This window comes from Mizuhopecten yessoensis, unplaced genomic scaffold (assembly GCF_002113885.1).
Source record: "Mizuhopecten yessoensis strain PY_sf001 unplaced genomic scaffold, ASM211388v2 scaffold897, whole genome shotgun sequence".
Taxonomy (NCBI): Eukaryota; Metazoa; Mollusca; class Bivalvia; order Pectinida; family Pectinidae; genus Mizuhopecten; species Mizuhopecten yessoensis.
Genome location: NW_018403776.1, coordinates 208,111 through 273,292, shown reverse-complemented (window position 1 = coordinate 273,292; position 65,182 = coordinate 208,111). Strand labels below are relative to the sequence as shown.

The following is a 65,182-nucleotide window of genomic DNA, read 5'->3' as shown; positions in this document are numbered from 1 at the left end:
CCCCCCCCTGATAATTTTCTTTAAAAAAATCATGTATTTTCACCATTTTCCTCAATTTTTCCCCACATGGAAACCCCCCAGATAGATATCTGGATCCGCCACTGGTTACTCACATCTATGAACTCGAAGCAGCCATCGTTCAGTTGTTTAAGCTGATAAGACGGAGATCATAAAAACACCATGACAGAGTCATGTATGACATGACCACTCGTCTTAGCATTGAAAGGAGAACGACGATAGTTTTCACACAGAGCAGGATAGAGGACACCGATATTAGAAGGTGACTGTTAGATACAAGCAGAAGACTATACTCAGACGGAATTGTCAACAGTTGTAGCAGCTACAAGGATAAGACATTCCGTTATGGATCAATTCCTCAAAGTAGATAGTCATTGGAAATGTGGATCCGACGTTTCCATAGCCAAAACTTAAACCAGCACGCGGGAACCATCAGCATAACAGCAAGAATGCCTATGCCGAGAGTGATGCTCACCACACCTGGAGCACGTTCGAGGTTGTTAGATGTACTGAAACGACGAAGTATCAAGTTTTATTCGAACTTTAGGCCATTGGCCCATCAGTATACAATACATATTATACACAAATCATGGACAATGTACAGAGAATGAAGACAATCATATTCCGTTCATAGATGAATTTTCCTAGTATACACAATTCTTTAATATTATGGACACTCAATAACTGAACGGCTTTAAACACAGATATTTTTTTCCAATAATAGCTTTTGATAAAACGTGATCTGAGATTTTGAAATTAAGAACAGACTAATAAACAAGAGGCCCAATGGGCCTGAATCGCTCACATGGTATTAATCTCACACTTGTAATCTTAAAACTGGACTAAATTACAGCTACAGGCAGAATATCAGTGTTTGAATCATAAGAACCTATTAAAAGATTTAAACATATGACGCCTGTGACCTTGAATGTCGGACAAGGACATTAGGTTGAACAGAGTTTAAAGTCTTCCAACCCAGCATGCTTTTGGCAAAATATCATAACCCTGGACCTATTGGTTATACAGAACAAGCCATTTAAAGATTTAAACATATATTTACCACTGTGACCTTGAATATGGGCGAAAGTCATTCATTTTGACAAAATCGGTAGCCCTTCATCCCAGCCTGTTAATGACCCAATAATCATCACCCTTGGGCTTTGGCTAATTTAGAAGAAGTCGTTTAAAGGTTTGAAACATATTTGACACCTGTGACCTTGAATATATGTAATGGTCATTCATTTGAACAAACTTGATAGCCCTTTATCCCAGCATGCTACTGGCCAAATATCATTATCCTAGGCCTCTTTGTTATTCAGAAGAAGTTGTATAAAAGTTTTAAACATATTTGACCCCGGTGACCTTGAATATAAGGAAAGATCATTCATTTGAATAAACTTGGTTGTCCTTTATCCCAGCATGCTACTGGCCAAATATCATCATCCGAAGACTTTCGGTTATTGAGAAGAAGTTGTTTAAAGGTTTTAAACATATTTGACCCCTGTGACATTTAAAATAAGTAAAGGTCATTCATTTGAACAAACTTGGTAGCCCTTAATCACAGCAGGCTACTGGCCAAGTACCTTAACCCTAGGCTTCTTAGTTATTCAGAAGAAGTTGTTTAAAGATTTGTTAAGACAATTGACCCCTGTGACCTTGAAAATGGACGAAGGTCATTCATTTGAACAAACTTGGTAGCCCTTAATCACAGCAGGCTACTGGCCAAATACCTTAACCCTAGGCTTCTTAGTTATTCAGAAGAAGTTGTTTAAGGGTTTTTAACATATTTGACCCCTGTGACCTGGAAAATAGGTGAAGGTCATTTATTTGAACAAACTTGGTAGCCCTTCATCCTAGCATGTTACTGGCTAAATATCATTATCCTAGGCTTCTTAGTTATTCAGAAGAAGTTGTTTAAAGGTTTTAAACATATTTGACCCCTGTGACCTTGAATATAAGTCAAGGTCATTCATTCGGACAAACTTGGTAGCCCTTCATCACAGCATGCTTCTAGCCAAATATCATCATCCTAGGCCTTTTGGTTATTGAGAAGAAGTTGTTTAAAGGTTCTAACATATTTGACCCCTGTGACCTTGAATATATGTACAGGTCATTAATTTGAACAAACTTAGTAGCCCTTCATTCTAGCCCATTACTGGCCAAATAACATTAGCCTAGGCCTCTTAGTTATTCAGAAGAAGTTGTATAAAGATTTTTAAGACAATTGATCCCTGTGACCTTGAAAATGGACGAAAGTCATTCATTTGAACAAACTTGGTAGCCCTTCTTCCCAGCATGCTACTAGCCAAAAATCATCACTCTGGGCATTTTGGTTATTCAGAAGAAGTTGTTTAAAGTTTTTAACATATTTGACCCCTGTGACCTTGAAAATAGGTGTAGGTCATTTATTTGAACAAACTTGGTAGCCCTTCATCCTAGTTTGATTCTGGCCAAATATCATCACCCTAGGCCTTTTGGATATTAAGAAGAAGTTGTTTAAAGTAAAATATTGACGCCGGACGCCGGATGGACGGACGGACGGACGACGGACGCTGCACCATCACATAAGCTCACTTGGCCCTTCGGGCCAGGTGAGCTAAAAATGAAATTCGTCCTCTACTTCAGAGGGGGAGTTACACTGTTTACAATATCTAGCTATATTATTATACCTTCCAACTTCTACATCCAAAGAATGCGTAGATGTACGGATTCGAGTTCAAATATCAACTTTGGTAAAAATCTTTAACAATCTTCTTCTCAAGTTCCATAAGGCCCAGGGTCATGATATTTGGCCAGTAGGTAGCTGGGATGGAGTGCTATAAAGTTTCGTCATTAAAATGACCTTGACCTACTTTCAAGGTCACAGCAGTCAAATATGTGAAAATTTTCAAACAACAATATCCTAAGAACCATTTGAACTAGAGTCATGATACTTGGGTATGTTGTGTAGACCATCAGTGTTAATGTTTCTCTCGGTTACAGTTATGAGGTCAAAGGTCAAATTTAAATGCTAGTCGGGGGTTCAAATGTCAACTTTGGTTAAAATCTTTAACAATCTTCTTCTCAAGTTCCATAAGGCCCAGGGTCATGATATTTGGCCAGTAGGTAGCTGGGATGGAGTGCTATAAAGTTTCCTCATTAAAATGACCTTGACCTACTTTCAAGGTCACTGGGGTTAAATATGTTAAAACTTCAAACAACAATATCCATTTTGAGTAGTGTCATGATACTTGGGTATGTTATGTAGACCATCAGTGCAAATATTTTTCACAATTACAGTAATGATGTCAAAGGTCAACTTTAAGTGCAAGTTGGGGTCAAATGTCAACATGAGTCAAAGGCTTTAACAATCTTCTTTTCAATTTCCATAAGGCACAGGGTCATGATATTTGGCCGGTAGGTACCTGGGATGAAGTGTTATACATTTTCATCAATAAAATGACCTTGAACTACTTGGGTATGTTATGTAGACCAGCCGTGTGAATTGTTTTCTTTATTACAGTAATGAGGTCAAAGGTCAACTTTAAGTGCAAGTTGGGAGTCAAAGGTCAATACGAGTTAAAAGCTTTAACATTAAAATTTCAAGTTTCAAACAACAATATCTTCAGAACCGTTTAAGAGATGTTAAAATGACTTGTGTTCTAGTTACCAAATTTGGTCTTAAGTTACCTATATGTCAGTTGCATGAAACAAAAGAAACAGGTGAGCGATACAGGCCCTATGGGACTCTTGTTACATTTAAGTTTAATGATGAACACTTTGAAAATAGTGCAAACATAGCTTTTCGTCCTTGGATAGCCAATTGTTTTTGGATAGAAGTGAATTTATTATTGTAATTTAGAATAACACCTAGGTAAGGAAATTGATCCACACATTCAACTTTACTTCCTTTTTAATACCATTTTTCATCATTATGTAATCTGCCACCTTTTCTAAAAACTACAATTTTTTTTTTTTTTCCGTATCTACAGTTAAACTCCATTTTGTAGAGTATTCAAAAAGGCTATCAAGAAGAGTCTGCAGACCCTGTACAGATTCCGAAAAAATAACCAAATCATCTGCGTACATTAACAGAAACTTAACTCACCGAAGTCGTAATATGTTGCAACTTTTTCAATAAAGGACATTTCAAAATCATTGATATAAAGTGAAAACAGCAATGGTGACAAAATTTCCCCTTGCAATAAACCGACATTGTTTTCAAAAAAGTTAAGAGCATTTCCCATTAATTGAAACACAGGATTTGACTGATTTATAAAGCGACTTAATAACAGACAACATTTTCCCTCGAATACCAGGCCTAGTCAACTAAGTAAGGAGGAGGAGGATCTCCCAGAGGACAGGAACTGACAGCTGACAAAGGTTTAAAGGTAGGAAGCGATCTGATATAGTTCTCGTGTCACAGTCAGATAATACAAGTGTCGTTACTGATAAAAAGAAAACAGAAGAATAAAGTTGGCTAGACAGATATTTTAATGTTCTATTGACAAGTGTTATGCATGTATAATAATGACAAATAACTCTTACAATCAACAATAAAATTCAAGTAACCTCAAAATATGTCATGATCACTTATTTATAATGCAAATTGTGGGCATATAGGTTACATTCCATCTCGTGGGTTAATCTGTGTGACCACTCGATGCACTTTTCTGCTGTGCAGAGCGAACATCTAATAACAAATCAATTATAATGTAAAAGTGGAAATTTTCGCGTGTGGATATGTTCACATTGTGACCCTTTAAACCGATCGCGGTGTTGATATTTTCGCGTTCTGAAATCTCTATATTCCATTTATCTATAATTACATAGTTCCGTGTGGATATTTTCGTGTCAATCCACTCAATGCGAAAATTTCCCCTTTTACAGTATGTTGTACACATGAATACATTCTAACCCTGTTCTTATAAACAAATGTCCCATTTAAACATAAATTAACATTGAGAAAGATGAAGTCACTCTATTTTAACCTGGTTTTTTTTCAATAACTAAGCCAGTATTTTGTATTTACCAATACTTGAAATCTCGAATAAGGGGCGCTATTACAGTATTAATTATATTTGTTCTGAAAATAATATTCTGGATTTTTTTTTAACTGATGAACAAGTTTCCTCCAGAATTATTGCGTAGATTAATCTCTAGCAAAAAAACAGTTGTTTACAGAATCTTTATCACACAGCAATCACAATATTTCACATAAGCAACAAAGAACGAAAATTTCTCTTAATGCATGTAAATTATAACAAACTACTCTATAGATTAACTCACTTGTGATGCTGTATATACCTGTAGCGGTAGTACATGTTTACTATATACCACAGAGATAATTATTTTACAACCTCTATTGAACTTCTCTGTCACAAGATCATCTTTGTCATAATTTGACTGAAATACATGACATGTACAGGTATTATGTTGACTAGAAACAGGTAATCTATTGCATTATAAACGAGGTTCACAAGCACTACAGAAGCAGCATTATAAACGAGGTTCACAAGCACTACAGAAGCAGCGTTATAAACGAGGTTCAGAAGCACTACAGAAGCAGCGTTATAAACGAGGTTCACAAGCACTACAGAAGCAGCGTTATAAACGAGGTTCACAAGCACTACAGAGATAGCATTATAAACGAGGTTCACAAGCACTACAGAAGCAGCATTATAAACGAGGTTCACAAGCACTACAGAAGCAGCATTATAAACGAGGTTCACAAGAACTACAGAAGCAGCGTTATAAACGAGGTTCACAAGCACTACAGAAGCAGCTAAATAATCACACAACCAACAACAACCAGATTAGGAAACGTACGATTGTTACCACTTTTCAGTTGTTTCCAAGAGCGGACTAACTTTCTCACTGGATACTGCAGTATCGCATAACGATATAAATTGTCAAATAATTCCTTTTTAAATTTAGTTCTCAATATTCAGGGAATACAATGAACACTTAATTGCATTTATTTTACTGTTAATTACAAACAGGTTTGTTTCACTGAATATGAAAACCATGAAACATGTTTTTTTTTAGCAAATAATATCCCTTCCGTAAACGTTGTTGTCAATATTAATTTGTGAAGAGGCATTTCAGTAAATTCAAAGACTCGAGGCTAAAATGTATAGCTTGGCTCTTAGTGACAACACAGAGTAGAACGTTGTCCCTTCAGTAAAAAGGTGCAATGTGGCACGTGACCGAAATTAATTCCAATTTAAATTGTAGCCAAATTGTCTTTGCATTAAATAACATCAATAGAGATCAAAATCTTACAGTTCCATATTAAAACCACTTGGTTCTGATGGGATGGCAACCTTTCAAATACAGCAAACAATCTAGTCAACTCTGGCAACACAATCAAAAAGATCAATTTTGTAGAAACAAACTATACAAACAAAGCAGCAACGAGAAACACTAATGAACAAACAGGAACACAAATCTGCACTGTATAAACATACAACTGCTGAACACAAAATACCATGCTGATCACTACAAATAGAAACCACTCGATGAACTTCAATCATCATGCTTGTAAATCACAGTCCTTCTGACGCGTCGCCCTAAAATCATGGGTCGGGGAGATCCCCAGCGACACGAAACCCGAGGTGTCTAAACACAATATTCTGTGTCCAGGTGTACAACAATATTCTTGGTCAGGGTATAATTACAATTAACTAATCAATTATAAAAGATACGACATTCTGTTTGAAGTATAAACGATGTTAAGATAAAATGTTTTGTGACGATTATAAAAGTGGAACTTTTTTATGGTGTGAATGCTGAAGTGCCGAAATATATGCCAAAGTATTTCTAAAAACCTGAGTTCTCGTGTCAAGCAAAGAACTTGTGTGCCTAGGCATGTTTGTACTTTGTGGTAAGTAGGAATGTTTGTGCAAAGGTATAAACAATGAGGTGCCCATGTGTGTTGGTACCGATGTGTGAATGAGGACACTCTCAGGTATGTACCAAGTCATAAATGTAGAAACAACTACGGATGTTCAGTGCCATGGTATAAACGACAGTGTGCTTAGATATGTTTTGAGCCAAGGTATGAAAGCTGTTTTACCAAGGTTTTGATTGTTCCAATTTATAAATGATAAAGTTCCAAGGTAGAGATGTATGTTTGTGCCAGGGAAACAAACCCGAGTTTTCTAGATTTTATACCACAGAATGCTGAAGTACCTTGGTATGTTTGGTTCAACGTATAAAGGATGAGATACCAAGGTGTAAGTTGTTCTCAAAGTAAAATTGATGAAGTAATTAAGCTGTGGTGATTTGTATATACTGTGCTGTACTAAACATGTGAGATTCTGTGAGATTTATGTTTACATTCACAGATGATAGTTCATGGAAGCTGGATTTAAAATACAGACATATCCTACTGCATATTTAGTTTCTAAAATCATTTAACAATATGTAAGTAAGTCTAATGCTTATTATCAATATATTTCAAATACTCAACATGTTCAAACAACAACCATGATCGTTTATGAATGGTTAAAACATCAACATTTAAAAAACAAGATGATTTTATCAATGTTAAACTTCATATTGTCATTGAAGTAGAATAACTTCATTTAGTAACCAATGATAAAAAACAATGACCGTATCATCAGACATAATAGCAAGGCTATCAACTCTAAAATGTGGTCAAAAACAGAGATTGAACACAGGACTGAACTTAACCACATACTACACACAGAAGTAGGCCTGCTTTACTTGTGTTCTACTAGTACTATTTTCTAATATTACCGTAAGAATGGCTCTAAATAAACAATGAAATAAACATCTTGTGTATAAAATGATAAATGTCAACGTCAATAAAATTACAAATACTGTAATTTTGGTTTAGTTTGGCAATCATTGAAATTTTATGTGGAAGTAAAGTGTAAAGATTTCAGAATAGCAGAACATCCATACATCTGTACATGTTTGTTTACACAAAGCCAACCAGGATATGTCTGTACACATTAACTTATGATGAAGTACACGACAGGAACACATTAGTGAGCTATGGATATGAAGGGAATGTTTGACAAGTTTAAAAAAAACACAAAAAAAACCCATGGCGATACTGTATGTAGATGGCTTATATTTCTTGCACATTTTATTATGCAAACTCATTTGTCAGTACTCATTCATGAGGAGAATATAATGTCTTTCGTCACTGTTATGAAGAAATACACAACACTGTCTAAACCGAACACCCCTGGAACCAATTAGTTCGACAAGTTTTCAGAGTTTTGTATTGTAAAGTTAACTTGTTACTCATTGTCTGAACCAATTAGTTCGACAAGTTTTCAGAGTTTTGTATTGTATAGGGTTAACTTGTTACTCATTGTCTGAACCAAATTGTTAGACTGCTTTAGAAAAATAGTCAAATTGTACAGAGTCTGGTTTAGATAGAGTGTGTTGTTATTTTAGCATGATTCTCAATTTTGCCATTGAAATTAAAATATATAGATAAATACATTGCAAAATACAAGTAATCTACAGTACATACTTTAACCTAATCCAGATGTCATACTCTGTTGCTCTATGTGCCAAGGGTAAACACAACAGTTATGTAGTTAAACACCTAGCATTACTACAGGGCTCTGTAGATTGAATACTGTTATTGTAGTAATGATACAAGACAGTGAACTACTTTCTGTGGCGCACACGATCTTCAGGAATTAAAATGTATACACCATATTTTACCGGTAATAAGTTCATGCTCAGTACTCATAAATCACGGCCATGCAGCAGTAGAGTAGGACAGTATGACATGTTGTTTGAATTAAACTTAGTACACAGCACACAAGGCAAGAAACCCTGTATAACATTTCTACGTACAAATGTATGTATTCATCAAGTTAGATTTTGAGTACATATACCCATGAGTAATGTTGAGCACAATCTACATCAATGATTATGCAAACTGTTATTTTTTGGTACTTGCGCGTAAAAATTATGAATTAGTGCAACATTGACTTAGAGTTTCTAGATTGCTGAGCACGTGTAATTGAAATGGTTTCTGTTGATAGGCATTCAATTTTGTATTTTCACCTTTACAATAATGATACATAATTTCAACATGAAAATAACACTTTCATAAAATTTACTGTGTGTCACCATAAGAAATTTCCAGCAAGGTATGCTATATATATAGAGACATATTATGCAAATAAATATAAACAAAATTCACTACAAACCCACGTAACAGTTGCTGCTTTTGGCCAGTGACCATTTGATTACATCTTGCGTTTTCATAGATTATACAGACATTAAAAAGATTAAAACAGAATTGGACAAAATCTGTAAATAGAATTTACTTATTACCAGTACATGTAAAAGTGATTTTATCATGGTGATGATGTTTATACAAATATCTATCATTCCTACATTGCAAATAGAAGAGAATAAATCATTATGCATAAACAAGAAGGGGAAATATAAAAAGTAAAACAACATTTTGTATTGCATACTTAATAATAAGGAATGGCACAACAAAATACGACCTATTCTAATTTACCTCATAAAATAGTAAAAAAATAATACAAAACACCGTGAAAGTGTAAATTTTTGTCATATGGAAATTTTCACATTTTCCCCCCATCAATTTAAATAGTTCAGTGTAGTAATGTTGACATACACAATTAATGACGCAAACATATCGACATGAGAAATTATACATACAACAATGTATATGTATATAGAATCATGTCATCAGGAGTGTTGATTATATATATACTTGTCTGATAACTGATACGTGTAACATGAAAATAAAACTAGGAAAAAATACTCGTGGTTAATGTTTCCTAATTTTAAATCATTACATATGACAACACAAATATTTGATAAGTTTATGAAGAACGACACAACAAATGTATGTTTCACCAGTACATTGAAACAAAAATACATGGAAATTTCCGAGCCGAGACTAGTTTGAAGTGTCAAAATGTGAATCAAAGTGTCCATACACAAAACTGTGCACTTTTACAGTACTTACAGCATCAACAAAATGTAAAACGAAGTCTCACAACAAATTTCTCTGTATAAACAAATAAAAAGTATGTTATCACCATATTGTACCTCTAAATTGACCAGAGACGGATTTCAACAGTTATGGTTCATTTTCCAATTGTGAGCAAATTACAATATATGAAAGTAATAGTAATAATTATTGACCAAAGTATGACCTAAATATCTTTTGTAAGGTATAGCTATCACGTGACAGTAAAACCTTATTATACTACCACTATTTTTCCAGAGAAATTTTGGCTGTATTTAGGGGTTTGGTGATATATTAAAGGAAATAGCTGAAGAAATTGTTAATAAAACAAATGAAAATGCGACCTACAGTTGAGCTGTAGAAAATAGAATGTAGGGCACTATATCAAGGTTTTACAGTATTTAGATAATGCTTTAATTTATGTTTGAGCACTATAACATGAGATTATTCTACGTTATATAAGTTTTCATTAAGTTTTCATTATTGATTTGACATTAAATAATCAAAGTACATTTAGTTCTTTAACACAATATATCTATACTGAATACTCTTTTAATATAAACATTAAATTTTATCAACAATGATAAACATAACTAATGTCTGTGTAATTGACACTCCTAATGTATGTGTGTTATCAACACGGCTACAGTGTGTAATCATCATGACAGCTACTGTGTGTAATGTGTAATCATCAACACAGCTACTGTGTGTAATGTGTAATAATCAACACACCTACTGTGTGTAATGTGTAATCATCAACACAGCTACTGTGTGAAATGTGTAATCACAGCTACTGTATTTGTGATAATCAAGGTAGCTATGGTTTGTGTAAATATCAACACAACTACTGTATTTCAAGGTAGCTATGGTTTGTGTTAATATCAACACAGCCACATCAATGAAGCAGGATATCAAGGCATGATTTCAAAACACAAACTAGTCGAAAAACACTCCACTTAAATTGTCTGGATACTTTGTATAAAGTTTGAATTGGAAAAAATAAATGATTGAATTCAGACAGGATATAATAATTATCATAATGTCAAAGGATAATGAAAATTACAGTTCATAAGTCAAAATGTAGATTGCTTCACCCCCACACATGTGTGTAAGTATGATCTGTCACACCTGTGTGTAAGTATTATCTGTCACACCTGTGTGTAGGTAATACGATGACCTGGCACCTGTTTGGTCCATTGGAGAGACTTATTGAACGTCCTGTAGACCTTTAATGACTAGGAAACTGAGATTTCTCCACATTTTATCCTGCGCTGTCATTCTATTGTGACATCTGATGACTTGAGTCATTTCCCCGTCTGCATCAAACTCATTTAAGATGGAGTTATCTTTCTTTGGAAGAAACCAGCTTCAAATCACCAAGATTTACAATGTTTTAATTTGGCACCACTCCAATCACGTTTATGGATGCTTAAGTTGAGATTGGATGATGAAGTTGAAATCTTGATTTGTGATAACCTTCAATAAAAGGTTGATGTTTCATGCAATTTTCAAACTCTGTATGGAAGTCGGGTCAGTCAGACGTTTGTTTCCTTTTTGACAGGGGCTGCATTATTGCTGCTGGACAGTGATATGGATGAGGGTGTTGACCTTGAACTTGGCCTTTTGGTTGGGACAGACTTCGGTGTCCTCTTTCTGGGAGGTGGAACAGGAGCTACATTTTCCTCCCGGTCCTCGGCGTTAGGCTGGGGAACGTTGACACCCATAGAGTTAAGTATGTTGGAGGCGGGGCCTGCCAGACCCTGCTGGGCACCAATAGACTCCAGCATGTTCTTCACCGTGTTTACATCTATGTTGACCGGCTGGAAATCGTCATCTTCGTCATCAATGTCTCTGTTAATGTTCTGGGATTTGTTTGTTGGCGTCTTTGGCTTCAAAATAAACACAAAAGCTTCATCATATACCATGAAAAAAGAATATGAGTATGGTAAGGACATATAAGGTAAATATTTTATATGCAAATGTATACCTTCTAAGAGTCAAATCTTATTTCATTATTGGAGTAAGATTACTGAGAGTTTTTGTATGATGACTATTGGTTGAGTGCTCAAGGGTTTTAACTATGAGTTATAATATATAAAAGACTTAATTCTCATAGTGTGAAATCACCTAACTACATACCTGTGTGTGTGGACCATTCTCTGCCTGTGGTTCCTTCTCAAAACTCTTGCCCACATTGGTGGGAGCCAGTTCACGGTCCATCAAGTCCATGTAGTCTTTAACTGTGGGCACGGCAGCTTTATGTTTATGTTTGGATGGCTTCCCACTTGGAGGTTGGTCATCAAAGTCCTGGTCCGAGTCTTCCCAGCCGTACTCACTCATGTCAGAGCTTGACCCACTGTCATTGTCATCAAACTCTGTAATAAAATATCACAGATTCTGTGTCAGTGCCCTGTGTCACAGATCTAAACATCAAAGTCTTCAAACACTGGTACAGCTTCACAGACTTAATTGTCAGAGCCCTGTGTCATCAAACTCTATAATCAATGCAAATGTAAGTGTCAATGCCCTGTGCTAATCCTATACTTTAAGGGAAACCTTGTGGAAAATCTTGTAATGAGGAACTTTAAAAACTTAAATCACCTGCTTGGTTCAATACCTTCCTCTTAAGTGTATTCTTATTCAAATTCACTGTTCATTTGATGTCTTTCGTGATCCTGAAGGAGACGCAGGGGTTTGACTGCAGGGCTACAATCTTTTAAAATATTTCAATGGAATTAGTCCAGAATAGTTTCCATTGATGTTTCTAATTTAAGAAACTGTCCTGCATCTTAACAAACCCTATAGCAACACTTGTGTTACACCATTCCATCTTGTATGATCAAGTGTGCATCAATCGTGTCTCAGTTTATGTTGGTCGTCTCCGAGAATGTGATATAAACCTAGTGCTATCAAACTTACCAAACATTTTCTGCATGGCTGATATAAACCCAGTACTGTCAAACTGGATATCATCGTCATCATCATCTTCACCTTCACTGAAATATTCCAACAGATAACAGGTCAAAAACTATGCTAAAGTGAGACTACAGATTTGGAGACTCTTTGTCCTGTACATATACCAGACATGTGTTTCCCATGTTGTACAGTCATGCTGAATATCAGTGTCTTACAACCACCTTCACTGCAGGCCTCTAGTTAGGGAACTACACTGGTCTAAATCACAGAAATAAACAATAGTTAAACAAGTTTGCTGTGAAGCTTTTGCACACCACTTTATCTTTTTAAGTATACAAATTCTGTACTATACTTATCACTGTTCCATCCAAACAGTTCTTAGTTAATTTGTACTTGATTTAGAACAATAACTCTGTTTTATTGTTGCATTCACAATGTTTGTTGTTTTTTGGCAGAAATCCCAGGTAAATGGCAGTAGATTGAGAGTTGATTATTATGTAAGTATGCAACCATCAGAAACTATACTCTTCAGGGTAGAGTACGGCTACTGTTCAGGGTAGAGTACGGCTACTGTTCAGGGTAGAGTACGGCTACTCTTCAGGGTAGAGTACGGCTACTCTTCAGGGTAGAGTACGGCTACTCTTCAGGGTAGAGTACGGCTACTCTTCAGGGTAGAGTACGGCTACTCTTCAGGGTAGAGTACGGCTACTCTTCAGGGTAGAGTACGGCTACTCTTCAGGGTAGAGTACGGCTACTCTTCAGGGTAGAGTACGGCTACTCTTCAGGGAAGAGTACGGCTACTCTTCAGGGTAGAGTACGGCTACTCTTCAGGGTAGAGTACGGCTACTCTTCAGGGTAGAGTACGGCTACTCTTCAGGGTAGAGTACGGCTACTCTTCAGGGTAGAGTACGGCTACTCTTCAGGGTAGAGTACGGCTACTCTTCAGGGTAGAGTACGGCTACTCTTCAGGGTAGAGTACGGCTACTCTTCAGGGTAGAGTACGACTACTCTTCAGGGTAGAGTACGACTACTCTTCAGGGTAGAGTACGAATACTCTTCAGGGTAGAGTACGACATATTCCTATGACATATTCTATTACTTTACAGCATACAAGTATTAAGCAGTCAATGGCCATGTGATTAATTTCCACATTATTTTCATCAAAATTACATTGAGTACCCACACAGGAATTTCTACTCCATCCACGCCTGATATTTTCTCTACGAAGGCCTTCATGCTGTCTGCAACCTTTGAAAGGTCGATTGGGTCTTTGCCATTAGAGGACTTTTCAGTGCTATTAGGACCAGCTTTCTTCCTCATCATGTCGTCCAAGGTCTCGGGTGTCAAATTCAGCCATCCATCATCTGTAACCATAGCAACACAGTAGAGTCTAGGTAACAGAATTTGATAATTATGGTAACAAACATAAACCGTTGTAGGGAAACCATGGCAACCAAACATAGACCAAATGTCTAATTGCAGAAAAAAACTTTAGTAACATCATTTTATTTTATTATGCATAGCAACACGATAGTTACTGTAAGTCGACAGCAACAAAACCTTTTTATTTAAGACAAAAATGCAAATCAGAAATGAATCCAAAATTACCATCAGAATTGAGTATATGTTATTCCAGTGGACTGATGATACAATTTTTTTTAAAAATTTTTTTACGGAAATTCAGTAAAACCTACCATCAGGGGGAGATAAGTCTGCTTCAGCTTTCCTCATGGCTTCGATGTCAAACTCTACAGAATCCAACAGCCTGAGGATCTCACCTCCTGTGTTCCTTTTGCTTCCCTCTCTACAATAAACAGCATTGTTACATTGACCACAAGCATTGGTAAAATAACTAGTCCCATTTATATTTTGTAAAACATGGAAGTCCATTATATAGCAAGTAGGCACATTAATAGTTCTACATATTGTTCCATTTACATTTTGTACAACAAGGTATAATCATTATGATAAGTTCTTTTGTTCCAACCAACACAATTTTCTATGTGACGTTTCGATGACTAGTACGATATGTACACTGTCACCTTCATCAGACAAATGACCAATGAAGCGTATGCACACAAAGGTGTAAAATGTGTACGAGTTGTCCATAAAATCGATGTCGATTTCGGCTACGCTGGAAACGTATGTTCAATAGTTGTTATATATGTACCGAAATGACTCAATTCAGCTACGCTTTGTTAACACTTGGTCATAGATGTGCGAGTGTCTTTGAGCCCCCTCGTCTCGATTTAGAACTGGCCCACTGCGGGCTCAAAGACTCTCGCACATTATATGACCAAGTGTTAACTCATTTTGGTACATATATAACTACCATTGTACATACGTTTCCAGCGTAGCCAATGTTGACATCGATTTTATGGACAACTGTACCCATTTTACACCTTTGTGTGCATACGCTTCATTGGTCATTTGTCTGATGAAGGTGAGTGTACATATCGTACTAGTCATCGAAACGTCACATAGAAAATTGTATTGGTTGTGTAAAAAGATCATTTCATAATCCATACTTACCAACCTGAAAAAATGTTTAGAAAAAGGTATAATCATATTTAAACTTTATATATTCAATATGATATGGCCTAACTTAAACCCCAACTTCCCCAAAAAATAGACAAAATCATAATTAGTAAATAATTTCGTAGATAAGACAAAACCAAAATACTAAGTGTAGGTATACAACTTCAGGGTGATTCTATCTTTGAAGTTTCAGAAAATTTGGTTGAACAATTAAAGTTGCTGCACAACATTTGGCTAATGATTTGTAGACAGGGCAAAACTCCTATAAAAACAGCCTGATGTATAAGAGGAAGGCCTGAAGATTCCCCTCTGAATGTCATTTGTTTACATGTTTATAATTGTACATCATATATACATACAACACACAAGGAATCACCTAGTTCTCACAAAGCAATAGAGCATGTTATCATGGACAAGTCAGAGACCAATAAAATCTTTTAAGGGTGAAATCATACTTTGATCAAAGACTCAAGTGAGAAAACACCTAGGTTTCTCATAAGTTGCTTGAAATTTCATATGTACATCATTTTTGTAAATGATTTACATTTTCCAAATAATGAACTGCTTAAAATCATAAATAAGTAAACATATTTAGAAGTCTCCATTGTATGTTCTTTTGTAAAGCATAGTTATGTCTGACTCCAGTGTTTTTTTTATCAACCAAAACTAAGTTAGGTAATCAATAAAAGCTTATGGTCCGTGAAAGTTAGGCAAGTTAACATAAATTATATACAACTAAACTTAAGCATATTAACAGCCATCACTAAGAACTAAATGCTTTTAAACATGAACAATTTCTTGCTTCACTGAAATGATTTAGTCATTAACATTAAAGTCTAATGAAGCGATAGAAGAAAGGTGAAAAGATGTGAAGAAATTATCTACACAGTACACACTTACAAACTAGTACCTGGTATATGTACCTTACCTGACACCTACTTCTAGTATAGCTTAAGTTACCTTAGGTCTTTTTCTAGTTAACAAGTTTGCTCTGCCTGCAGCTTACCTTATGTCTGCCTCTAAATTAATATCCCTTTGCAATAAAATATGTTGAAATGAAATGAAATGAAAATCATGTAAGTCTGCTTGTAGCTTACCTCAAGTCTGCCTGTAACTGGTCAGTGTAAAACTGTCTGGCATCACTCATTAACTGTTGGTAGAGTTTGGAACCCTCAATCTCCCCCTGAAACACAGGAAAGTCAATTACACCTGAAGTATAACATTCAAGGTCACAACAACACCTATTTATAACTTTCAAGGTCACAAGTGACACATACCTATAACATTCATGGTCATAAATGACAAATACCTATACCATTCAAGGTCACAACTGACACATACCTATAACATTCAATGTCATAAATGACAAATACCTATACCATTCAAGGTCACAACTGACACATACCTGTAACATTCAATGTCATAAACGACAAATACCTATACCATTCAAGGTCACGACTGAAACATACCTATAACAGTCAAGGTCACAAATGACAAATACCTATAACATTCAAGGTCACAAGTGACACATATTTATAACATTCAAGGTCACAAGTGACAAATACCTATAACATTCAAGGTCACAAATGGCAAATACCTATAACATTCAAGGTCACAAATGACACATACCTATAACATTCAAGGTCACAAGTGACACATACCTATAACATTCAAGGTCACAAGTAACACATACCTATAACATTCAATGTCACAAATGACACATACCTATAACATTCAAGGTCACAAATGACACATACCTATAACATTCAAGGTCACAAATGACACATACCTATAACATTCAAGGTCACAAGTAACACATACCTATAACATTCAATGTCATAAATGACAAATACCTATAACATTCAAGGTCACAACTGACACATACCTATAACAGTCAATGTCACAAATGACACATACCTATAACATTCAAGGGCACAAATGACACATACCTATAACATTCAAGGTCACAAATGACAAATACCTATAACAGTCAAGGTCACTAGTGACACATACCTATAACATTCAAGGTCATAAATGACAAATACCTATAACATTCAAAGTCACAACTGACACATACCTATAACATTCAAGGTCACAACTGACGCATACCTATAACATTCAAGGTCACAAGTGACACATCCCTATAACATTCAAGGTCACAAGTGACACATCCCTATAACATTCAAGGTCACAAGTGACACATACCTATAACATTAAAGGTCCCAAGTGACACATACCTATAACATTCAAGGTCACAACTGACACATACCTATAACAGTAAATGTCACAAATGACACATACCTATAACAGTCAATGTCACAAATGACACATACCTATAACAGTCAAGGTCACAAATGACACATATCTATAAGATTCAAAGTCACAGATGACATATACCTATAACAGTCAAGGTCACAAATGACACATACCTATAACATTCAAGGTCACAAATGACAAATACCTATAACATTCAAGGTCACAAGTGACACATACCTATAACAGTCAATGTCACAAGTGACACATACCTATAACAGTCAATGTCACAAATGACATACCTATAACAGTCAAGGTCACAAGTGACACATACCTATAACAGTCAAGGTCACAAGTGACTTTACCTATAACAGTCAAGGTCACAAGTGACACATATCTATAACATTCAAAGTCACAGATGACACATACCTATAACAGTCAAGATCACAAATTAGACCTAAGTGTAATATGGTGTGTCATAGTTGTACCAAAACTTGTTCCTAGAACACCAAATTGAACCAAACATCTGATACAAGCATTCAACAGAGGCAAACATCTTAAAGATATTATTATAGAGACTTCAGGCAATGACATATACTACATACACAAACAGGTTAAACAAACACGCTAGAAATATTTAGAAAAGGAGATGGAGAAAGGGGCTATTCTGACAGAAGAAAATAGTTACAGAGATAAAAAAGCTAACCTAGAAAAACATCCCATCAGAACCAAGTAATATGAGGACCAAAACTTACGTTAACCAAACATATATAATCATAGATACTGTAGTCTGACTGTCAATGAAAAACAATGTCTACCATGGATGTCCGGTACTCTAAATCCCTTTTCCAATCAGTAAGTTGGACAAATAGGGCTGTCAGTAAACAGGTATCTGGTTTCAGGTAATACATCATACTGTGTCAGATTCCATTTAATGTATTGGTCAAATACTGGTCAGCGACGGACAAACAACATTAGAACCTTACTCTATAGGTCTGGGGCAAACCATATAGCCAGTCTGAGTTGACTTTATTCATCTCCAAACCTCAGTAACAGCCGGATGGTAAAAACAAAGGAGACAAGCCTATCTCTACAGTAACATACTGCCCCCAGTACGACTACACACTTTACTGTGATTCTTAACTTCAACAACATAAAATGGTGGGATAGCTTACAACTCACAATTAGGCATTATTTTATTTTTCATATTAACATAATAAGTTTAGTCATTATTTTATTTTTCATATTAACATAATAAGTTAAGTCATTATGTCAATACAACCCCACCCCCACCCCAATTTTAAACAGCATTTAGTAATCACCTTAATTGTCCAATTAATTTCAAAAACAATTGGAAAAGAGTATTTTCAGTTATAACATACCTAGTAGTGTAATTCACAGTGCAGCCCCTGATAAACTTTTGCTACAAATTTTAGGAAGAAGCCTCTCTGAAGTTTATAGATATTTTCCCTTTTATCTTAGAAAAAATCAATCTTATTTCTGTTTTATGAAGACAAACTTCCTTGTGTGATTTTCCACAAACATCCCTCTTATATCAAGATCAACCTCTCGACTCCAACTGGTGATAACTAACATCCACGCACAGAATCTCCTTTATCTTTTTAACCAATTTGCTGTACTGAAAACCAGAACCAATTTTAATGAATTGTAGCTCTAAATTGATTTGACTTTCACAACACATGAAAGCAGAGTGTGTTGTATATATAGTGTTCCACTAAAATGTACGACCAGCACTATAATGTAACCATAGGATACTCACACTGTTTAAGAAACTAAATTATGATTAAACTGTATAAATAACTTCTATTTTTTGTTACTTCATTTTAACATTTTATTGTAAAACTGTACAATTTTGTATAACTATGCACAATACCGTATTACAAACCTAACACTACGTTACAATGCTAACACTCACAAATGCTATTACCACATGTAAGACAACATTGTATTACTAACACTACTATATTGGTTAATATGCACTATAATGTGTTCATAATAAGCCAGCAGAACATTTTATTACTATCATTGCAACATTGTATAACTAATATTTCAATGTAGAACTAACATAACAATGTATAACTAACAATACAATGTATAACTAACAGTGACACATCAATGTATAAACAGCACTACAATTTATAACTAACACTACAATGTATAACTAACAATACAATGTATAACTAACAGTGACACATCAATGTATAAACAGCACTACAATGTATAACTAACACTACAATGCATAAACAGCACTACAATGTAGAACTAACACAACAATGTATAACTAATGGTAACACAACAATGTATAAACAGCACTACAATGTAGAACTAACACAACAATGCATAACTAGCACAACAATGTAGAACTAACACTACAATGTATAACTAATGCTGCAATGTTTAAACAGCACTACAATGTATAACTAACGCTACAATGTATAAACACCACTACAATGTATAACTAACGCTACAATGTATAAACAGCACTACAATGTATAACTAACGCTACAATGTTTAAACAGCACTACAATGTATAACTAACAGTGACACATCAATGTATAAACAGCACTACAATTTATAACTAACACTACAATGTATAACTAACAATACAATGTATAACTAACAGTGACACATCAATGTATAAACAGCACTACAATTTATAACTAACACTACAATGTATAACTAACAATACAATGTATAACTAACAGTGACACATCAATGTATAAACAGCACTACAATTTATAACTAACACTACAATGTATAACTAACAATACAATGTATAACTAACAGTGACACATCAATGTATAAACAGCACTACAATTTATAACTAACACTACAATGTATAACTAACAATACAATGTATAACTAACAGTGACACATCAATGTATAAACAGCACTACAATTTATAACTAACACTACAATGTATAACTAACAATACAATGTATAACTAACAGTGACACATCAATGTATAAACAGCACTACAATGTATAACTAACACTACAATGCATAAACAGCACTACAATGTAGAACTAACACAACAATGTATAACTAATGGTAACACAACAATGTATAAACAGCACTACAATGTAGAACTAACACTACAATGCATAACTAGCACAACAATGTAGAACTAACACTACAATGTATAACTAATGCTACAATGTTTAAACAGCACTACAATGTATAACTAACGCTACAATGTATAAACAGCACTACAATGCATAACTAGCACAACAATGTAGAACTAACACAACAATGTATAACTAACAGTGACAAATCAATGTATAAGCAGCACTACAATGTAGAACTAACACAACAATGCATCACTAGCACAACAATGTATAACTAACAGTGACAAATCAATGTATAAACAGCACTCCAATGTATAACTAATAGTAACACATCAATGTATAAACAGCACTACAATGTAGAACTAGCAATAAATTATACTCATTGATATAACAGTTTTGATACACTTTCTAAATAAACATGTTTTGTTTTGAACCAAAACTAGCTAATCAGGTAAATAATTACACTCCTGTTTAGTAATGCAAAGCAAAAATTCACAATTTCACAGGCAAAATATTGAAAAAATCAATTAGGATTGAAGTGATTATAGCACAGAATGGGATCTGGTCTGGCTTAGGTATCCACAAGGGACAGTCAATAATGGACCGGCTGGTTGTCTTACGACCGTACACATAATTACATCTCACATCACGCAAGCGAATAAATAACGCGGAGAAACTTAAGAGGAATCAATATTGAGTTGTGAAACTAATAATGTGTCAAAACAAATCAAGTTAGAGGAGTCAGAGCTATGGTAGGGTATCCAAACTATATAGGTGAGGTTCCAGCCTGGCTTAAATCTCTCATGTGGTAAGCTATCCAAACAATATAGGTGTGGTTCCAGCCTGGCTGAAATCTCTAATGTGGTAGGGTATCCAAACAATATAGGTGAGGGTTCAGCCTGCCTTAAATCTCTAATGTGGTCGGGAATCCAAACAATATAGGTAAGGTTTCAGCCTGGCTGAAATCTCTAAGTGGTAAGCTGTCCAAACGATATAGGTGAGGTTTCAGCCTGCCTTAAATCTCTAATGTGGTCGGGTATCCAAACAATATAGGTGAGGTTTCAGCCTGGCTTGAATCTCTAATGTGGTTAGCTATCCAAACGATACAGGTGAGGTTTCAGCCTGGCTTAAATCTCTAATGTGGTAGGGTATCCAAACAATATAGGTGAGGTTTCAGCCTGGCTGAAATCTCTAAGTGGTAAGCTGTCCAAACAATATAGGTGAGGTTTCAGCCTGGCTGAAATCTCTAAGGGGTAAGCTGTCCAAACAATATAGGTGAGGTTTCAGCCTGGCTGAAATCTCTAAGTGGTAAGCTGTCCAAACAATATAGGTGAGATTTTAGCCTGGCTTAAATCTCTAATGTGGTAGGGTATCCAAACAATATAGGTGAGGTTCCAGCCTGGCTTAAATCTCTAATGTGGTAGGCTATCCAAACAATATAGGTGGGGTTCCAGCCTGGCTTAAATCTGTAATGTGGTAGGCTATCCAAACAATATAGGTGAGGTTCCAGCCTGGCTTAAATCTCTACTGTGGTACGCTATCCAAGCAATATAGGTGAGGTTTCAGCCTGCCTTAAATCTCTGATGTGGTAGGCTATCCAAACAATATAGGTGAGGTTTCAGCCTGCCTTAAATCTCTGATGTGGTAGGCTATCCAAACAATATAGGTGAGGTTCCAGCCTGACTTAAATCTGTAATGTGGTAGGCTATCCAAACAATACCAAACAATATAGGTGAGGTTTCAGCCTGGCTGAAATCTCTAAGTGGTAAGCTGTCCGAACAATATAGGTGAGGTTTTAGCCTGCCTTAAATCTCTAATGTGGTACGCTATCCAAACAATATAGGTGAGGTTCCAGCCTGGATTAAATCATTTAATGTGGTAGGGTATCCAAACAATATAGGTGAGGTTTCAGCCTGGCTTAAATCACTACTCTGGTTGGGTATCCAAACAATATAGGTGAGAATTCAGCCTGGCTTAAATCTCTAATGTGGTTAGCTATCCAAACAATATAGGTGAGGTTTCAGCCTGGCTTAAATCTCTAATATGGTAGGCTATCCAAACAATATAGGTGAGGTTCCAGCCTGACTTAAATCTGTAATGTGGTAGGCTATCCAAACAATGTAGGTGAGGTTCCAGCCTGGCTGAAATCTCTAATGTGGTAGGGTATCCAAACAATAAAGGTGAGGTTTCAGCCTGGCTTAAATCTCTAATGTGGTAAGGTATCCAAACAAAATAGGTGAGGTTAACGTTTCAACCAGCCTTAAATGTAGAGGTTACTGTCAGGTTGTATAGTCAGTATGATATATATCAGTACAGCATCTACCACAAAAGACATTGGAATGTGCATATCAATCTGATTAACAAGAGGTCCAATGGGCCTGCATCACTCACCTGGCACAACTCTCACACTTGTAGCATAAAAATGAAGCTACAAGCAAAATCTCAGTATCTATGACTCAGAAGTCATTTAAAAGAACCTGTTAAACATTTCAACACATTAAACCCCATATGACCTTAGAAGTCGAATAAGTCCATTACACTTTATAGCTCTTCAACCCAGCACATAACCAGCCAACTATCATTTAAAGGTTTCTATACATTTAACCATATATGACCTTGAAAGTGGGTCAGGGTCATTCATTTGAACAAACTTGATATCTCTTCATCTGACCATGCTACATGCCATCCTCGATATACAGGGGATACGCTCACTTTCACTCTCTGGAATATGTCATAGCAAAATTGAGGGCAAAAAGATAGCTGTTTGATAAGGTAAAAAACACCTCACCAATCGCTAGGCTGATACCTGTCCTTTTGAAGATTACAAAGGAGAGACGCCAGACTTCAAAGCCTGTCAATTTTTACCGTTACGTGACCGGGAGATTCTTTTGATGTCCATCAAAGGATCAAACTAGTCTTGTCTCATCAACAAGATGGCGCACACTGAGCCTTCAATTTTGCTATGACATATTCCAGGAGTGTAGAGGGCGAAAGTGAGCTTAACCTCTGGATATCGAGAATGGCTTCATGCTAAATATTTCCACCCTATGTAATTCGGTTATTCTTCGAATTTGTTTAAAGTTTTTATATATTTGACCCCTGTGAACTCATATATGAGTCAAGGTCATTCATTTGGGAAAAAACTCCTTAGACCTTCATTGCAGCACCTTACTGGCTAATTATCAACACCCTAGGCCTTTTGGTTAATCAGAAGAAATTGTTTAGATTTTAAACATGATTGATCCCTGTGACCTTGAATAAAAATCAAGGTCATTCATTTGAACAATCTTGATAGCTCTTCATCGGACCATGCTACTTGCTAAATATCATCACCTGATGCCTTTAGGTTATTCAGAAGATGTTTTAAGTTTTAAACATATTGACCCCTTCGACCTTGAGTATGGTTTAGGTCACACATTTGAACAAACTTTGTAACCCTTTATCCTTGCATGCTAATAGCCAAATATCACCTTGGTTCTTTCGGTTACGCAGAAAAAGTTGTTTGATCCTTTCTCCCAACATTTGTCCCCAGTGACCTTAAAAGTGGGTCAAGGTCATTCATTTAAACAAACTTCCTAGCCCCTTCATCCGATCAAGCTATTGGCCAAATATTATCACAAAAGGCCTACTGGTTATTGAGAAGAAGCTGTTAAAGAAAACAAATTGATGCTGGACCGACGGACGGACAACAAATGATGCACCATGAAATAAGCTCACTTGGCCCCTTTGGGCCAGGTGAACTGAAGATAAAACATAAAGCTTAAAAAAAATCTTACTACAACATTTCAATAGTCCATACTAAACACTTTTATCAAAGAGTACAACAAATACATGCTGTAGAAAGGGCTGAACTCCTAGGGGCAGAAACGACACCAAGAACATAAATGTATTCATTTCTTCAAGTCCACCTATTAGGGTAGGGTTTCTAATTCTTTCCATGCTATTACTTGGGTAGTAAATACAAAGCAGTTAGGCAGGATGTCAGCGCCAAATCCTAGCAGCATACGGACATTCATCTCTTCATGGCCAGCAAGCGTATATCTGGTTACAGGCTTTGCATCTCAACCGTTTTTATGTTATGACCCGAAAAATAAACCCCCAGAGGAGAGGCTGGACCCCTCAGCCAATCCAGGTAGTATGAATGAATTTTCCCCGTTAAAGCTAGCAACTGTATATAAAGCTTGAAGGAAGGGAAGTTTCCATGTTATGACCCAGGGAGTAGATCAAGGTCATTTATTTCACAAACTTTGTCGGGTTTAAACCACAGAAGCTTTCACCCAAATGTCAGGACTCTACGTTTTTCAGTTCTTCAGAGTTCATTATTCGATGTTGTGACCTAATATTTGATCCCTGTGACCTTGAATGTGGGTTAAAGTCTTCTTTTTTTTTATATGCAAATTTTGTTGGTCAACCCAACAGGAAGCTACCAGCCAAATCTTATGAATCTAGTTCTTTTAAGGTTCTTCAGAAAAAGTAAGCTGAATTTTTCGAGATACTTGAAATTTTGATATTTGACCCCTGTGACCTTGAAAGTATATCAACATGATTTTTAGCTCACAAACTTTGTTAGGCACCACCATCCAAGGAAGCTACCAGCCACATATCATGACTTTAGGCCTTTTGGTTTTTCAAAAGTAATTTGAATGTTAAGTTGACGACAGATAGATGGACGACAGATATTGATCTGTATCCTTACAAAGTTTTATCAAATTTTGTTCATTCCTTTGAAAATACCATCTAGAAACCGTGATCTCGACATTGTCTATGCTAACACCAAATAGTGTGGTACAAAAAAGATTATGTAAACAGCAAGACTTAGTATCAGATCTGGCTTATACAGGCTGAACTTACATGCTACTGTTGTAAGGTAGGACTAATATTAAGTCTGTTGGAATTTCTAGAAATATTTCAGATGACATCCATATTTGTTTAATTTCACATTTATTTTCATGAAATTTAACTTAAAACTTTTACAATGTTAAAATAACAGCCATAACTACTCCTCACATTTTCTTTTTATAAACACCTTTTTTTTTGTGTGGACAAAATTCAGTTTATTATTTGTAAAGTGTCGCTGTTAGAGTGAAGCAAACTGACTCACCCTGAAGAAGCCCCGTTCTTTAAGAGATTGTAGGTATCTGTTCCATCGCATGTCATTGTCCTGGGGAGCACACTTGCTGTTTCCCGCCTTAGATTTGTTTGAAGAGCATCTTGCACATAAAATCTCAAAGCCATGGGCCTGAAAATAAAGCGGCACATTATTGGTACATTTATCTACTAATATAGCAAGGAAGAACTCTCAATGAGGTTATTTTTAGTTGGCATGTTTTACTGTATACAAAGTACAATGAAACTTGTCTAAACTGAACACTAGAGAACATATTCTGTTTGTTTTTGTTCGTAATAGAGAGGTTTTACAACCAGACATGTTCTATGCACATAGAAATGAGAACACTATGACCAGGAATAAAATCTGATTTGAATGGGTTTCTTGTACATAGAAATGTCTACTTTTGGAGGTAACATAATATCTAAGTTTCTTTTACAAAGAAATCAATACAGTGGAACCTAGCACAAGATGTAGTGACCAGTGACCAGTCAAACACATGCAGTTTTGTTGATCTAAAAGTCTAGTATCAGTGGCAATGTTGTTTAATAAACTGTCTTTAACAATTAACGCCTTCTTAATAGTGAGATCAATAAACAAGATTAATACAAAGAACGTACCAGCTTCATGCCAAGGTCATGGGCCTTGTACTTGGGGTTAATGGAACTAGGAAGGACCCAGCCACTGCGTTTGTCTGGCTGAAACTTCTGCTGCATCAGCTGGGCATACAGACACCGTGTCAATTTCACCTGCAAAAAACCACACTCAAATCTCGGACAAACATAAAATCATCCTATTGGTAAATATTTTTGTTGCAATGGACACTATAACAATGTGACAAAGGGCCATTTTTTAACTGTAATACCTACAACAATCACTTAAATAAGACCATTCAATGAACAAATGGTCCAAAGGGCCTGTATTTGTTAATGAACAGTGTATGTTTTTTATCTTTGCAACTTTAAAGCCCTCCAGGATAGCATTTTGAATGAAACCCCTATTTGGTATATTTAATGGAGTTGACAATGTATATAGCTTGTTACTATATATGATTCAAGTGAATGGTCTATTTATTACTAGCCATGTATATGAAAACAGTAAGGCGTTTTATGTGACCATATTAAAGCCCTGTATGTGAGCATTTTTAATAGCATATTAACAGACTATGAAATATAAAACGCAGCAAAAATTCCAACACAAACATTTTATCACTTATACAGTATAAGTACCCTGTACATGTACGTAACAGACTCTCCAGTCTGTGTGTTTTATACCTACCCTTGAGATGTATATAACAGACTCCCCAGTCTGTGTGTTTTATACCTACCCTTGAGATGACTCGTGTCCCTGGTCGGAAATATTGCATAGTTCGACATGACTGAAATGACCAGCAAAAATAAAGAGTAAATAAATATGTCTCTGAATGTCAAGACTTGATTCAGATAACATTCCTCAGTAATTCTACTTTCAAATTCTTGTTCGAAACAAAGTGATAATTGTGTCCCTGGTAAGAAAAAGTCTTATGAACATCAGAATCTATAAGGTTAACCAATATAGATAATTAGTTTAAGGTCCCTGGATTGCATAAAATATATTTCTGTATTCAAAAGCAGTTTTGACATCACAAAATAGAGGTGACACACCATCTAAATCATCTAGTCATATTCAACATTTACATCGCCTGATTAAGTGTCCAGCCACCTGATTAGGTTGTTTTCTCGCAATGTTACCATACACCCACCATGACCCGACAACAAAACGTCAGTACTCCTTGATCAAAGTTAACTTCCCTCATCATCATTATAAACATTAAAATAAATTATGTTTAGACAAGATGAATCTTACCCGTAGGTCAATAGGATCTCTGTAGTAGAAAGCCAACACCCCTTGGGAAACCAAATGGGGTCTTTTTTCCAAGATGGCTGCCAGGTTGGCAGGGATGTAGCAGTGTGCATAGTGAATATTTTCTTTGGTTTTAGCTGGAAACCTTGCAAAAGAAGTTGATAATGGTAAAATATTACAACAATGGATATTCTATCAACAACCCATGTCACAATCAGCTGATCTACCAACAACCCATGTCACAATCAGCTGAGGTCGCTCTATGATACTCGGTTCAGAATGTACACAATATGTTTTAGCTATCAGAATCAATGAGACCATAACACTTCAGCACTGGAATTCCTATAAACATGAGATTTAGTGTGAAGATTCTGACCTTAGTAGAGAGAGGCTTGTGTGGCTCTGTAATGAAATAGTGGTTATTTATACACTAGGAACAGATTCACTGATACATATTGCAAAGGCTGTTGTTAATATGAACTTATAATATGAACTGCCAGCTTGTGACACCTCCAGATTAACTTGACGTATCCACACCAAACCTTAAGCTTGTGGCTACACTAAGAGATCAACAAGAAGCAGATCACCTTCAGTTTAATCTCTCATAGCTTTCACATCATAGAAATACGTCATGCTATTTCGTTACTTTTTTTACGTTTTGAAAACCTAATGAAGATAAAGGCATGTAAAAACCTGCACTCTACACTGATTGATTACACACTAGATGTTGGGTGATAAGCTTACACCTGACCGAGACCACAGAATCAATGTAAGACCTACTCATTGATCCGTGTCTGTACGGCCTGCTGTATACTAGCCGAGGCTACGGCTGCAGGGGAGCAGGTCCGCACACACTGGACAGCGTCACTGATGGACGGCACCGACCCCGGCAGGCTTGTGATGTCAGCGGGGGACTGGGGCAATGGGATAATGTGTAGTTGTCCATTGTAGATATACACCTAGAGGAACAACCATCTATTAATGTATTTTATATAAATCATATGTATTACACTTCTATACTCCTCTATATAACAAAGGTCAAGCTTTTATGTATTCCCCAGTATATAGTAAATTTTTAATTTACTATATCCATGAATACCTTCTTTCTATCAACACATTGTTCTCACTGACATACTGTATATGCATCCTTTTTGACATTTCTTCACCCAAAAGGAGCTTATTGTGAATTCAATTATAAATCTAGTAATGTTCAATTTTCATTTTCATGTCTTCAAGAAAAATGAGTTCTTCAAATGCAACACATATTTTAAAAAAACACCATTTTCAGTAATTTTCAGGTTTCACTAAAGCAAGCTTCCAGATTGCCCAGGGTTAGTGCAAAATAATTGAAGTACGTGTACAGTATATCTTTTTTTATCAAAACAGCTGATATGGCTTTAACAGTTCTGTCACTATAAGTCCCGTTTCCTCTAGTCCATTACTAGTATACCATGTTCATTATACTTCTTTATGGTAAATAGATGTTATTCTATATATATTTGTATATAATTTAAGAGTGAATATCCATCAAGGTCAGTTTACAAAATGTGATTCCCCGCTATAGATTAAGATAGCTTGATTAAAGTATAGCCACATCATATTGACAATCTCTGTTTTCACAGAACCATGTAATCAAGAGAAAAAAAGACTGTAAATGACATGAAAACACCTATCAGCCATGTCAGTATGCCTACAGTATGAAAAACAGATAGATGGATAATATAGTCTTGTGACTTAATACAATATACCCAACCATACCATCTGTTTAGAAAAAATATATCAATTTTAACAGTGTAGAAACATGTTTATGACAAATAATTCCCTGAAACTCATTCTGTGACCTTGATGTGTTGCATTTTAGATTTATCAAGACGTCATTCATTTTAGAAAAACAAGTTTGTCTGGTAGATATGGAGTACAGTTTCTGTGATATTTAAAGGGTTTATTATCATTTTGCAAAATAGTTTTTCAGAATTCATCAAAATGGAGTACCAATTCATAAAACTTTGTATTAATGATTTTTTTAAATTGAATATTTGTGGATGGAATGGAACTTTAATACTCATTCATATACAAATCTTACTCTGTTTTCAACAGTTTCAGGGTCAATCCACTTGGGCAGAACATCAGCAGCTTCAATCAACATAAACTCCTCATCATTATCTACGACCCTACAACAAAAACATGACTTATAAACCTACATCATTATCTATGACCCTACAACAAAACATGACTTATAGACCTACATCATTATCTACGACCCTACAACAAAACATAACTTATAGAACTACATCATTATCTACGACCCTACAACAAAACATAAATTATAGACCTACATCATTATCTACGACCATACAACAAAACATGACTTATAGACCTACATCATAATCTACGACCCTACAACAAAACAAGACTTATAGACCTTCATCTTTATCTACGACCCTACAACAAAACATAACTTATAGAACTACATCATTATCTACGACCCTACAACAAAACATGACTTATAGACCTTCATCTTTATCTACGACCCTACAACAAAACATAAATTATAGACCTACATGATTATCTACGACCCTACAACAAAACATAACTTATAGGCCTACATTATTAACCACGACCCTACAACAAAACATAACTTATAGACCTACATTATTATCTACGACCCTACAACAAAACATAACTTATAGACCTACATTGTTATCTACGACCCTACAACAAAACATAACTTATAGAACTACATCATTATCTACGACCCTACAACAAAACATAACTTATAGACCTACATTGTTATCTACGACCCTACAACAAAACATAACTTATAGAACTACATCATTATCTACGACCCTACAACAAAACATAACTTATAGACCTACATTATTATCTACGACCCTACAACAAAACATAACTTATAGGCCTACATTATTAACCACGACCCTACAACAAAACATAACTTATAGACCTTCATCTTTATCTACGACCCTACAACAAAACATAAATTATAGACCTACATCATTATCTACGACCATACAACAAAACATGACTTATAGACCTACATCATAATCTACGACCCTACAACAAAACAAGACTTATAGACCTTCATCTTTATCTACGACCCTACAACAAAACATAAATTATAGACCTACATGATTATCTACGACCCTACAACAAAACATAACTTATAGAACTACATCATTATCTACGACCCTACAACAAAACAAGACTTATAGACCTTCATCTTTATCTACGACCCTACAACAAAACATAACTTATAGACCTACATTGTTATCTACGACCCTACAACAAAACATAACTTATAGACCTTCATCTTTATCTACGACCCTACAACAAAACATAACTTATAGACCTACATTGTTATCTACGACCCTACAACAAAACATAACTTATAGGCCTACATTATTAACCACGACCCTACAACAAAACATAACTTATAGACCTACATTGTTATCTACGACCCTACAACAAAACATAACTTATAGGCCTACATTATTAACCACGACCCTACAACAAAACATAACTTATAGACCTTCATCTTTATCTACGACCCTACAACAAAACATAACTTATAGACCTTCATCTTTATCTACGACCCTACAACAAAACATAAATTATAGACCTACATCATTATCTACGACCATACAACAAAACATGACTTATAGACCTACATCATTATCTGCGACCCTACAACAAAACATGACTTATATCAGTATCAGTATTATTGAACATGGCACATATTTAATGACAATGTCAGATGAATGTGTGAACCACATCACACCTAGTAGTGAAAATAAACCATTTTTTTCAACAACAGTAAACCTTTGAGTCCAAAAACATGTTAAATACATGTTTGTATACTTTTTAATGTATATATTCTGCATAATCTAATGTACCATGTACAGTTACACACGCTAGAACAGGCCAGAATGATCTATTTGAAAATTCCTTAACTTGACTGATAACATATTTATACCTTTACGTAATTACAATTGAACGCACCTGGCAATAAGCCCAGAAAACTGCTTGGTTAACTTGAACAGCAGGTAAACAATAAACCACTCATCGTCAATGTTATCGCCAAAACTCGTTCTTCCGTACAGGTGGGCGGGAAGATCACCTGTCAAATACAGACATTATTATGTAATGATTCACCTGTAATTCTGCATGTTCTGTCTGTGACATAAAACCTAAACAGCATGTATCAATGTCACAACACCTGTTCATTACAGGATATGGGACCATGAGGCCATGTCTCAATTTTACGTTCTGCTGCCATTGTAAGGAATTAGGGTAAATACAGATCTTCTCTAAAAAACTCCATTTCATCTTGGGATGGTTTTTGTCAATGAAAACACTTCAAACATTTTTTTAAAAATATTAATATTTATCTACAATGTTTTTATATCTAACTTTGCTAAAAACTAGGCATGTCAGTCCCCAAACTACCAAATTAAATGGTGTCATTTTTTGACAAAAATCTATAAATGGAAATGGTCAATCTGATTAAAATCATATGGTACATGGCTTCGTTAACTTCGTACTACGCCTGAACATCTGAGTGTGCCGCGGTCAGGGTCACGTTTAGGTGACCTTTATATCTATAAGTACTCATTAAATTTTGACCAATCAGAGACCCTCTTTCAAAAGGTCGCTCAGAGTTGTAACAAATATGTTGGACATTGATGAGAATGATGCGAAAGTTATTTGAGATTGATCGTCTGAAACCCGAACAGAAAAAAAAAAATGAAGCTTTATTAGAGAAGAAAGACTGTATGGTGGTGTTGCCTACGCAATTATTACCCAATGGGTACGTTTTCCTTGGCGTCGTAGAAACGTCAGTTCCCGCCGCTATATTTGTTTTGGAAAACTAATATGTTTGATACCCCTCGCTATTTATGTATCAACCATGATATTCCGATTCGCTAGCAAACTTTTGCCAGCGCGCCTCTGATTGGTTCATCTAAAGGTCACTTGAACGTGACCCTGAACGCGGCACATTCAGATTTTCAGGCGGAGCCATGTAACAGATGATTTTAATCAGATTGGGAAATGGTAATCTTGGCCTTGACCTTTGGTTCCTGAAAAAGTATTCAGTATTAGAAAAGTCACAAGTATTAATTATACAGTAATTGATGATAATTACTATGTTAATATCTTACAACATGATGTCTATTTTTATTAGATATCAAATAACCTGACTTTTACTTCATGAGATTTGAATAAAAGTGTACATGACTGCACCATTAATGACACTGGGTTATTTGATCAGATGTAAGACTGACTGTAAACAAAAGAACTCTTTTGTGAAGCCTTTAAATCAGGTCAGCTATTACATGTCTTTTATTTAGGCACGAATATTGGTGAAGTCAGATTTTACTGTCATCCAAACATCAGTTTTCAGCACATGCAAAATCTTCGTGTATCAGAAGTATGAACCAATTATCAGAAACAAACCGTCTATTAATATAAAACTTTAAATGTTTTTTTACGCTTCCCAGCAGATATAGTGGAGACTCAACTCTAAAGTCATATCAAGGTCAAACTAAAGAAGAATCCATGCCCCACCAGCAATGCATTAACTATGTGACAAACACTACTGACATGGGATCAAATCTGTTAGTTAACATGCACACGTATATCGATTGCTATCTCGGGCGCATCCCAACACAGCTGGCTACCGATACCAAACACAACATCTTTTTAACAAATTCAATTTAGAAAGTTTTGTATTATCTTTTTAGTTACTTATAGACAGGAAAAATCAATACAAATTGCCCTGTAACCCAAAAGTCTATGGAACAGAGCGGTGAGGGATTTCACTGGGTTCAACCGATTTATTAGAATAAATCTCAAAATCGGAATCCATACACATTGTAGGCATTATATACAGCACAGTAAATTCAACATTGTCACTATCCTCAACAATCAAACTTTGTAACTGGCATTGGGGTGTTTTTTGTTTCCTTGTGTTGGGATTTATTCTCCAATTTAAACAAGGATGTGGATGCGTGGTTACCGGTGGTGCTTCAGTTCCGACTTATATTTTTCTTGTGGAAGATTTTTTCCCCTACATTCACGACACGGAAAATGAAAAATATGAACCCCTGGATAATCATTTTGATACAGTAGGATAAGTTAGGACTGTTGACTAAAACCATAATTGTGGACAATAAGCCCGCTTCTGGTAATAAGTCCATCCATATCTATTGCAGTTCAGTAGAATTTCAACAAATCCAACTTCATTGTCCTGTTATAAAAGACCGCTCCCTACTTCAAATCAGAAACTGTGTGTTGGCCCCCTGGACTTATTGCAGGATAATTATGGTAACAGTATCACATGGAATTAAAATATTTTTTACCAAAACAATTTCATAAAACTTTGAAATTGAAATGCGTAATAATTTACATTGATGACTTCACCAATTGCTGTGTACGCAGTCATTCAAAATGGACATGACATAAGATTCTACACAATTTTTCCTCAGCGAGACTGTAGAAAGGCAGGAGCCGGAAAATAGTATTGTATAAAATTTGCTTAAAGTATAATACATCTCAGTATCACATCCAAGGTCAGCATTCCAAGGTTTCTCAGCTTGATTGAAAAAGCCATGTATAAAGATGTATACTAAAAAAAAAAATCCATCTACTGTTGAAATACAACCATGAAAGCTACATATACATTTTGAAGGAAGGACAGTTGAATCATAAAACATATGGGACGACACAGAAGCAATTGACTGGGTGTGATAATAACTTTGTCAAGATGATATAGATCAACTCTCCCTCCCAGGCCTATCTGTCCCCCGACAATACTTCAGCACGGCATTAAACATCATCCAAACTCGCCAACAACCAATTATTATACCTCAATAACGTTCTATTCATTTCTTTCAGAACAGCGGAATAAATTAATTTGAAATCCGATAAAAAGCAAAAAATCAATGCAGGTACAACATTTTCCATTCGTTTTGTTGTTTAAGAATATTGACATTTTAATATCATAGAAAATTAACTTGATTGACTCGAAACCAACTTTAAATATTCCTTCTGGTATTTTATTTCTTCAATAAAACATCAAACTATTTAAATGGTTTTTAAATTTGTATGTATAAATATTATACATGTTTTACTGTATTGTATAGGACCATTCTTTCAACTTATCCTACGAAATGAACATTAGCGTGATGTAATTTGCAGCCCACAGATACAGAAGGCCTGCCACACTGTAATGACCTTTCCTAGAGCCAGTGGCATATGACCTTTGGACACTTGACTGTTGAACTACCCTAAAAAAAGCTTAAGACTGTCTGGGGACCCTGATTAGGAGTACAGGCACACTAACAGAGGACACATGCAATGTGACGTGATCCTCACCACAAATCAGGAAATAGGAACCTGTTCATTATAGCTACAGTTTTAGATCTCCGACAGGTTTAGAAGGATGCGCAAAGACCCACAACTCCATTCAGTTGGGTGGTCTGGTGACCTAATGGCCTCCAAGTGTTCTTTCTGTCAACACACCGGACTTGTGTAGGCTTGTAACCTATGCTTCTCATTTCATTAGAATTTTAGTACTGTAATAAGTACAATCAAATCGAACACCATACAAACACATTTTACATGTAGATTTGGATTACCCGGTAAGCAGGATTTTAAACTATAAGTATATAGAATAGAAACCACTATTTGTATAGCAATATTTTGCAGTCATGAAAAGAGTTTTATGATATATTGAGGTTAGATATACATACAAGAGGCCCAGATGGGCCTGTATCGCTCACCTGGTATTAATCTCACAATTGTAACCTTAAGAGTGGACTAAAATAAAGCTACAGGCAAAATATCAGTGTCTTGACTTAAGTCATTCAAAAGAACCTGTTAAATAATTAAAACACATTTGACCCCTGTGACCTTAGACATTAAATTGAACAAACTCTATAGGCTTCATCACAGAATGCAACTTGTCAAACATCACCCTAATGGCCCTATACCTTTTGCTTAGTGAGGTGAGGTTTTTTTTAAGATTTATGCACTTTGGACCAGATGTGACCTTGAAAGTATGTCAAGGTCATTCACATGAACAACGGATCACCCTGGAACCTTAAGTTATTCAGAAGTTGTTTTTAAATGTTTTTAAGACAAATAACCCCTGTGACCTTGAATATGGGCGAAGGTCATTAACTTAAACAAACTTGGTAGTGTTTCCTCCCAGCATGCTACTGGCCAAATATCATCAGCATAGGCCTCTTGATTATTTAGAGGAAGTTGTTTAATAGTTTAAACATATTTGACCCCTGTGACCTTGAAAAGGCCCAAAGGTAATTAATTTGAACAAACTTGAGAGCTCTTCATTCAAGCATGCTACTGGCCAAGTATTATCAGCCTGGGTTTCTTTGTTATTAAGAAGTTGTTAAAAAGTTTTTAACATAAATGACCCCTGTGACCTTGAATATGGATCAAGGTCATTTCTTTTCCCAAACTTTGTTGGGCTTCATCCTAGGAACCTATCAACTAAATATCACGCTTCTGGGCCTTTTGATTAATCAGAAGAAGTCGTTTGAAGGTTTTAACAAATTTGACCCCTGTGACCTTGAATATGGATCAAGGTCATTTCTCTAGGCAAACTTTTTTGGGCTTCATCTTAGGAACCTATCAGCCAAATATCACGCTTCTGGGCCCTTTGGTTAATCAGAAGAAGTCGTTGGAAGGTTTTAACAAATTTGACCCCTGTGACCATGAATATGGATCAAGGTCATTTATTTTCGCAAACTTTGTTGGGCTTCATCCTAGGATCCTATCAGCCAAATATTACGCTTCTGAGCCTTTTGGTTAATCAGAAGAATTTGTTCAAAGGTTTTAACAAATTTGACCCCTGTGACCTTGAATATGGGCAAAGGTCATTTCTTTTCGCAAACTTTGTCAGGGTTCATCCTAGGAATCTATCAGCAAAATATTACGCTCCTGGGCCTTTTGTTAATCAAAGGAAGTCGTTTGAAGGTTTAAACAAATTTGACCCCTGTGACCTTGAATATGGGCAAAGGTCATTTCTTTACGAAAACTTTATCAGGCTTCATCCTAGGAACCTATCAGCTGAATATCACGCTTCTGGGCCTTTTGATTAATCAGAAGAAGTCGTTTGAAGGTTTTAACAAATTTGACCCCTGTGACCTTGAATATGGATCAAGGTCATTTCTCTACACAAACTTTTTTGGGCTTCATCTTAGGAACCTATCAGCCAAATATCACGCTTCTGGGCCTTTTGGTTAATCAGGAGAAGTCGTTGGAATGTTTTAACAAATTTGACCCCTGTGACCATGAATATGGATCAAGGTCATTTATTTTCGATAACTTTATCAGGCTTCATCCTAGGAATCTATCAGCCAAATATTACGCTTCTGGACCTTTTGATTAATCAGGAGAAGTCGTTTGAAGGTTTTAACATAAATGACCCCTGTGACCTTGAATATGGATCAAGGACATTTCTTTTCACAAACTTTGTCAGGCTTCATCCTAGGAACCTATCAGCTAAATATTACGCTTCTGGGCCTTTTGATTAATCTGGAGAAGTAGTTTGAAGGTTTTAACAAATTTGACTCCTGTGACCTTGAATATGGATCAAGGTCATTTCTTTTCGCAAACTTTGTTGGGCTTCATCCTAGGAACCTATCAATCAAATATCACGCTTCTGGGCCTTTTGGTTAATCAGAAGAAGTCGTTTAAAGGTTTCAACAAATTTGACCCCTGTGACCTTGAATTTGGGTCAAGGTCATTTCTTTTCGCAAACTTTGCCAGGCTTCATCCTAGGAACCTATCAGCCAGATATCACGCTTCTGGGCCTTTTGGTTAAGAAGAAGTCATTTAAAGGTTTTATTAAATTTGAGGTCATTTCTTTTTTCAAACTTTGTTGGGCTTCATCCCAGCAACCAACCAGCCAAATATCATGACATTTGGCTTGTTGGTTATTGAGAAGAAGTCGTTTAAATGGAAAAGTTGATGCCGGACGGACGCCAGATGGACACCAGACGCTGCGCAACGGCATAAGCTCACATGGCCCTTCTAATAATAGTAAACAAAATGGTAAAGTTCAAAAGAGGACCTTGAGATAAGTTGGTGGTGAATTTGAAATGGCAATTGAATCGTGGGGTATTATATAACAGACAGACGAGAGCTTCATTCGACATCCAGAAAACCCAGCGTTACAACTCAAACCTGACAGTTTAAAAGTTTTATGTGTATTAGATTTGATGTTTTAATAATTCCCAGCTATATGATTGATGATGAAATGACATAAAATCTGAAAACTACATGTTCTGATGAACACAAAATTTGCTATAAAAATTATCAATGCTATCATATAAGCGTGAAACTATTTGAATTGCCAGGATAAAATGCTTCAATGATTTCTTACAACTTAAGGATTGCTCACAATTCTGTACAGTAATACTGATGAAAAAGACAACTACAGGTTCCCTGCTAAGAGGCATAAAGGGCAAGGGAGTGGAGACGATCTTCCACCCTTCATTATATACAAAATTGTTCATGCATCACAAAGTGCATGGGTATTTTATTCTTATTTAGACTTAAGTTTTCTTGTGTCAACTTTTCATCCTTTTAGACCTCAATGTCACCTTGGGAGATATTGTTTTCCTTGTGTATAACCCTTTCACCACTGTGTACCATAATGGACCTGTCCAGATCAATGCATGGTAGAGTTTACTTAAGTCACATAGGGATGAAAGGGATAATAGTGTTTATATACCTTGGTCTACTTGGGCAGTACATCATACATATGGTAGCTGATCTGTAAGCTAGGCTCACAATCTTATTCTGAAATACCTGATGATTTTTAGTATCTGGTCTGTAAGCTAGACTCACCATCTTAAATACTTGATGATTTTTTTCATAATTACTGAAATGCAGGATAATCAAAACTTCTATTTATATATGTAATTGCATTAAGTCTAATGAAACAAAAGTCACGCCATACATAATTTGTTGTTTGAAAAATATTCCTAATTAATTTTACATCAGACAAGCCTGAATACGTATACAGCTTTCAGATTTTACTTACAGATTACACAACACCTGCACATCCAACAATCATCGTCATTAATGAAGACCAAAAACTCCACTTTAGTATGTTCCAGCCAGATAAGTAAAAAGCTACACCAGGTGTGCAAAGCTTCTATAAATAGTCTGGACAATAATGTTAACAATCATTATACATTCCCAGGGGCTTAATTTGCAAAGTAGTGACAAAATTTACCAAGGATTTAAAAGACAAATGATCATTAGAACCTGCATTGTCAGTGCTAGAAACCTAGCCTTGAGCCTAGCACAGTGGTCAAGTTCACCGATGGACCATCCTGTTGTTCGATTCGGAGCCATAAAAATAACAGATCCAATTAGAACACAGTCGAACCAGTGGTCAGGGTACAATGGTTTAATTGACTCTAACAATGATAAGGTTCCCAGGCTGTATTAAAGTATTTCTGTCCTAGAAGACCACTGTCCACCTCCTGTGATCAATGTCTGATGTCCAATCTGACGCTGTCGATAGTGGGTTACAATGTTTATTCTGCAGGAAAACTGACCGAACCACTGACCATGGCAAAACCTATAATGATGTTATCCAAATTTGATGAAGTGAAAGAAATGAAAATGACACCGAATTACCAAGCATCATGTATTTATCTTATGGCCCTAGATCTGATTGTCAGCTGTCACTTGAAAAAGATATCACAGACCAAAGCATCAAATATTCCATATAATATCATTCAGAATTCGGATCATGACATTCCAAGTATGTGACCTTCTTATTTAGATATAATGGGGATACATCATCCAACACAGATGTTGATTTGACATGGTACACATTTTAACTATTTCAGTTCTCAGTCTAACTATTTCAGTTAATACACAATATATTGAATATATTTGTAATCTTTAACAAGAATCCTAAGGGGCCTGTGTCTCTGATAATAACCTTGGTAATGGTGTTTGTAAAATATTTTTAATTCTTTCACCCCTGAAGATACATTTGAACTCGTCCAAATCAAAGGTTGGAATAGTTCATTATGAAATTTCAGGGGTGAATGAGTTAAAGCTGATTTGCAAAATATCAGTCAATAAGAAAGAGGCTATAGCAGATGTATCGAATTTGATTTTTTATTTAAAGAAACCTTGATTTAAACAGTCCATTACACCTGCAAGCAGACTTTCACTCCTAAAAGCTCAAGCTAAATATTGTGAGGCAAGGCCTTGTTGGTCTGAAGAATAAGTTTTTTGAAATTTTGCACAGATTTGACCCCATTTACCTTGAATGTGAGTCAAGGTCATTTATTTAGACAGTCTTCTCTTTCACCCCAGCAAGCTACAGGCAAACTCATGGCATTAATACCGTAGGCCTCATGGCTCACAAGATTGAGTCATTGACTATTGACACCTACGACCTTGAATGTGACTTACAGTGTAGGTATTTATAGCGATACTTTTATCTTGATAATGTCCTAAATACGTTATAAAAAGCATAACTGTGTTTTGTTACAGAGAGTAAACATGTACAGCAGATATTGATTTATTAGGCCCCTTATAGACACAGACAGATCTATAGGAGAGCTGTTCCTTATAGGGCTTCCAGTGTTTACTTTGAACATTCGGTAAAGTACTTCACCACAAAACTGAAATTTGGCTATAAAGATTATTAGCTTATACTTAAATCAAATATAAATATCAGATATGTTTGCATATAAACATTCATTAATTTGTTTACATGTAGAGTATAACCTGTCTAAATCAGTCTGCACAAAAAACTTTTGTAGCCACAAGCCGCCAGGCCAGGAAGAATATAGTATAATCTGGCCATGGCCTGAACTTGACTGTCGAAAAATTCATTAACAACAGCACAGATGGATTGTAAATATGTTTAATTTTATTTCAAGTCAGTCCCTGATGCCATTCTAACACCCCCAAAAGTTGTGGACTTATGGGCTAACACCTACTGTATTTATAAAATATTCATATCAGAAGTAATGTCACTGATATGTCATTGTATTTGTGTGCTGATTAGATAGACGGTCACCTGTTGACTGTTGGTCACTTGATGTCAGGGCAGTCAGAGGATCAGCCAATTTCTACTACGCTATGGAAAATATCTGAACAAGTGATTCCAGTTTGTAAAGAGAATGTTTATAGGGAGATTTTTTGAATACTTGTATATACCACATTGGTATTTAACTTGACAAACAGCTTTAAGGACAAAATCAGTATCACCAATAATGTACGAAACCTCAGACTTGTAATCCAAGGCCCGTATTCATGAAGCCGTTCTTATGCTCAAACCCAGATTCTGTGCTCAAGCCCAATTTCTTGTGAAGTGATGGATTTATAAAACTAATCATATTTCATCAATGATATGTAAGGAATTTGGAAAGACATTGAGCTGAATACTGTTTTCAATGTTAACATTGAATTTTTGACCATGTAACATATTGATTTGATCGAGTTACAGAAATCATGCTTGAGTATGAGAATGTTTTCATGAATCAGGCCTAGGTGTTATACATTTATGTAAGCTAGGTGTACTGGGGTTCCATGCAAGGACACTGAAGTAAGAACTCAATATAATACAAAGAGCTAAAACCGCTTCTACATTCTGCACTTCGATAGCAGTAGTAAAGGTGTTTTCTAGAGAAATGTGAAGAACAGAAATGAATCATGTTTTTTTCTGTAACCTATAGATTCTCTCTCAGTTACATGGTACCTCCACTGAATGTTTCATCTATGTGCACCCCTGATAATCTATAACGTCTCCATATCAGGCGTTCTACGACTCGTTAATAACATGATTGATTTTCTGTGTAACTGATTATACTGACCTATATATCTCTTTGGTCAGGATTTACTTCTGTAGATTAATTTCTACAAATGCATAATTTTATTATCTTTCCTAATCAATTAAATAGATTATTTATACTTAACCAATAACAGTAAACAGGAGTCCTCTGATTGTTTACAAGGTTAATTTAGCTACCAAACAGGATGTTAACACAATTACAGAGCTGTAACTGTGCCCATCTCCTGATTAATTCAGACAGACCTCTCCCCAAGCTTTCCACCTAGTGTATTGCCACCACATAATGCACACACCAACAATCATAACATAAATACCTAACAACATTATCTTTCTGCTCCAGCTTATTATAACTACACTAATTCTTTTTCTTCCGAAATTTTCCATTCCCACCATTTCAGCTATGGACCAAATGGTACTTTGTATATGTACATCTGTATGTCCATTTAGTATGGTTTTCATAAATTATATTTCCCGCATTTAATTAAGCATCTTGCAGTTCAATGAAGCCCACTAGCGCTTCATGTTGGATTTGCCTTTGTCCAGTTGGAATTCATATTGCCTATGAATGCCAACTGAAAGCAGATCAATACATGTATTTACCATTTTTTAAATCTGTTCATCTCATAGAAAATTCAATTACAATTATTATTATTAAGCATTTAGTTCAAATAATGTATAATCGTGTATGATTTTTCAATGAATAGGAAAGCCATTGCCAAGGGAGGGTCTGTGTTATTCAATCTAACAACTTGACGTCATAATAATGATGACGTCAACAATCGGTCCATGGCATTCATAGCCTATAAGAATGCCAACTGAATTTGGTAGGGTTATAAAGTGGAAATGCCATACGATGGTAAATATCAGGTTTTGAATAGACTAACACTTATAAGCTAAACATTGTAATCCAGGACCACCTCTCTAATCAGAACACCATCAATCCCACAGATACTTTATGTGGAGGAGACTAGAGTTTGGATTATCAGTCAATTACAGAAATATTCAATCAATGGGGTGTGGGGAATAAATTTTGGAACAGCATTGCATGTGTTATGGAAGCACATGTGTGATCTCTTGTCCAATAAATCATGATTGTCGACCATGATAAACATTGTTACATCACCAACATGCAATGGTAGAGTTTAAAGTAGTTTCTTCAAACTAGTTAAAGGCTTCAGTTTATTTAATTGTTTCATGATTTTAAATACATGTATGTAGTGTTACTTAACTAGAAATTGTCAGTTTTTTTGAATTTATATGTTCACATCACCACAAATATAACACAGCTGCATTTGTTTGTTCTTTCAGATTATGCATCCTCGTAACAAGCTAAGATGGTGATCATACGAAAATGGTGTCAACAGATGATGGGGTCACTATGTAAGACCAATTCTAAGTGCTATATTAGTGAAATATCATAAGTTTACCTGAAAAATAGTATGTAGTTTGACACTCAACCTAGTCACATTATTCTGACAATGTGCTAGACAGAGGTGCCTCGGATGGCACCAACCTAAAGAAAGGATAGATGTGAGAGAGAAGAAAAGATAAAGCAACACCAACAAGCTAACTATGAACCCTCAAATGAGGGGTTTTCAACCAGTAACAAGAACAACCCTAAATGTAAATTATGTGAATATATGATGTGTACATAATACACAGTGTATGGACAGTGGAGCTGGGGATCTATGCCACACCCCTGTGGTTATTATATTACCTAATACAAGTACTATATGAGGGTAGAGAATCTTGAAAATCCATAAAATATATTCCCAAATCCAAAACCCATGGGGAACACTGGTAACCAACCAAAGCAAAGCTGAATTAGATCTATTCTCCTTTTTATGGATAACTGACGAGTTCATTGATTGTTACATGTATTAAACAACATTTGTTACACTTATTAAGTTCTCTCTTTTGACACAACAAATAAATTACAAGAGACAGGAATGATGTTTAGCGATACAATACTAATCAGTTCAGCATTACAACAGAGATAGCGTTTCTTACAAACTAACGCCCAAGTACCCTACTCACTGATGGTCACATGTGATAAATGGGAACAAACTAACTCAATGGATAGAAACCATGATCATCACTTGACTGGTATCCTCCCTATATATACATGCTTGATTATCCTTTTTCTTTGAATTATACATTTACATCTCACAAAATACAGTTCTGCTGAGATAAGATACTGTAAATTTTGTAAGAGACATTCCTTAGATGTATAATGGAACAGAATTCGTACATAACACTATAAGACACTAATATAATCAGCTTATATGCAGATGTTGATGCCAAAAATATTGAATTGATGTTCAGAAATGTACCAAAGGTCAGTCGATTCTAGTTTCTCTAGATGTGCCACTGCCACCTAACGAAGTTTGTATATCATGCTCAAAATACACAGATGATGTGGACCTGTAACCCGTAACTCACATGATCAGACTAATTATAGCGCAACTACTGTCGACCAGTTCTGTAGTAGCCTGAAAAACTAACTTTTACCCCACTCTTCCTCCGCGAATGTGATATTTAATTTATGAATTTTATCCAGAACTTAACAGATACAGACAGTCTACCTTGTAAAGAGGGAGGGTTGACAGATACAGACAGTCTACCTTGTAAAGAGGGATGGTTGACAGATACAGACAGTCTACCTTGTAAAGAGGGAGGGTTGACCGATACAGACAGTCTACCTTGTAAAGAGGGAGGGTTGACAGATACAGACAGTCTACCTTGTATAGAGGGATGGTTGACACAGATACAGACAGTCTACCTTGTAAAGAGGGATGGTTGACAGATACAGACAGTCTACCTTGTAAAGAGGGATGGTTGACCGATACAGACAGTCTACCTTGTAAAGAGGGATGGTTGACACAGATACAGAAGTCTACCTTGTAAAGAGGGAGGGTTGACAGCTATGCACTCAATTGTGTCACCACTACAGTATAATGACTAATTGAACTTGAATGTATTTTTTTTTTATTCTTTTCAAATAGTAAATATTCGCTTATATGAACGGCTAGAGGATTTATTTCTCCATAGATATCTGCCTCGAATAAAAAAGAGACAAAATATACACATAATATTCTGATATTATATATAGTAGACCACTCTGACATCCCCACCCTTTAATAAGGCAGATACTCGTGATTTCCCTGTAGATTTATATTTAAGGCTTATATAAAGATTTAGATATCCAAGATAGGGCCGAAGAAAACTATTAGAGACAAAACAAGAATAAGGTCATAATCTGATTACTATCTGTTTGTGATATTACTAAAAACAAAGAAAACACATGCAATGAAGTTGGTAAAAAAACCGTAATAACAACGTTTAAAAATGTCATCTATATTACAGTAAAGTTAATACAGTAATAATCTGAGACAGAAGGAAATAGATTCGTCATTATGTATGGAACAAGATATTCAGTATGACAAATATGAAATGTCCAGCAGACAAAGGGGGACTAATAACTACGATGAGTTCAATGACAGAAGCCGAAACTATTTTATGAGTCACAAACCTTCAGCTGTCACTACCAGGGAGAACGGGTCGTTTTGCCAAATGTAATCGACGACCAGAGGACTAACAAACGCCAGGTACGAATCCAACAGTTCCTCCAAATATTTTGCAACTTCTGACTTATTCAGTGAGTCTGGTAAAGTCGGGAAAAGGAAGTATTCCACAACATCCTCGGCTAAGTGTTTTCGTTTCTCAGCCATGCTTCTTCGGAAATGAAGATAAGGGTCATGACCTTATATTTCAACCAATTGACGCCGTCGACATAAGTTTAGCCGCTGCTGTCATATGACCCGGAAGTGTAGCAGAAGAACTTTGGAATAGCTGCTTTGGAAGGAAAACCCGTGGAAAATGCTAAAACCTAAAGCGCTCACGCAAGTTCTCAGTCAGGCGAATTCAGGAGGAGTACAGAGCACGCTGTAACTATCTTTTAACATTTCTGTATTTTGATGATACTGACATCACCAGTATCGCCGATATCACACCCACAGGACCCAAGAAATGTTCTGTACAGTAGCACAGGGAGGCTCGCACAGGGACATGTCACATGTCATGACCATATAACCACGGAATTATACATTCGCTCACTTATATATACCATATACTGTGATGCACATTTTTTATCTGTTACAATGAAATCTAGTCATTTGCATGGAAAGCTAACTAGTGGCTCAACCACTCCCAACTGAACAATCTGTCTAAACATAGAATAGATCTAGTATCTACAAAGAAGTGAATAGTGAAATACATGACGTGATTCTCTGCTTCCTTTGACAGATTGTTTACAGTAAACTAATATTTCAATTAAAAAACTTATAGTATACCATATACTTAGAATAATTATAATATGCAACAGCTGTATAAACATTCATTTATTTATTTTCAGTAAATATTCCCTACTTGGGGATATCACAGACTTGGATAACTAATTCCGTGGGGATATATACCATTTATTATGTGCATTATAAAAACCCTCATTACATGTCCTTGTGAACATATAAATTTAAATCATTTCAGCATACACAATATCCATTAAGTATAAAAGTGTACATGTACTATGACTGATAAAATGTATAAAATTAGATTTGGATATCTTCAATATTAAATTTTAAATGACATTCATCCTCCAACCAGTGATTAATTCTTGGTTTGACGAATTAAAAAAAAATCAAAGTAAATAAATGGCATGTATATGCAAAATGACAATATTTATCCCAACATGCCTGATAGCAATATGGTAAATGTTCTACAGTTTTGTCAATGTTCTACAGTTTTGTCAGAGTTATTCCCCTTCGTGCAATACTGACTGAACAGAATCACTCCCTAATGTTCCATGTCCCTCTGCACCCTAGTTCTTTGCACATATATACAGTAACCTTCCCTTAATTTTGTTTTGGATATAACTGTAGGCTATAGCACAGTTGGGCGAGGACACTTCTGTTGACCAGGTAGCACAGTCAGTCAGAGTAATAGTAACCTGTAGTCCAGGGTTGAAACCCCATGCCAGTCTCTTCCTCCTGACTTCTTCCCCAATCAGAACACTGTTCTCTCTGATCTGATTGTTTGGTTTATTTCATCTCTATACATTTTCTTTTTAGTCCTGCAAGGTATGGTTTTCTTTTCAGAAATAATTGATCAAAGCTATATTCATGTCAACAAAATTGGTTTGCACTGCAATATTATTGCTTTTGGCAGTGGCATTAAGCTGACTTTTATGTGTTAATATAAGGCCAAAGGACTTGCTACATTTCCTTGTGAAGATCATGTGGAAAATATAGCGTACAGTACTAGTAATGTTTTAAAAATATATTTTTCTAGCCTTCTCAACAATGAAGGAGCCTTGCTAGCCTACTCTGGGTACGGAGACAAGGATGCATCCGTCACAGCAGCTATAGCCTGCAATATCTGGACGTCCTATCAGAAAAGTGGAGCACTTGCTTTCAATGAAGATAAATTAGAGTTTGTTTTATTGGGATGTGAGGTAAGATACAAAAATTATAGACAGTTCTAATGTTTTTGAGATATACTTGTTTTCAGGGGGGACTCGCTGAGAACAGTTTGCATACAATATGACATTTACGATATTTATGAAATTTTGTTGCATATTATATAAATTCAATTTGAGTACCTGTAAGTAACAAAATGCTTGTCGACAAATTAGTGGAATTGAAAATGGGATACTTTTATCGAAGAGCCTTGCAAAGTAATTGAAACAGGTTAATATTAATTATGTCTCCCCTTCAAATGAAACATTATAAGTCTGCATGTACTTTCATCACCCAAAAAGTGTATAGTTCACTGTAAACAGGTCACTGTGACGTTCACCTTAAGGTCAAACAATTGCAAAATTTCAAAAGTAATCTTGTTTGGGCTGGAACTTTCAAATCATTAAGAATATCTTCCTGAAATTTTGAACGGACCTGCGTCACTTACCCGGGTACTGAAGGTGTGCACTACAACTGTCATCTTCACCTTGACCTTCAACATCAAATTCAAATAAGTGTAAACTTTTCCATGCTATAACTTTTTAAATGTTCATAGATATCTGTATGAAACCTGAAGTATACCTGCATTAGCCAAAGATTGGGGGCACCGTGAAGTTAGTACCGGATTCGTTTTTTCGAACTCATACACCTAAACACTGCCCCATTTGGCCTTGGTGTGTTATAATCGTTAACTGGATATCCAAAAGCACTGCGGTACCTTATTTGCTATTTGAATAACGAAAAACAAAAAATAATTTTTGAATAACGAATAACGGGAAAACTCGTTATTCGTTTTTCGTTTTTCGTTTTTCGAATAACGAAAAACGAATCCGGTGCTAACTTCCTGTGGCTAAGATGGCATGCAGTACTGGGTACATTCTTATTAGGCCAGGATGAGATTAGCCTCATGGCTACAATTTAAACAAGAGCAAACAAGTGAGCTTTATTCTTTTCTATGCAAAATATGCATATTGGCTGATAAGGGAGACATGTTTTGTTCATACAAACAAATCTGTAGTTGTTTGGATTATTTTTGCATGTTACTTAAGGACATAATTAATTTCATGTATTGATGTAGTGTACTACATGGTTTGTTGATTTTGTAGGAAGGGAAAGTGGCAATAACCAGGGTGGCAAACCTGCTGCTGTGCATGTGTTCAAAGGAAATTGTGGACTTTGGACTGTTAAAAGCCAAGGTAGGATTTTCTCCCGATTATAATCAAGTGTCTTGTGTAGGAGTCAAACCCAGAACTGTTTCTAGATTACTAGTTATTAGCTCTCACTAGTTGCTTTACCAATACCAATTGAGCTAGTGGGAAAAGTCCTGCTCTACCCCTGCAAGTGATCAGATGTTCACCTGTGATATTAGGAAAAATTCTTTACTACTATAATTGTAAATTCTATTTTGGCCATGATTTATAAAGGGCTAAATTTTGAACATCATAGATGGGTGTTTCATGACTGGACAATGAATGGGTCACATACATACCACTCCCATGTCTGTACCCTACTGAGAAGGTCAGAGGAAGAGTCAAAGGGTAAATAATTCTAATGAATGAATGCATTAGATGGAGGGATATTGATGCTAATTCAGTTTTATACACAGGTAGCAGTATATAGTATCGCGTTAAGATATTTTGACATAAATTTGAGATATCAAGAAAGTGAAAATGATTTGATATACTGGATGAAGGAGGCACAATGTTGATGTCATGTCATTTCTTGCGTTACAGATGGAAGCTCTAGCGACATACCTAGACGAACCCCTTTCTCAAGTGGCATCCTCCTGACATCCCTCACACTGAACTCTTGGGATCACCAACCAGCTATCTGTCTATTCACTGTACCGGCATTTGGCCAGGAGTCTGGAAATATTGTCTTTAAAAGATTCCGACACATTTCATAGTGCCAGTATCCAAGTGACATTCTTCTGTATTTCTTAGCATATATTGTTGTACAATAATGATATCTTCACTTAATATTGATTTTTTTTTTATGCAAGAAATATCATTGAGAATGTCATGTGCCAATGGAAGTCAGGTACCTGTGATAATGACTGAAAGTAAATGTCTTAAAATACTTTTGAAGGCATATCTGCCCTGTAATTTATTTCCATATTTTATCTCCCTTTTGAAGTTTAGCCTGCCCTAGTAGTTATCAAAACACACTTTATCTTTCAATAATCATCACGTTCATATCATCATTTTTAAAAAGCATTTAACAGGTTTCATAACCTGACCTGTTGGAAAGAAGTGCATATGGGAGTTATATATGGAATAATAAAAACACAGATATTGACATTGATGCTTGGGTATTAGATATACTGTTCAAATTGAACTATGTGTATATAGTATGTATGTTGCTATTGCTTTTCAAAAGAATTGAAATAAAACAAGAAAAAAGCTACACAGTCCATTGGTGATTCTTTATTTTGAGAATGTTATAGCACAAACCATTTTTTTATTGTCAGAGAAACCCTGAAATAAATTCAGTATTCAAATAAACATGTAACATCAATGGCTTCTGGAAGACATTTCAATTGATTTTTTTTGCATTCAGTTTGCTAGGATTGTACTTATCCACCCAGAACATAATAAATCATTCCTGAAGACTTCTTTCTGTACGGTTAATTAATGTACATGTATACATGATTATTTACACTACAACTCCTAGGACCAGTAACTCTGTCCTTACCTACACCTACGCTCCTCGGACCACCAAAACTCCTGTAGGACCAGTAACTATGTATTGTTACTTACACCTAAACTCCTGTAGGACCAGTAACTATGTATTGTTACTTACACCTAAACACCTGTAGGACCAGTAACTATGTATTTTTACTTACACCTTAACACCTGTAGGACCAGTAACTATGTATTGTTACTTACACCTAAACACCTGTAGGACCAGTAACTATGTATTTTTACTTACACCTTAACACCTGTAGGACCAGTAACTATGTATCCTTACTTACACCTTAACTCCTGTAGGACCAGTAACTATATATCCTTACTTACGCCTTAACTCCTGTAGGACCAGTAACTATATATCCTTACTTAAGGACCAGTAACTCTGTCCGTACCTACACCTTAACTCCTAGGACCAGTAACTGTGTCCTTACCTACACCTAAGCTCCTAGGACCACCAAAACTCCTGTAGGACCAGCAGGCACGTAGCTGCCATGTAAGAAAATAAGCAGTTTGCATGCACATCAAAAATTCAAATATACTATTATATTTGTATTTATTTATTTATTTTGTAGTCCGGAATAGTGATTAAATGATGTGTGGTTCAATGGAAAAATATAATATAATAAAGATGGGGGAAAAAGCTCTCAAGTTCAAATTCCATACACGGTAAATTTGGTTAACATGTCATTAATAAGCATAAGTTACGTAACAAGCGATTGTAATGAAATACAACTTAGTCAACCGAGGCGGGTTGTTTTTCCGGAATGGATGTATTTTTGTGTTATTTTTTTTTGCTAATTAAAGGTAATCCGAATAGCAATTGTAGATTGATTTGTTACTAGCATTATTGTTATAGGTTTTAGGGCGGATATATGCGCGTATTATAGGATCCATCTGAGTTTTACATTCACTTCGCCTGCAAATGTAATATGAAAAAGGCAAAGCCTCAAAAGTCAGGAAAAAAACATGTAGCTTTTGCTAATCTGTGACATAAGGAGGCGAGCTAAAATGAAAAAAATTGTGACCAAATTCATAAATTTCATATGAAATGGAAACGACTGTAAGCCTATATAGGCCTATTGGGAATTTAACATCATAGATAGTTAGATACATTGGTCCCTGTCATAAACTGATAAAGCATATTTTTAAGAGTAGTCCTAGGCCTATCTTCAGTAGGGCTACTGGATATATGTACATGTATGTATCTAAATATCGATATAGGAGCTACCCTCATCTATATTCTGAGAAATGTTGATGATATAAAAGGGTTAGGGGGACACAACAGCAAAAAATCTGAATAAATTCATCTGTTCATATTGGCTCAGACATTTTTGAAATATCTAGTTAATTTATATTCATCAGGAAAGAGATTTGACACAACGGATATTTTGGGGCATTCCGACAATTGATAGTTTTGTCGGAGAAAAAAAAGAGAGCTGTCTTTCGCATTTGAAATAAATTTTAATTTTTGTGATGCTTTCCAATAATAAAATGAATGAATCAACCAAAAAATGTTGTCTGTAAAATAAATTAAATCACTCAAATATGTATTTCAAAAGCCACCAGATGGCACGACAGAGTTTCTAGACCAAAACTCCTGTAGGGCCAGTAACTATGTATTGTTACTTACACCTAAACTCCTGTAGGACCAGTAACTATGTATTGTTACTTACACCTAAACTCCTATAGGACCAGTAACTCTTTGTGTCCTTACCTACACTTCAACCCCTGTAGGACCAGTAACTATATATCCTTACTTACACCTAAACTCCTATAGGAACAGTAACTCTTTGTGTCCTTACCTACACTTCAACCCCTGTAGGACCATTAACTATATATCCTTACTTACACCTAAACTCCTATAGGACCAGTGACTCTTTGTGTCCTTACCTACACTTCAACCCCTGTAGGACCATTAACTATATATCCTTACTTACACCTAAACCCCTGTAAGACCAGTAACTATGTATCCTTCCTTACACCTAAACCCCTGTAGGACCAGTAACTGTGTATTGTTGCTTACACCTAAACTCCTATAGGACCAGCAACTCTTTGTGTCCTTACCTACACTTAAACCCCTGTAGGACCAGTAACTATGTATTGTTGCTTACACCTAAAATCCTATAGGACCAGTAACTATATATCCTTACTAACACCTAAACTCCTGTAGGACCAGTAACTATGTATCCTTACTTACACCTAAACTCCTATAGGACCAGTAACTATGTATCCTTACTTACACCTAAACTCCTATAGGACCAGTAACTATGTATTGTTACTTACACCGAAACTCCTGTAGGACCAGTAACTATGAATCCTTACTTACACTTAAACTCCTGAAGGACCAGTAACTATGTATTGTTACTTACACCTTAACTCCTGTAGGACCAGTAACTATATATCCTTACTTACACCCAAACTCTTGTAGGACCAGTAACTATGTATTGTTGCTTTCTTAATTCACATCTCCTTAAGTAAGTGTTATGTATACCAGGTGCTTTAGTATACAAATCAGTGCAGTACTCTAGCAGTTGTGTGAACAATGTTGTGTCTATAGATAGAGAAAATATATACCTGATTTCAGTATAACAACTCCTTCCCACCAATTTTGTTGTACAGGGTATAATTATTGGCCAGTAAATCTTTTTGTTTTGTTGGATGAACCTGATGTGGAAAAAAAATCACCAATGGCTTCAAACACGCAACAGAAAAAAACTTGTAGCATCATGATCAAAGTCACAATACACTTAAAATACTTTGAGGCAAGATATGGACATCAGCTCCACATTTAAGTATTACAAAAACGTGTTGATTTGAAGTGATATGCTCACTTTGATGTTTTACAAACGGAATGTAACAATTTAATTTCCTTTGTATAAATGTCGTCGGAGGAGCCTGGGGGTGTTTCCAGAATCATTGGCATATTGTTGAACCTTGGATCACACATGACACGTCGAAAGCCTTCAATCCCTATGTGACCACGTCCAATGTTCTCGTGTCGGTCAAGGTGACATCCCAAAGCACCTGTTAATAGAAATGTATAACATCAAGCTTAAGACATGAACTACATTGATAATACCAACTGTAGGTGGTAGAATATGTAACAAGTGGAATATTTGCCTTTTGTGGCAATGATAATGATTAACATGCACAAAAGAACAAAAACAATACAGGAACAACCTTTTCCTCCCCTTTTCAGTAATTGAATAGATTGTGATTATATGTTTTACTACACCTTAACTTGTCCTATCAGCAATAGTCAGTTTTTTCAGATTTTTATTTTGAAGTCCTTGTAACTTTATTAATGAAATATTATATCATATTAGCTCTGACGATTGATTTCCAACCATATCGGTTATTTATTTCTTGAAAACACTTTTTTCAATGCAACATACACTTCTAACACATAATCCAAATACCTTTGGAGTCATTAAGGTGCAGAGCCTTCAGATATTGAAAACCAACAACTGTTTCAAACTCTTCCATCATCTTTTCAAACCCAGACTGACTCGATAGATCATGGCCTGTAAAGACAAGTAAATGAGGTTTTAATAACCAATGTAAAGTCTGGAGGCCTAAGCTGTACTTCATTTATAGGACATGAAGGATACATATATAAAATGTTGTACTTAAGTGTCATTTTTATGTCAACCGTGTCACCTTTCTTGCCATGTGTTAAAGGAGGCCAGGTTTGCTACTGCAGTGTAAATGACAGCCAGTGGCAACAATAGAGGAATCAATAAAGTACATTTCCTTCACAAACATGGTGTTTTATTTTATGAATATTAACATGTAATGACATTAACATGTAATGACCCGCATTGGTGGTGTAATGACATGCAGTTTGATTGGTCATTATCTGCAATGGGATTTTGAAAATAGGTCTGATGATGTAAGCTTTCCCTGTAGGATAGAATTATCCCTTTTCAATTTCTGTGATTATGGCATCCCCATCAGCATACTGAAATGCAATACTATGTTGTTCCATTTTAAATGATCATATACCTGCAGCAAAGGCATGACATGTGTCCAGACACACTCCGATCCTAGATTTGTCCTTCACCTTGTCAATGATGGCTTTCAATTCCGGGAATTTTCCTCCAACTGTGTTCCCTTGACAACTCATATTTTCTATTACTGAAAACGAAATGGAACATATTCTCCCTATCAGAACAGTATAGCCTCATGCATTTCATCTAATATATTGTAGACATGTCTAAAGTATAGCTTTATTCACCATAACATCAAATAGTATATACAAGTACAGTTTAGCTTTGAATATCTAAATGTGAAACATGTTTCAAAACCTTAAAACAACTCCTTCTCAAGAACTCTAAGTCCTTTTGCCATTACACTATCATTAAATGTACATGAATACAATAACATATAATTTAAAAGAAATAAGATTTTGATGGTGAAGATTTCAGCTTAATTTTTGTTTTCACTTAAGTTCCCTAAATTACCTGACATTTATAGGCGTACATTTAACCTATACATCCATATGTTCACTCTGATTACAAGTTGAGGGAAACAGTATTTAATGTCCTCAGCAATATGTAAGACCAGATTACTTTACAAAATTAATGAGCCAACAAAAAAGGAGAATTATTGAAAAAAAACTTGCATGGGATTGTGGAAAAAACAATATTCGTAATGTGAAGAGTAAGTATACATTTAATATACGTACCTGTTATAACAAATTTAGTCTTAGTGTGAGCCATGTTGATACTCTCAGCAATCAGGGCCAGTGATTTGTCAGTGGTAATGTCGCCACAGCTTGACCCTGTACCAAGTACATAGAAATGTCTCTCAAGATAATCTACACCATTTGAAGCTACTCGCCTGGTTTAGCGAAATCAAATATTTTAATGAACATTAAAAGTCTTTGAATTATTTCTGTATTCAAACAATTATTTTTGCTAAACTAGTTTTTTGCTTATTGCTGTATTAAATCTCTCTATTTACATAAAATTTCTATGCAGTTATGCAGTAACTTGAAACATACTTAATTATGGTAAGAGTATTACAGGTAATTAGTTGAAAACATGATCAGCTGCTCCTTATTAAAGCAATGGAAGGAAGCATACAGATACATACCTGGGTGGAAATTGTACAGCGTCAGTCCAAGCTTTTCACATCTCTGAAGCTCATCAACAAGTGTATCCCTACTTTTCTGGAGGGTCTCTGGGTTAGAGGAACCACAGTTCATCAGGTAAGAGCCGTGAGGGAGGATGTCACCTGGGGAGAATCCTGCAGCCTGATCAACACACCAAAGTATTATTAAAATAAGTCACCTCCCCTTCCCCACTTAGACTTCAGCATACAATGTATATACCTCTTAGCAATTCCAGCCTATTGGTTTTACAATTTTAAGTTTACTTTATAGCAGCTAACCTGATAAGCATCTTTAAATTTCTCTGCATCTTTATCAAGCAATGGCTTGGCATTCCACTGTCGCTGCGATTTAAGAAACAGCCCAAAAGCTTTTGCTCCATAGAAAACAGCAGTATCCACAGCCTTGTACAAACCACCTGTATAAGTGTAGGAAATGTTAATATTTTTACCACTTTTTAAATATTTTTTTTAGCAAGGAAAGAGTTCATTTCAATAATAACATACCAGGCAAACATCATGACCTTAGCTGTAATTTCTTTCGCACTATATTAACTGAATAACATCCATGGGCAGATACATTTTTTTTTCATTTATCATATATGAAACATATCCCATCAACTTATTTATATTCATCACTTCTGTAGGCACGGATAGATTAGAAACAGTTGCAGAAACCTGAGTACCCACAGAAAACCTACATGGTCGGGCAGGGGACACCATACCATGGCCATTTCATGTCCAATCAGGGAATCAAACCCTGATAAAATGCCAGTGCACTTTCCACTGTGCCACACAACTACACAAGGGTGCAGAATACTGGGGCCTGTTTGTTTATGCAGAACGAATGGTATGTCCGTTTTTAAATGTAACATTTTTGGGTACAAATCCTGGTGGACCTGCAAATGTTTCTGCAGGCCTTGCTCTAGGCTTTGTCAAGGCTCACCTGAAAGTAGCATCAGATTACTGGGTCCGACCTTTTTTCATAAAAGAACAAGTCTGGTCCAACCTTTTTAACCGTTTATACCGCAATAAACAAAAATATTGGAACTCTCTTAGTTTTAGTTTTCTTTTTTTAATTTTTACATAAAATGGCCCATATTATTTCTGATATATTGACTAAAAATTGCTGAAAATGGCCCTCTGAGCTACCAGGATTTTCCCTGTATATGTTAAGACAAGGGTTATCAAGAGAGGTCCAAACAGTCATACTTGTAATTTTGCAGGCCACTATATGGTTTAAAGAGAAAAAACTAAGAGCTACCTAGCTATACTTACCTGCAATAGAGACATGTGGTCCTACACGTTTTGCGCAATTGTGTGATGCCTGGTTAAATTCAGAATGGCCTTTACTCTTCACAGTTGATTTCACCTCTTGCTTTAATCCCTTCCCCGTCTTTTGTCTACCTGGTTTCTTGTCATCTTTTTTTGTATGTTCTTTTTTAACCATGATCTTGTCTTCCGTTTTTACTTCAATAATACTTTCTTTAGCCTTGTTACCCACACTTGCTTTGCTTCCGGATGAGACTTTGATTTTCTTTGCACCGACTTCCTTCGTTTCCTTCTCATTTTCAACAACACATGCTGCCGACTTTCTCTTCCCTCTGGTGTTACTGGGCGTTTCACTTTCTAAATGTGTGCCAGCTTTTTTCTTCAAAATCCTTGTTTTCGTTTCTTTTGGCTTTGTTTTTGGCAAGTATTCTTGTTTGTCAGCATCATTCTTTGTAGTTGTAATTCTTTTCCCCCTTGCCATGACTGATTCCCAAAATGACTGATTTCACGGATATACAATGTTATTCTAACTGCATGTATTAGTTAGTGGCTAATAGTAGTCATTAACACCGACGTAAATATCAATGCATCACCATTGATGATATGTCATGTGCATAAAAATAGCCATGATGAGTGCATTGATAAACATTTAGTCTCTGGACATTACATTTCTTTGATTAATTCCGTATGATAGCAGCAAATTACCAGAGTTACATTATTTACATTCGTCACTATCTCCCGCCAAAATGTCATATATCACCTCAGAGAGCTCCCGTAAGGGAGGTAATTACAGTTTTCAGCGAGCGACGTTCAGCTAGATAAATAACGTTGAACAATCTATGGTTTCTATTTTTCTTTTTCCTTTTTTTTTAATATCTTGTTTTCAAAGCAAGTATATCAGTTTCAACTTCAACACTTTAAATCTACTTTAAAACTTGTGTCAAATCCTTTTTCCAATGAAACCTCTCTAATCCGACACATGTTTGGCGCCGGTTGCATTTTATGCACCGTCATAACTGCAAGTTGTATTAGTCCTAATGCGGCGACGAAAGGTCTTTTAAGGTAACAACTCACCAATAGCTTGACAGGGAGTTTTAATTTGGCATCATTGAGGCAGGACTAGATTGTGTACAATATAGTAGCCGTAGACTAAGGGTATGACGTCGTCAACGGTGAGTTTATATAAGGTCTACACAACACTAATTGAATACTAAATCGTCCATTCTATTACAGTTAAGGTGATAATTCAACAATTCTTGTTAATTTTAAAATGATATATAAAAGGAATCAATGTAAGCCAGTATTGACTATGCCTGCTATCCAGAGACCATATATTATACGTCTCGATGCTACCTAATCATTTAAGATTATCAAAGCAATTAAATTTGCTGAAACGAAAATGTTATGTTTCTCCTATAGAGCTACTGTTAGACTAGAAATCTTCCCAAAACTTATCAATATTGTTAAAAAATCATGACTTTTTAATTTCCACTTAAATTTTCTGTCCGGCAGATGCTTTTTTTTTTAAGTTTCTCTTAATCTCTCTCTTTTTTTCAATAGTCTTTCTCTCAAAGTATGAGAAAAAATGACAGAAAACAAAACAAATAATCAGAGCAGTAATAAGATCGGTGGCTGTGGAGGGTGTTAGGTTAAACAATGGTGGATCCAGAGACTTATCTAATATCTAGGGTGTTTCCAATTTTTCAGGAGGAGGGCGGGGGGAACATGTGGGGAATTAATTTTGAGGAAAATGATGAAAATACATGATTTTTATAGAAAAAAAGGGTGGGGTGGGGGTAGGGGGGTTGGTGGTCCTGAAGCCCCCAAAAAACTCTGTAACTGCTTCTGGTTAAAGACCACTTAGAAGGTTTGAACTTGAATGTACTATCACCCCTGTTACAGTTGTTTACTCCTCAAATCAGCAGTGTATTAGATGATATAACCAAACTTACTGCATATTTTTTAAGTTTGCAGAGTCAAGGTCAAGAAAATTTATTCCGATTTGGTGCATCATTTGCCCCATGTTGTTTATTTTGGCAATTTAACTACTGGCTGAAATAAGGGTTTGTGTAACCACACATGAACTTCTCATATAGTGATGGAGATCAATTGAAGTTTTACTCTTGCAAGAAAAAAAATACGTATATATTTATATATGGATGTTTGTTGTTTACCAGGAGGCTGTGTGACAAGGGTCTGAGGGTCACACAGTACAGCTGTATATCTCATCTAATTGGTCTGATTAGAACATAATTGTGCCCATTATGTATGTGAACTGGTCGGGCTGTAGTTGTGCGAACCTACCGACTCCCACTGTTCCCGTAATTGTCCCGATTATCACATACTGTTCTTGTGATGTATGTCATCATCATGTTACCGTTATATCAAAGGAATAAGGCTCACTAGGGATGTTGGGGAATAACGGACATACTGTCGTCATTTGGTATAAACAACTATTACTCTTTTTGTTGTCTCCAAGATGAAGTCATCCTTAGTTTCTTTAGACATGTACTACTGCTTTCATCCTTCTTTTTGTCTGTTTTTCAAACAACTGTGTGGTTTGGGATTATCGATATATCTTAAGACATAAATATCCCTGTTTCACCAAGCAGCCAACACACTTAGTACTTATCACTTATTGGTAAAATGGGATCAGGGATCATGCATGGATTCCTGGACTAGTGAAACAGTAATTGTCTAGTTATGGACATCACATGCTAAATAAAGAGGTCAATCAAGATCAAATAATCAAGAGTCAACAGTACCAATGTTAGTGTTAACTAGAGTCCAGAGTTCCCGTTTCTGTATATGTTCATTGTAGGTCCAGAGTATGAAGGTTCCTGTGTACTGAAATCCAGAGTAATATGGGTTTTGTATACTGGAGTCCAGTGTAAGGAGGTTACTGTAACCTGTAGTCCAGAGTAATATGGTATACTGGAGTCCAGAGTATCAAGGGTCCTGTATACTAGAGTCCAGAGTATCAAGGGACCTGTATACTGGAGTCCAGTGTATGAAAGTTCCTGTGTACTGGAGTCCAGTGAAAGGAGGGTACTGTAAACTCTAGTCCAGAGTAACAAGATTCTTGTATACTGGAGTCCCGAGTATCAGATTCCTGTATACCGGAGTCCAGTGAATGAAAGTTCTTGTATACTGGCGTCCAGAGTATCAAGGTTACTGTATAATGGAGTCCAGCATATGAAGGTTACTATAAACTGTAGTCCAGAGTAATATGGTATACTGGAGTCCAGAGTATCAAGGGTCCTGTATACTGGAGTCCAGTGTAAGGAGGTTACTGTAAACTGTAGTCCAGAGTAATATGGTATACTGGAGTCCCGAGTATCAGATTCCTGTATACTGGAGTCCAGTGAATGAAGGTTCTTGTATACTGGAGTCCAAAGTATCAAGGTTCCTGTATACTGGAGTCCAGCGTATGAAGGTTACTATAAACTGTAGTCCAGAGTAATATGGTATACTGGAGTCCCGAGTATCAGATTCCTGTATACTGGAGTCCAGTGAATGAAGGTTCTTGTATACTGGAGTCCAGAAAATCAAGGTTCCTGTACACTTTGAGTTCAGAGTATCAAGGTTTCTGTTTCCTGGAGTACAGTTTATCAAGTTTCCTGTATACTGGAGTCAAGTGTATGGGAGTTTCTGTATACTACAGTCCTGATTAATGAGGTTCCTGCATACTGGAGTCCATAATATTAAGGTTTCTGTATGCTATGTATACAGTCCTGATTATCACGTTTCCTGTATACTGGAGTTTAGTGTATCAAGTTTCCTGTATACTGGAGTCCAGAAAATCAAGATTCCTGTATACTGGAGTCCTGAGTATCAAGGTTCCTGTACACTGGAGTCCAGAGTAGCAAGGTTCCTGCATACTGGAGTCCAGAGTATCAAGGTTCCTGTATACTGGAATCCAGAAAATCAAGATTCCTGTATACTGGAGTCCAGAGTATCAAGGTTCCTGTATACTAGAGTCCAGAATATCAAGGTTCCTGTATACTGGATACCTGAGTATCAAGATTCCTGTATACTGGAGACCAGAGTATCAAGGTTCCTGTATACTGGAGTCCTGAGTATCAAGATTCCTGTATACTGGAGACCAGAATATCAAGGTTCCTGTATAACCCTTTCAAAAGCATAATCACAAAAGAAGGACAAGGCATGCTGAGATTGTAAGTCAATATATTTGGAGTAAGTTTACAAAAGTATCGACCATGTGTTTATAATGTACAGTATCATAACATGTACACAACCTTATCTAGAAACCAGAAACATTGTCAAAAATTTATCTGATCATACATATATAATCCATCTACAAATACATTATTTCAACATCATTTCCATATACAACAAGAATGGTAGGTGAAAGCAGCATATATACCTTATGATATACATATATAAAATATTGCAATAAATATGCAAGTCAGGTGGTTTGAATGAAACATCTTTAATATGATTTTGCTTCGAATGCCTTTAAGCTAGGTCTGGTTTCATTTATTATGCTGAAATACCTGGATCTTATAGATTCTATGACCACTGGGCCCTTATGATGATGACAATGAAGTCCTATATGTGACCAGTTAATTAAGTATAAGACATAACATAGCTACCTGTAGGGTGTGTGGTTCAAACCCTCTCATATATTATAAATCATCACTGCTGAGTTAGACTACTGTAAGAAAAACGTGGGTAATACTGCACCTGGCTATAAATTATTAAAACGTTTCTGTTGTATTTTATACCATAGCTTAATTAACGATCATCATATATTTTTCTTTTTAATTACCAGTTAACAACACTGTTTTTCATATTGTGAATATTTGTTAAGAAATCTTCACAGTTGGATGTAGTGGAAGGTCTGGTTTACAAGGGTTTCCAGATTATACAGGGTTCACAGTTTGGCAGATAACTGTATATGGCAAGATCAAAGAGGAAACACACATCTAGCTATATATCAGAACATATACCATGAAAAAATACCTTAGCATATAGGCTGGTCATTCAGGAAAATGTTGCTTAAAAAATCTTGATAAATATTACCATTTGAGTTTCCACCTTTAACAGGTTAGAGATATTATAATTTTCTAGTGCTTTGGACAATCTTAACCAGAGTTCAGAGGTAGATCATTTGATTAATCACTGTTGCTAATACTTTGGACAGTCTAATAAAGGTCAAGAGTTAAATACAGGGCAGGAAAAAGTAAGAAATATTTTAAGGTGTCTAAAATCTTGTAGGGTAGAAATAAGCCAGGAAACCATTGCAACACAATTGCCATATGAGTAACTTATCTCCCGAAAATTCTTTCTGTTTTACAAGCAAATCAACATTTCATGTAAAAAATACCAATCAGAAATATATAATTTGGGAGGAACAAAGTATTCAAAATTTGACAAAAAAATAATTCAACTGTTGAATTACTGTAAATTGATAAAATATATATCTATATTCCTGGATAACAACGGATAAATTATTAAATAGCAGGCACTTCATTATAATAATAGAAATCAATCTAATTGAACACTAAGCACTCAATATCGAGCTCTAGGAAGGGGTGGGAATACAAATACCTCGCGCATGAGGAATGTTAACCTTACAGCCAGGTGAATATGGCCCTGATGGCACACACACACGAAGCTATGGAACTACATGTGTACATTGCTACAGCTGCTGTACCACAGCACCTGTTCTGCAGCTAATTGGGTGATATTACCGATGAAGCTAGTGCTATTCACATAAAAAAATTGACAACCAGCTGCATTGCTTACATAAAAGATATATATTTGTGGATATCAAGTCTCGGATTATGTCACTTAATAATATTGGTGACAGGATAAAACCAAGGGTCCTCACTTATAGTGATATAGCCAGTAGGCCAATAAATAAGTATAGGTAGGCCTTAATAACTTAATTAGTGCATAAACTGGGGAAAGTCACCCGGCCTAACTTTTGCTCAATTTTCTTCTCAGTTCAGTTTATAGTTCAGTCTCCTTTTTATTTTCATTTTTAAGGTGAAGTTAGCAAAAAATTGAAAAAGAGACTATGCTTTCCTGTTAAAAACATTGGCGCATATACATGTACTATTAGTTTAACTCTACTAATCATTATGCAGAATTCGGGTTTTGAGCCTTGGATTTCATAAAATACACCTGAAATATGTACTGTGGTAGCTTGCTGAAGGTCAGAGTGACCTACATTGTAATTGTTACCTAAGATGCATATATCTACTGTCAGTTTCACTCATTCATTTAAAGTTATCTAGAGTCTAGTGTCACTAATCATTTCCATACACCTAACACAAGGTGACGATTTCATATTCACATACTGAACCAGTGAACTTGTCCTCTGAAAAAGTCCACACAAAAATCATCAGATTATCCAACATACATCCATTTTGATTACAAAGCTTACAGTCACAGACACATCTTTTTGAAAAACAAAAAAAAGTTATGATTTTCGATTATATATGTTATCACAACATTACGCAACAAACTTAACAGTCAAACACACCACACAACTTAAAATTCACAACATGATTTTGACAGCTGAATAATCATTATGTCCCTTTACATTCCAGTTTGTACTATAAACTATACACAGTACAGACTAACCTACACTACACAGACATCCCACACCCGCACAGTTAACACTAGTCATCTACGTGATTGTTCTGTGATATTTGGCCCCTCAGCAATCCAGCTCAATGAACAATGGACGTCCCAGCTACACACAAAATGTAAGGTCACATATATACATCAATATATAATACAAAAAGCCAATGATACAAAAATAATGTACAATATTGGATAAAACCCAAGTTTACATGAAGCTGAATATTAGTTGCATAATATGCTACCAGGTATGTATGATCCAAATCTGTACATGTACAAGCATTCTGGACTGGGAAGTAAACAACAGGCAATGTGTGGAGACGGACAGGCCCCGCCCCGTGGGCCATTAACACTGAATATGAATGTAGTTAGCAGCCTATATATTTAAAAAATATTCATAGAAAAATTAGCTGAGCAAATACATCAAGGCAATGCAATGGGTTAGAAAAATACTGGAGGAGTTGGCATTGGTAATGATAAATGTGTGCTATGTCCAAGGTTAGTGATCTGGTGCAACTTTGAGCAGATATGATTTTGTTTAGGTTTGTTTGTAATTTTCTGGTAAATAATAAGCTAAATATTATAATTGTAATTTTCTGGTATATAATAAGCTAAATACATGTATTATAATTGTAATTCGTAAAAAGTATCACAACCGAAAGATTACACAGGTAGAAATGTGCTGAAAATGCATCAGAATCTCAATTCAAAAGTGATTAAAGCTTAATTGGGTACAGCAACTATATATGAAGTTTATCAAAATATGTAAATTCAAAATTTTGAAAATACCCGGGAAATATAAAATTTGAGGTTAATCCTTATACATATATATTTTGTACAATATAAAATATACATATACTTCTATTATACCAAGTAGTGAAAATTTGAAAACTTGGGACTATAACAATGTAACCAAGACTATTACAGGTACCATTTTTACAGTCCAGCTTCATTAATCAGTTGTCACCACTAACTTATTTGTCCTACTGTTCAGCCAGTGTTTTAGCGACAGTTCTCTCATTATCTGTACAAAACCATCTCAGTAATTCAGCACATTTAGTGTCTAGCTACTTCACTGAATTCAGGCTTGGAACAAGCGTAGTTCGGTTTATGCAGCAAGACTGTTATCTAATTAATGTATTTATTACAAAATGTAAGCACTGTGTCTGCAGCAGGTCAGTAATACATTAAAATAGAGTATGAACAGCTTAGTGATAAAAAACAGACACTTTCTAAGGAATTGATCAGTAGCCTTCATGCTGACACAAACCTCACATGACGTACAGCACATATGAAAGTTTCACATTTAGAATTTTCCTTTTTTAATGAAAATTTAGATATAATAAGAAGTCAACTCGGGTACTTTTTAGTTTTGCCGGAAGATAACTCATCATGGCTAGTCCAATAACATAATCCCAAAAAATTAATTGAATTAAGGCAAATTCCTTGATTAATTCGAGTTGTAGAGACATCAACTGTATTTAGTACATATCAAAGTCTAAGTAGTAGAGTTCACAGAGCACCCAGATTGTCTGGCAGGGTGATTCACACACGACCGATGACTGTGTCCACACAAATGTTACATTTAGCCATGATTAGTGTTGATAATCATCTAATTATTAGTGCAAAATGGTATTTCCAATAGAAACAGATCTTACAGATAAATGCATGAAGATATTCAATCAGGACTCAATTACAAAAAATAATACACAACCGTTGTTTTTACATATTCTACACAGTGGTTATTCATGTACAGTGGTCCAAAACTCTACCGGCTCAAAGTTAACTTCCTACGCTTCAAAGATCAGTTAGAGCTTCTCCATCGATAATATCTTTTGTGCAATGTACTTTAAATGAGAGATATTTTTGCCTGTTTCATTTACACTTTTCATCTTGGAACAAGAGGATAAATGCAAAAATAGCTAAAATTTCTAATATATATATATCTTAAGATGGTTTTAAAACCATGGTACGGTGAATTATTTTTTAAATACCTGAGGGCAAACAATTTGGTTCTTGAAAATAATGTGGTTTATGATAAGTGTATTTCTATTGGCTATTTCAAATGTCATTTAAAAAATTTGGATTATTTATACTGACTATAAATACAAATTTTATTAATCTTTCCTGACCAACAATAAGTAGCAATACTGTGAAAAAAGCTCCACACATACAGATGTCTACTTCCATCTGAATGTTGGAGTTGATTATGATAGACTTGAAGACCTCGTACTACATCATACAATCACCTTATATGTACCAGGTATAACAACACTTTGAAATGTTCTGATGGGAGGACCTATTGGACTAGGATTCTGACATCCACTTTTGATGATAAAAACAACTGTGTGACATCATG

At 35.7% G+C, this 65,182-nt stretch overlaps 3 protein-coding genes across 4 annotated transcripts; 1 reads left to right on the top strand and 2 right to left on the bottom strand.

The window, feature by feature from the left end:
- Positions 1 to 4,473: 4,473 nt before the first annotated feature.
- LOC110453836 (protein ecdysoneless homolog) lies at positions 4,474 to 45,451 on the bottom strand. Its single transcript, XM_021503011.1, has 14 exons — positions 45,154 to 45,451; positions 31,766 to 31,883; positions 29,832 to 29,919; positions 28,529 to 28,707; positions 27,752 to 27,893; positions 27,234 to 27,284; positions 26,527 to 26,655; positions 25,901 to 26,038; positions 16,555 to 16,640; positions 14,614 to 14,723; positions 14,103 to 14,283; positions 12,923 to 12,999; positions 12,143 to 12,378; positions 4,474 to 11,892 (listed from the first exon to the last, which is right to left on the bottom strand). The coding sequence occupies exons 1-14, from the start codon at positions 45,350 to 45,352 to the stop codon at positions 11,539 to 11,541; spliced, it is 2,088 nt and encodes a 695-aa protein (XP_021358686.1). The 5' UTR covers positions 45,353 to 45,451; the 3' UTR covers positions 4,474 to 11,538.
- Positions 45,419 to 49,540, top strand: LOC110453856 (ragulator complex protein LAMTOR2-like). The gene is made up of 4 exons (XM_021503043.1): positions 45,419 to 45,568; positions 46,968 to 47,130; positions 48,241 to 48,330; positions 48,868 to 49,540. The coding sequence occupies exons 1-4, from the start codon at positions 45,501 to 45,503 to the stop codon at positions 48,922 to 48,924; spliced, it is 378 nt and encodes a 125-aa protein (XP_021358718.1). The 5' UTR covers positions 45,419 to 45,500; the 3' UTR covers positions 48,925 to 49,540.
- On the bottom strand, positions 49,120 to 56,954 carry LOC110453847 (probable endonuclease 4). 2 transcript variants are annotated; one of them, XM_021503022.1, is made up of 9 exons: positions 56,215 to 56,954; positions 55,219 to 55,355; positions 54,922 to 55,081; positions 54,512 to 54,607; positions 53,830 to 53,961; positions 53,244 to 53,348; positions 51,981 to 52,848; positions 50,223 to 51,587; positions 49,120 to 49,834 (listed from the first exon to the last, which is right to left on the bottom strand). In XM_021503022.1, the coding sequence occupies exons 1-7, from the start codon at positions 56,687 to 56,689 to the stop codon at positions 52,652 to 52,654; spliced, it is 1,302 nt and encodes a 433-aa protein (XP_021358697.1). In that variant the 5' UTR covers positions 56,690 to 56,954; the 3' UTR covers positions 49,120 to 49,834; positions 50,223 to 51,587; positions 51,981 to 52,651. The 2 variants fall into 2 exon arrangements, with proteins under 2 accessions (XP_021358697.1, XP_021358707.1); XM_021503032.1 differs by lacking the exon at positions 49,120 to 49,834 and having other exon boundaries at positions 50,200 to 51,456; positions 51,500 to 51,587.
- Positions 56,955 to 65,182: the final 8,228 nt, after the last annotated feature.

Coding starts and splice junctions, on each gene's coding strand:
- LOC110453836 (XM_021503011.1), bottom strand. CDS start 45,352: ATGGCTGAGAAACGAAAACACTTAGCCGAGGATGTTGTGGAATACTTC. Junction 31,884..45,153: donor CCTGGTAGTGACAGCTGAAG/GTTTGTGACTCA, acceptor TGTATTTGACAG/GTGATCTTCCCGCCCACCTG. Junction 12,379..12,922: donor AGCCATGCAGAAAATGTTTG/GTAAGTTTGATA, acceptor ATTTTATTACAG/AGTTTGATGACAATGACAGT.
- LOC110453847 (XM_021503022.1), bottom strand. CDS start 56,689: ATGGCAAGGGGGAAAAGAATTACAACTACAAAGAATGATGCTGACAAA. Junction 55,082..55,218: donor AATTTAAAGATGCTTATCAG/GTTAGCTGCTAT, acceptor TGTGTTGATCAG/GCTGCAGGATTCTCCCCAGG. Junction 52,849..53,243: donor GCACCTTAATGACTCCAAAG/GTATTTGGATTA, acceptor TTCTATTAACAG/GTGCTTTGGGATGTCACCTT.
- LOC110453856 (XM_021503043.1), top strand. CDS start 45,501: ATGCTAAAACCTAAAGCGCTCACGCAAGTTCTCAGTCAGGCGAATTCA. Junction 45,569..46,967: donor GGAGGAGTACAGAGCACGCT/GTAACTATCTTT, acceptor ATATTTTTCTAG/CCTTCTCAACAATGAAGGAG. Junction 48,331..48,867: donor TTGGACTGTTAAAAGCCAAG/GTAGGATTTTCT, acceptor CTTGCGTTACAG/ATGGAAGCTCTAGCGACATA.